The sequence below is a fragment of the Aegilops tauschii genome, chromosome 2, assembly GCF_002575655.3.
Source record: "Aegilops tauschii subsp. strangulata cultivar AL8/78 chromosome 2, Aet v6.0, whole genome shotgun sequence".
NCBI lineage: Eukaryota > Viridiplantae > Streptophyta > Magnoliopsida > Poales > Poaceae > Aegilops > Aegilops tauschii.
Window position 1 is genome coordinate 133148534 of NC_053036.3, and position 71407 is coordinate 133219940.

General features: G+C 46.7%; 3 protein-coding genes, 1 non-coding gene and 1 pseudogene across 4 annotated transcripts; 4 read left to right on the forward strand and 1 right to left on the reverse strand.

Moving 5' to 3' along the window:
• The first annotated feature begins 18473 nt into the window (after positions 1–18473).
• LOC109760910 (uncharacterized) lies at positions 18474–19387 on the forward strand. The gene is made up of 3 exons (XR_012203767.1): positions 18474–18750; positions 18832–18959; positions 19286–19387. It is a non-coding gene; the product is annotated as an uncharacterized protein (transcript).
• A 12363-nt stretch (positions 19388–31750) lies between these two features.
• Positions 31751–33100, forward strand: LOC109767704 (hydroxyproline O-galactosyltransferase GALT5-like). The gene is made up of 4 exons (XM_040398473.3): positions 31751–31846; positions 31928–32055; positions 32382–32489; positions 32597–33100. The coding sequence occupies exons 2-4, from the start codon at positions 32002–32004 to the stop codon at positions 32732–32734; spliced, it is 300 nt and encodes a 99-aa protein (XP_040254407.1). The 5' UTR covers positions 31751–31846; positions 31928–32001; the 3' UTR covers positions 32735–33100.
• Positions 33101–38839: 5739 nt separating this feature from the next.
• Positions 38840–44046, forward strand: LOC109767735 (protein LONGIFOLIA 1). Its single transcript, XM_020326455.4, has 5 exons — positions 38840–39395; positions 40435–40502; positions 40589–42298; positions 42394–42511; positions 43144–44046. Exons 1-5 carry the CDS (start codon positions 39215–39217, stop codon positions 43929–43931), a joined length of 2865 nt encoding a protein of 954 aa, XP_020182044.1. The 5' UTR covers positions 38840–39214; the 3' UTR covers positions 43932–44046.
• Positions 44047–45408: 1362 nt separating this feature from the next.
• LOC109767726 (U3 small nucleolar RNA-associated protein 18 homolog) lies at positions 45409–47529 on the reverse strand (annotated as a pseudogene).
• An 810-nt stretch (positions 47530–48339) lies between these two features.
• LOC109767714 (nuclear transport factor 2) lies at positions 48340–54729 on the forward strand. The gene is made up of 10 exons (XM_020326436.4): positions 48340–48480; positions 50807–50856; positions 50936–51073; positions 51661–51967; positions 52032–52348; positions 52482–52662; positions 52746–52867; positions 52943–53008; positions 53252–53315; positions 53762–54729. The coding sequence occupies exons 2-10, from the start codon at positions 50809–50811 to the stop codon at positions 54409–54411; spliced, it is 1893 nt and encodes a 630-aa protein (XP_020182025.1). The 5' UTR covers positions 48340–48480; positions 50807–50808; the 3' UTR covers positions 54412–54729.
• Positions 54730–71407: the final 16678 nt, after the last annotated feature.

Here is a 71407-nt window from a genome sequence, read left to right on the forward strand (position 1 = left end):
AACGGGAGCAACTAGTTGACGAGCGCTCATTCGGGAGTCTCACAACGATCAGCTCCACTTGGCGCGTTCTCAGCGCCCGCCACGTGTCGTACTCTGGACGCTCCCTCTGGATTTTGTTTTTTATTTTATTTTTTCGCATTCGTTTTCGGCTTTTTACATGATTTTTTTCCGGGGTTTTTCGACGTTTCGGTTTTCCACCGGTCTTCCTTAGCTTTTCGATTAAAAATCATTTTTTTTCGTGAAAAAACGCATTTTTTTCTTTCATGAGAGTCACGGTTGTGCCTCTCGGAAACGAAAAAAAAACGCTTTCTGTTTTTTTCCTTCCGTGAGATGCACGTTTTTGCTTTCGCGAGAGGCACGGCCGTGCCTCTCGGAAATGAAAAAATGTGTTTTCTGTTTCCTTTTCTTCTGCGAGAGGCACAACGAAAAAAAACGTGTTTTCTGTTTTTTTCCTTCCGCGAGAGGCACGGGTGTGCTTTCGCGAGAGTCACGGTCATGCCTCTCGGAAACAAAAAAGACGCGTTTTCTTTTTTTTTCCTTCCGCGAGAGGCATGGTTTTATTACTGCGAGAGCCACGAGAGGCATGGGCGTGCCTTTTTCGGAAAGGGAAAAACCTCATGCTCCTGGTTCGGATTTTTCGTCCGGCTTTTTTCCTGAGAAAAGTTCGTCAAAACATATCAACATGGTATCTAGTTTTAAAGATCTCGACGCGAGGAATCCAACGGTCAAAACGGTTCAAGATTTGGACGCGCGTTTTAAGAGATAAAACGTTTTGAATAAACGGATCTACGAAAAAAAGGAAAACTTCCAGGTTGCGACAAGTGACGCACATGAAGCGCGACTTGTCGCAACCTGAAAAAATGGGAGTGATCTTTGCAACGAGTACTCCGCAATTAGTGATTTCGTAAGTTACATATTACAACAGATGCAGTATAGACGCACCCATATCTCGATACTAGCAAGACGGGAGAGCTATATCCCGCTTATAGCGAGAATGGCTCTTGTCTTCTGAAGGTTTTTCCTCTGTTTCTAGGACAGCCATTTGCTGTTTTTTTATTCACTTGATCGGTTGTGTCTCGTTTGCTGTTTCTCATCCAGTTTTCTTTTTTTTCAAGAATTTCATTGTTATTTTGTTTTTCTTTGTTTCTTCATTATTTTTCTCTGTTTTCCTCCATTTTCATAGGTATTTCTTCTTTCCTAAGATTTCTTCGGTTCGTTTCTTCCTTCTCGGTTTTCACTGATATTTTTCTTTTCATTTTTTCAATTGTTTTTTTTGTTTTTTGTTTCCTTTTTCGTTTCATTGCTTTTTTTTCATTTGTCTTTGTTTCTTTGTTGGTTCCCTCAATTACTTTTTTATTCAACATATGTCTACTTTATTCAGCATATGTTGTTTCCTTTGATTTCTTTCTTTTTAATTTTTTTGTTTGTTTTTCTTATTTCTTCTCTGGTTTTCTTTGGTTGTTTCTTTCTTATACTTTGGATTTTTTTTCCTTTTGTCTTTCTTTTGTTTCTTTCGTGGTTTTCATTGATTTTTCTTTATTTTCTCTTGTTGCTTATTTTTTCAGTTTTTTCTATATTTATTTTTCAAGGTTTTTCTGTTTTTCTTTGTTTCTTTATCACTAATCGATATTATCTAGATATTGCATTTGTTTTTTCAGTTTTCTTTTTTGTTTCCTTTTTTCTCTGGTTTTTTTTCGAATTACATTTTTTATTTGTTTCTTTTGGTATTCGTTCTTCATTTTTTCTATATATATAAAAAAATATTGTCCATGAATTAAAAAATGTTAAACTTGTCAACATTTAACATTTTCATTCATGGACAACACTTTTTTAATTCATGGACAACATTTTTTCTATATATATATTTTTAATACATGGTCAACGTTTCTTCTATGCACATTTTAACATTTCCAAACGCTTGCTTAACATTTTTCAAACACAAGATCTACATTTCCTACTACATGGCCAAGAGTTTTTCTATACACATTTAACGTCTTTCAAATGCTTGATTACCATTTTTCAAATATTTGTTTTTTTGCAAATTCTTTATTACATTTTCTAAATACATGATCACATTTTCACACATATTCTATATTATTTCTATACATTTTTTTCATACATGGGAAACATTTTATTTATTCATATTAACATTTTTCAAATGCTTTCTCAACATTTTTCTATACACTATTATGCTTTTCAAATGCTTCATTAACATTTTCAAATACAATATTTTTTTAGATGGTGGACCTTTTTTATATACATTTTAAAATTTTCAATTGCTTGAGTAAGATTTTTGAATTACAAGTTTGACATTTTTTATACATGTTCAATTTTTTTTATACACATTTAACATTTTTCAAATGTGTGATTAACAGTTATCAAATACTTGTATGAAATCTTTTCAAATGCTTGATTAAATTTCTTAAAATACATGATCAATTTTTTTCACACATATTGTATTTTTATACATTTTTCGTATATATGAGAAACATTTTTGTTATACACATTTAACACTTTTCAAATGTTTAGTTAACATTTTTTCAAATGTTTTATGTAAGATATTAATTTATAATATTTGGAAGTATAAACGAAAGCAAAAAAAGATATAAAGACAAAAACAAAAAAAAAATGGGAAAACGAGGCCGTGGTCTACTGCACGCCTAAGCCGGCCCAGTTATGGAGGAGCCTGACGCGAGAGCACGCTAGGCCTCGCTAGAAGTAGAATCTTAGTCCTTTCGAATTTCTAAGTTGGGAATTTGATATCGACTAAATCAAGAAACTCGAGACATAGCGCTGGTTATTGCGAGATCTATGCACCTCTCGCCTAAAATCGTGCAGTGAATAGGCTGGCTTTGTAACAGATGTTATATCTTTGGTTTTCTGTCCGTTTCTTTGTTTCTTTTATTCAATTTTCTTCATTTACCACAAAAAACAATTGATTTTCTTCTTCAGTTTTTATGTTTTGATACCTTTTTTCAGTTTTTTCAGGCTTTTTTCTTCTTATTATTTTTGAATAACTGTCTACTTTTTCAATACATGTTGTACATTTTTCGAATACATGTGAAACATTTTTTAGGTACGCAATGAACATTTTTTAATAAATGATGAATATTTTCTCAAATACAATATTTGAATGACATTGACATTTTCAATGCTATTAAACATTTTCAAAAAAAATGAAAGAAAATTTATTTACATATTAGTATTTTTTAAATGCCAGTAAAAGAATTTGGAAGGATTTATCAGATTGGAATATTCTTGATCGATTTGGTCGGATATGTAGAAACCTTTTTCATTAACATAGTGGATCTTTGAAAAAATGGACTTTGTATCAACTATTCGACTTTTATGCGCTAGAACTTTAGCTCCTAAACATAAAAGCACAGTAGGAACTTTTATGCAACGATTGGCTTCGGCATTTTTACAAGATTTTTTTATGGAAGAAGAGCAAGTTTTCGTACATATTTTTGAAATGCATTGACATTTTTCTAAATGTGACGTACATTTACTTGAATGGTACAAAACATTTTTCATTTACTTGAACACTTTTTGCATGTATGAACATTTTGAAAAAAAAAAGTCAAGAATATTTTTTCGAAACACATGAACATTTATTCTCACATTGTATAAGAAATTTTGAAAAATGTCACGGAATTACTTTTGGAAACGCTTTAACATTTTTTAAATTTCACAATTCTTTTTTTTGAATGCTCACAACATTTTTAAATGTTGTGCGAACATTGTTTTACACTGTATGAACAATCTTTAAACTTTCAATGAATACTTGTAAAATCTAAATTAAAGTAGTTTTAAAATATATATCATTTAGACTATTTCAAAAAAAAATAAAAGTTAAAACAAAAAATATTAAAAACTAATCTAAGGAGACTAATGAGCTAACGCTATTGCGTCGGTCCACTTCGTGCGCTCCAAGGCAAGGGGACACTCGGTCTCGCACCAAAGCGAGACAAAGCCACCATCCTCAAACCGGACAGAACCCCCCGCAACAACAGTTTCTCTAATAAGTAGCACGTCAATGGGCTGTGATCTTGGGTTGCTCATGGGGATTGGATATTACATTTCTGATTCGATCTTGAATTTTTTTATGTTCCTAATGTCAGACTCAGCTCAACTGACAGGGGGAAACGCAAGTTCAGGACAATAAGCCGGATGAAAACGTCCTCATCTCTTTCTTCACCGGCAAAAATCCAAATTATACAAGTTTAAACGTACTAAAAAACAGTAAGCATGCACAAATGTCTTAACGATTTTTGGTTCCATGTTTTGCATTCCACTGCAAGGTCAGATCCGGTTCCTTATCTAGACCAACTTGCTCCCGTACAGCTTTGCTTCGCTCTGCCTAAACCAAAGCTAAACTAACCACCCACATGCCCCATCTACACAAACAAGTCATTGCTTAGTAAACCCCCAAACAGTATAATATGCCCAGCTTAGCAAGCAAGCTTTCTCTCTTCGGGGCCGCGTACCAGTCTGAAATCTGAATAATGCAATGCAGGGCTGGCCTAGCTTCTGGAGGGTGCCTGTACCACATGACTGGCATGTGCCCCCCTGAGCTGCCAAGTATGCTGGTTGTGGTAGGTACTCTAGCCAGTCAATACGAACAGTGGGCACAAATAATGGGGATTGGTTAGTTAGTTAGTCGGTTAACGAGAGCTACTAGTTTGCAGTAGTATATTTCGGTGTCAATCTAGTGAGATCTACTCATCCATACTCTAACCGCGCTTTCAACGGTTTCGTTGGTCCAAAGGCCCCGTGCGCAACGCGGGAGTATCGTCTGCGATCCCTGCGGATCTTCGTGATCTTGAATTTTGACGCGCTACGGAGAGAAATGACACGTTCTTTTTTGACGGAAATGGCATGTTGATGGTGCATTATTAGCCTTTTGATTTTGATTTAACCGTGCAAACTACAAGGTCAGCAGCACTTGGTTGGTCGTGGCGGACTGGCGGGGACGGTGAGGGCTGGTTCCTGGTTGGTTAGGCTGCTGACAGTTGCATGGTTCGCTCGCTCGCTCGCATGTGAGCGGCACGTGGAATTTAACAACTTGTAGGCCGTGCATGTTCGCTACTAGTAGCTCTGTATTAAAACCCTTGGAACCTTTCTGATGTACGTACCCGTAGATCTGAAGAATCATGTGGATCTTGACTTTGAAGCCGGCCGGTTGCTTATCCCTAACGTGTCGTACGTACAACGTACACACACATGTATACATCCCAATCCGGCCCCAGCCATGTATGAAATGGAGAGTGCTACTAGCTAGCTTAGTAACATGCTTGACTTTGACTATTTCCCATCATTCTAATCGGAATGGTTATGTAACTACCCAAGCTACACTTATTAGAACCTTGTATGAAATGGAAAGTGCTAACTAGCTTAGTAACATGCTTGACTTTGACGATCTCCCACCATTCTAATCTGTTCGATATACTCCCTCCATTCCCTTATACATGGCCATAAACTCATATTACAGGTATCAAGGTAAAATTTAATGAATGTTCCCACTTTTTTTCGTTAACCGGGTTCATTAATACGCCTGAATGCATGCAAAGAAGGAATGGGAAGGAAGTAGCACAATGTCATTTTGACTACATACATACAAATATTAAACAAGTTGCTAGTACTACGAGAAAACATTATTATTTTTTGCCTCGATTACTGTTAGTGGCCTTGTATAGATATAAAATGTATTTTTCATACTTCCTCCGTCTAGGTGAATAAGTCATCTTAGGTTGTGCACCGTGACCAAGAAGGAGTGGGAAACTAAAAAACTTAATGTTTATTTGCTAATTAATAGCATTGCATGCAATGAACTAACCACTGCATGTCGTGTTTGGTAGCCTCGAGTCATTGAAAACATGCACGCCCCGCATCTCTCATCATACGATAAAGGGTTTCCCCCCGCTTTATATTATAAAGCAAACCGCATTTCTTATTGGTTGATATGTCAAGAAATAAGATATGAGATGGGAGTTAATGCATCGCGCCTAAGTGTTTTAGAATTATTTGGTTTTTGTAAGGTGACTTATACACCTAGACGGAGGGAATAGTGGTCTTGTATAAGAGAATGGAGGGAGTATTCAAATGGCTGTGATTTCGTTACTACTACCACCGGTAATTCGTTTTAAAAAAATACCACTGTTAGCTGCTACCGTATCGAGTGAACCATGGTGTAATCTGACAATGATATTGATCGCACTGAAAGATGGGAACGTCAGCCAAAACGCTAATCAAAGGAAGCATTTTAATTAGTCCACGCCCATTTGTGTTGTGTAGGATCTACGTACGCCGCACTGTCAAATCACTGTCCAATCGGCGTGTTATTACCGAAGGACAACGTCATTATGAAGGCATGATCACTGCTCCCGGCTGCTGTTGGGCATGAGGAAAGCAGGCAGCTCAATGATTTTCCAGCTGTGCTAGGTAAGCTAGTCGATCTTGCTGGTTTAGGCCACTGATTGCCATCTACGGGGGACGTACTCCTACACCCTGCCTACTCATGGCGCGTGGGCCGGCCGAGCCACCCTTCATCTCGCTCGCTCTCCTGTTGGGACAGGGGCCCCACCTGTCTGCGCCCCACACCAAGTATAGCGAATCCCCTGGCTAGAAAAGCTTTGCTGGCTAGATGTTGTAGCATGTTCTGGCCTCAGCTTTCATGTCTCGTCTTGACAGGATACATGTACCAATCAGATGTTTTTTCCCTTTCCCAACCAAACAAGCTATGTTTGCACCTGCATGCGAACTTCAGTACTACGTGCTATTGGTGCTAGACTACTAGTACGAGTACTATTATTTATTCCTAGGCTGAAATGACAACAAAAAATACCGTAAAATACACAAATAACTGTTTTTTTTCAGAAATCCTAAACCTACGGGCCATACTCACGGACTGTAACTTACGGGGCATGCCACTCCCAACTAATTGCCCCCCTCCCTCCCCGCCGCCCACTGGTAGTATGCCCATATTTTTTTTCTTGAAATAGGGGCATAAACTTTGTCTCATCCATTTTTTTTGCATGGTTGTACGTGTCCCATTCACATCATAAAGATCAAAGTACAAATCATGTAAAGACCGACATGATAAAATTGAAAAGACAGCAGAACATCTCTAAGCTTGACAGCAATGCCCGTCACCTGCCTCCCCACCACCATGACAGCCACCGAAGGAAAAAATGACGGATCACTTCCTCCCCGAGCTCGACGCGGCTCCATCGCTGATATGCACGATGAACGATGACATGTGTCTGAAATAAATACAAAAAAACATTAGTCTCCTGCATTTTTTGACCGAAACATTTTGCACCCGCGATGACCCAAAGTCTTGCTTACTCTTCTTGATGTTCTTGATAAGGATTGTTGGTGGCGGGGACTTGTGACAGAAAACCCTTGCATTTTTTTCTTTGTAAATGGTCCAACTAACAAGCATGGTTATAGATGCCATGGTGCTTCTGTTTGGGACATTAGCTCCGGACATGTTGATCCACCACTCTTTGGTTGAGCGCTCCAAGTGCCACGTCCAGTCACCTAATGCCACATCAGTCCGTAGATTGCTGATAGGTAGCTCAAACGAAGTTCTTTTTTTTTTCTGCGATACATAAACCGCCGTGCTTTAAACATGTTGATCCAGCACTCTTTGGTTTGAGATTGCTGACCAGACCTACCGCCCGATAATTAGCAATCCTCATTGGTCAGCCAAAAGCAGTCTAGTCCAACTCATCCACCTATCAGCAGTTCTCGGTGCTCCATTGGTAGGAGAGTACGTGAGGTGAGGATGCACATCAACCCCGACCGATCAAGTGCATATGCACGACCTCCATCGCAGCCTCGCAACCACCAGTAGTGCATGGCATGACAGCACCACTTTTTTTTGAACAATGACAACACCACTTTTTTCACAAAAAATAAATAAATAATACCACCACTTTTTTCGCAAAAAAAAAATGACAACACCACTTGACATGCGTATATGCACAGCAATGCGAACGTACGAAAGCTCCCACGCACTACACGTACAACCGACCGGCCACTCCACGGCCGCGTGCCCCCATTTCACCGGTCGATGTCTCAAAGCCGAACCCTGCATGGCTGCATGCATGCATGCATGATGCACGGGCCCACAGGGCACCACATCCCACATGGCCGGAGCGCAGCTCGTTTGTTCGGGCTCGTTTAGCCATATTAATGCGTTCGTATCATGCATGCATTGAGCCGTCGTGATCAGAACGGCAAGTTTACGAGCCCCCCGCAGGGCCAGCAAAGCTGGCGCTAGCCACCCATGGTTGTTAGTGGCGGGGGCCGGGCGGCGAAGTGCACATGCCGTCCCATGCCGATCGGCCGATGCAGCCACGACGCCGGCCGGCCGGCCGGTGATGCACTTCAGAACATGCCATGTGCACAGCCTCTTGTGGTTTTATTTTGCCTTATCGTCTACGAATCGCACGTACATGCATACTAGGTTCTTAGCAGCCGCATTGGTCGGCAAGGGAAACGGAACTGATGGCCGGCCCGCAGTGAGGAATCTGATCTACTACCCCCTAATTTACGTGGAAGATGCAGAGGCTGTCGTAAGAACTGAGAAGAGACGAGGCCGGCCGGTCGCCCCGCGCAGCGCAGAGCCAAGGAACTTCACCGAAACCCATGCAGAAGTTCCCCCGGAGAGACGCCGGCCAGCGCGACCGAGGAGTCCACGGGGAAACAGAGGCGGCTTTCCTGATTGTTGCCGGGCCAGGTTCCGGGGAGATTCTGCGTGGCTGCGGCCCTCCGATCCATGGTGGCGCACAGGCAGGAACCACGTGGGATGTGGCAAAGCACGTGGAACTGCTCCCTCGCAATTTCCCAAGTCTTATCTCTGGCGCACCAACCGGGGCAACCCATTGCTAGATGGAGATAGGTGCATCGTCTGTACGGGCACATGCCCATGCAGTGGGTCAATGAACACGCCATTGGCAAGGAGAAGAAGTTATCTACAGTATCTGGTTATAACGGTTAGATTATCTTCCAAACAAACTAACTTTTCTCAGCTCAAGCTCAAATGCTTCTGCCGTTACTAAAAAAGAAGAATTAAAACATTCTGAATTTTTTATGTGACATACTTTAAGGAATATTTGAAGTATATGCAAAGTTTCGTCACGAAATCCCATTGATGTTAGTAGTGGCCAAAAAAAATCAGAGCTCCAAAATGTTTTGATTCTTTCAAGTTTTGCATTTCGTAATGAAATTTTGCATGCACTTCAAATATTCTTTCAAGTTTGCCATAAAAAAATCAAATTTTTTCTTTGAATTTACTGTTCAGCTAGGAGTATATCGAAAAAGGCTTTCGCCCCGTTTTATATATAAAGCAAAGATCATCGACACAATGATACAAACGCACGCCACCACACGCACATACCCAAGGCAGGATACATAGGCGCTGAGCGCAGCAACACCACCCCTATCTCGAAGAGATGAAGCCGCATACGACGAACCGTGGACTCCAAGGCGACGCCTTCAGAAAGGATACGACACCGGAGGGCCGCCGCCGCCCGACCAGAGGATCCTGGAGCAACACAATGGGCAATGAGAGTCGCGACGACGCCTTCAAGAAGGGAACGAGCTTCACCGTCGCCGGTCCGTCCGAGAATAGAACAGGTTTTCACCGCGGCCAACACTCACCGCCACCGAACGCCACACCCCGGCCACCACGCCGCCCACACGGCCATAGCAGCCGGGCAGCACCAAACCACGGGCTCTGCCCATGAGCACCGCGCTACCACCACCAGGGTCGCCGCCCCGGCATCCAAGACCAAGACACCACCTCACCCGAGACCCGTCGCTACCCAACCAAATAGACGAGCGGAAAGGTCCGGCCTTTCGCACCCCTGAGCGGCCCCCAGCGCCGAGACCCAATAGGCCGGCCACAACTGGCCACCATCGCCCCGTCCTGCAGCACCGAGCGCGATCTTGCCGCTAGGCGCGAGACGAGCTCGGTCCTGCTGCCAGGCGCGAGACGAGCTCGGTCCCGCGGCACCGGGCGCGAGACGAGCGATGGCCCATAGCTGGGAGCGGGCCAGCCCTTCGATGCAAGCAGAGCCCGGACGAGTAGGAGGTGAAGCAAAGGTCAAAACGGCCTGACCGCAGACGAGCCGACGCCGGATAAGCCGGCCGCCGCCGTGGACAGAGCCGCCGGCCACCCTGTAGCCGCCGCGCCATCGGGAGGCTAGCAGCCCCGGATCTCCCCGCGCCGCCGCCCACGGCCGGAAATGTCACGTTAGATCCGGCCGGCACGCCCCCACCTCTGGCCCCGACCGAGAGGAGAGGGAGGCCGGGCCAGAGCCCGTAGAGAAGGGATCCACCAGATCGGCCCACAGCAGCCCGTGGCCAGATCTGAACCACCACCGCCACCAAGGGCACGCAGCCGCCGCGCCGCCGCCGTCGCCCACCACGCCACCGCACGCGCGCCGCAGCCGGGAGCCACCGCCACCGCACCACCGAGCCCCGCGTACGCCCGCCGCCGCCGCCAGACAAAGCCGCCCCACACCGGCCAACCCCGTGCGGCGGAGAGGAGGGGCCCCACCGCGAGGGGCTTTGCCCCGGCGGTGGTGGCCGGCGGCGAGGGCGGGAGAGAGCGGGAGAGGAAGAGGCGGGGGGAAGCCGCGCCGCTGCCCGAGTCGCCCGGGGGGGGGGGGGGGACGACGCGGGGGCTAGGTCTTTCGTCTAAGGGCAGACCCATCTAGGAGTATATACTCCACGTTTGAAACGATGGCAAAAGCTTCGCCTCATCGCATTACTTAAGAAAGGTTAAGAGATTAACCTGACACAAGGCCGGGATGTGTTTCGCTGGAACCTTGCTACATTGGGGTCTTTCACGGTAGACTCCATGTACCGTGCACTCATGCATTCTGAGGTACCGGTGAATAATAATAAGAAACTATGGAAGTCGAAGATTCCACTAAAGGTCAAAATCTTCATGTGTAATCTTCGTAGGGGGGTTGTGCTAACCAAAGACAACCTCGCACGGCGCAACTGGCAAGGGAGTAAGAAGTGTTGTTTTTGTACTCATGACAAGACAATCAAACACCTTTTTTTCAATGTAAGTTTGCACGTTCTACATGGTCAGTCATCCAAATAGCGTCAAATTTGTATCCGCCCACAAGTGTTGTCAATATTTTTGGTCATTGGTTGGACGGTATTTCAAATAGGTTCAAAACGCTAATAAGGGTGGGAGCGTATGCCTTAATGTTGTCGCTATGGCTATGTAGAAATAATTTGGTTTTTAATGACAAAAATGCTTCTCCTCTTGTTATTTTCAGGTGTACGCACCGCTTCGTATGTGGTCTACACTACACCAAGCGGAGTACCAACCGCTGTTCAAGGCGGTGTGTACGCGATTGGAGCAGGTGGCTACGGAGGTTTTTTTCCAACATGGGTGGCAGCATAACCTCCGGATTGACCCAACACCACTTTCGACATAAGCATATATATGTCGGTCTATAGGACTCTACTGTTGCCATTTTGTCGATTTTGTTTCTTTTCTTTCTGTCAAACTTTTTAGAATTGGCCGTGTGCATCTTAGTTATGCAGAGGACGGATGTCACTCATAATGCTTTATATCCGTATGATGCTACATTTTTTAGATAATAAAACGCCCTTTATCGAAAAAAGAAAGGTTAAGAGACTAACAAAAGACGGTCGATCAGGACGTGGATTATCTTAGCTCGGGTGAACAGTAATCCAGAAAAAAAATGTTTGAACAAACTGAGCTAACTATGACGATGAGACTGATAGGAAAAGATGAACAAAATATTTCAGCAGAATATTTTATGTCATTATGTTCGCAAAATGCCTCGACGTGAATTGGGAAATCACATGGGCGCACGTATCTGCAAGGACTTGCTCAATCTATCATACATCGTGTGCCTTATCTGGTTCTTCAATTATACTCCTCGTATGTACATCCCTGAGGTGTACGGTGTACTTCTTGTCCCATTTAATCATATCAGCGTATGACAATGAACTTTCATATTTATAGCACATTCCTGAGGTGCAGGCTGTACTTTTTGTCCCATTTAATCATGTCAATGTACAACGAGAAAGTGGCGTATATAGTCGTTTGTTTGCACATTCCTGAGCTGTACGGTGTACTTCGTCCCTCTGGTTTAATCACACCAGCGTATATAGCAATATTAAAAGAAAAGCCGGTATATATGGCTGAGTGAATCTTTGCAAGCATACACGGCTGGCGCCCAGGCTGGATAATTTGCTTGGATCATCTCAGGCTGTTTCTGCCTTGGCAATAATACAACAATACATGTACAAGAATTGTACGATTGTGCCTATACAAAGAACACCACAATTATATAACAGGGAATGAGCTGCGAAATTAAAATGAAACCACAAATTAACTGATAAGATTCCTAGCAGATAAATTAACCAGTTAAAGCCGCCTTTTTGAGAGAATATATTCTTGATGGTACGTGCAAAGTACATGTGCTGGTCAATTATTCCAGGAACATTTCTGCAAACCTAGCTAGCTTCCCCAAAAATTATGGTTCTAACTTCTAAGAGTCACATGCCCTGTCATGTGACTGTGATGCAACTTGCGATAATAATGCATAATCTCTTGGTGATAGAGTATTGGAGTGCATATAAGAGCGAGGAGGAACATGATGCACTATCATTGATCCAATATGTACAGGCACATACAGCCCATGCAATGGACGACGGACAAATACCTGGACCAAATAACTAGCTGTGTTAGCATTTGCATAATGGGAACTCAAAATATGTAATAGTTGCATTTCCAAGTTCTTACAAATAAAATTCTACACATTCTGTACATAGTGAGATGATCTACGCACATACATTTCTTCTTCTGCTGAAATATATCTTATTTGCGACGTAAAAAGGGGGTCGAATGTGATAGGCATTTTTTAGGAATATGCATTTTTTTAATAAACCAACTAAATGTCCTTCCTTTCAACAATAAACAATTAGAGTATGATTTACAAAGTGGCTTGGAATATGGATGAAGCCATGAGGCTACGAACCCCTGGGCGACATGCTAGAATTACTTGTGAAGAAAATGGCACTACAAGAGAGGCGTAGGTAGAGGGATGTCCGCTACTATTGGGGTGCTGCCTTGTTCCTTTTTAGTCTTGGTGGTTTCACTAAAAAAATTTAGAATACAAAATGGACATATGTATATTTTTTCAATAGAAGAGAGCGAAATGGCTAGTACAATGGCGTTTGGCTTACAACACTAGTAAAAATTAGGCACCACATACGCCATACCAATAATAAAAGGCCCCTCAACCAATAATAATAATAATAATAATAATAATAATGCACCAACTTACCAAATGAGAGTAACAAGGCCATGTCTCGACCAAAGGCAAGCATCTCCATAGAACGATCACATCTTCAGGGCTGCCTTGGTCAATGTAACCCCCAACATTATGCACCTAAAAGAGTTAGTGGGTGAATTTACAGAACTCGGCTGATTCGAAGGAGACGTCACCTAGGAACTACCAGTGGTGGCGGTCAAGATTGACTAACATAACGTCACCCGACTTTTTGGCCACTGACATGTGGGGTTGCAACATTGGCCCACCTATTATTGGCCGAACTACGACAAAGTCAATGAATCTCACCCCCAATGGAGGTGGACATGGCGCCCATGAGATTGATACCATGAGAGCAACATTAACATCAGAGCGACACGCCATCATCGTTAGCCTCCTGCCAGTGGCACCCCCGCAGTCCAAGTGACCCAACAAACCCGAGAAGTACTGCCTCAAAAAATGCTTCTAACAAAGGGATGCCGCTGAAGACACATGTATCACCGATTCAACAAGTATAATCTCGGTTTTCGTCACGAGACAACACCCCGAGAGTGAAGGAGAAGCCGGTGATCCTTAGCAATTTCTCCGAGGAGGAAGCGACGCTCAAAGCCATCATCATCGCCGGCACAAACAAAATTCAGGCATGGCTTTCTTCCAAAAAATCACACATTTATTGTCATCAAGCCCCGCTGCATCCAACAATGGAGGAAAGTGCTGAAGCCCGAGGCCAAACCATGACCATGCACCACCTCAGTGCCAATTTGATGCACCCCAACGTCAAGCTCCACCACGTACTCTGTGGCGTGGAAATATTTTTGTAGTAAGGATATGTACATTCATTTTAACTGCACACATTTTTCATTGAAAACATCAAAATTTGTTTTGACTAGTGGACAAATGCACATTTATTTGAACACTTTTCCGGTTGACACGATTACTTTTTTTTGAAAAATATTTTTCAGACGTGACCGTGTCAGTTCAAATATATGGCTATGATGTCGATGCAGCACCTGTCACCTGCTAGATTCTCTAGAAAATGTTCACCTGCAAGATCTTGCAACTTGTGTTATTTATGTCCGGTTAGTTTGTTTGCAATTGCAGGGGGGCAGGTTGCTTACTTCAGCAGCTTGCGTTGTTCGTGTCGGCACACCAAATACCGACGAGATAATTATTAAGCCCTAATCGCTGTCAGAAATCAAAATCACAGCTGCGAATCTCGTGTTAAACAAGAAGGGGGTCGTGCTTTTCTAGAGACGGTTGGTGTTCTTCTTGGAGTATGCAGAAAATGGTTGGTTTATTTGGTTGGAGGAGACGCGTCAGTGCGTCATGGCAATCTTTTCATTGCCTTTGTTTTTCGTTGAAGGAACACAGAGGGCTATACTTGACTGCTGCCAGTAATGATTAGAACTCAATGACAGTAGTTAAAGTTGACATGGAAACATATTTGCAGGAAAGAACAAGTTGCTCCCCCGTACACGATATGATCGACACATAAGTTTAGCTACTGGTAGTGTTTTGGGATGCGACGATCCTATTACTAAATTAATCGCATATATAATGCTTACGACAATTACTTCTAGTATGATGAAATGCACAACTTATTACAATCAACACAGAGGACCATTGATCTTGCATTGAGATATGTGCAAGAGTTCTGTTTTTTCCACTCTCAGAACAAACGCTGCAACTTTTGCGCTAGATGAATACATAATTATAATATGGTGGAACATCTTTCAGATTGCCATGAACATATTTGGAAATCAACCGAGAATCAGTTAATTCTGAGTCAACTGAGATACCATTATAATTATTTTTACTAGATCATTTTTTTAAAAAACTTCTGTAAACATTGTTTTATATTAACATTGTACAAATTCAAGAAACAACCCGTGAATTAGTCCATCGGGACATAACCACTCCCAAAATTCAATGTAGGAATATCGACGGTCACATGCATTGCATGGGTCGCTTTGCTATTGTTAGGTTAACAATCATGGTCATTTGGCACGGCCCTTTAATTCCCGGGTTCTTGCATCACTTGATTGACTTCTTTCATGATGGGATCTATGCATAATCCGTAGGGTTCTGTGCATGGATATATATACTCCATAGGGTTTTTGTGTGTGGGGAGACACTCCTTTCAAAGTACTTCCTTCGTCCGAAAATATTTGCCATCAAAATGGATAAAAAGAAATGTATCTAGAACTAAAATACATCTAGATACATCCCCTTTTATCTATTTTGATGACAAGTATTTCCGGACGGGGGGAGTATCATTTTGACCAAACAGTTGAATGAATATACCGCATCTTGTACTTCCTGCGTTTCTAAATATAAGTCTTTTTAAAGATTTCAACAAAAGACTACATACGGAGCAAAATAAATGAATTTATACTCTAAACTATGTCTATATACATCTGTATGTAGTTTATATTGAAATATCTAAAATGACTTACATTTAGGAACGCAGGGAGTATACACCGAATGGACTCATGCGTATTTAAAAAGAAGAAGAAGAAATTACATGTAAATATTACTAGACCCATCAACCAGCCACGGTAGCAATTGAAAGCTCACCAAACGCATGATCGTTTACCTGTCAAAATTGCACTGCGGCGCGCGCGCACATACTTTGCTGCACGCGTGCACGCTTTCACTCCACTCCGCACGTCCTTCCAAAACCAAAACCAAACCCCTTCACCTCTACTGGGTTTTTCTTCTCCCCATGCCGCTGACGTAGAACCTACATCCTACAAGCACACAAAAGGGCGCACACACACGAGCTAGGTGCTATCCAGAGCATCTGCATTTCGTGTAGATGAAACAGTGCCGGAGCCAGCGCCCGGCGACCCTGGGCACTTGCCCGGCCTCGCTGGTTGCTGGACAGCGTAGGAAGGCTTGTCACGATTGAGCAAACCCTCTACAGCCGAAATCACTAATTAAAGAGTACTCGTTGCAAAGAACACTCCACTATCCCAGGCTACTTGTCGCAATCTGGGAGTATTCCTTTTTTTCGTAGATCCGTTTATTCAAAGCGTTTTATCTCTTAAACCGTGTGTTCAAATCTCGAATCGTTTTCACCATTGGATTCCTCGCGTCGGGATCTTCAAAACTAGATCCCATGTTGATAGGTTTTGACGAAATTTTTTTCACAAAAAAAACCGGACGAAAAATCCGAACTGGGAGCACGGTTTTTTTCCCTTTCTGAAAGAGGCACGCCCGTGCCTCTCGCGAAATCACAACCGTGCCTCTCGTGGAAGCAAAACCGTGACTCTCGTGGAAGGAAAAAAAACAGAAAACGTGTTTTTTTTCGTTTCCGAGAGGCACGGCCGTGACTCTCGCGAAAGAAAAGAAAACAGAAAACGCGTATTTTTTCCTTTTCCTAGAGGCACGGCCATGACTTTTGCGAAAGCACAACCGTGCCTCTCGTGGAAGCAAAATCGTGACTCTCACGAAAGAAAAAAAAAAGAAAAAACACGTTATTTTTTCGTTTCCGAAAGGCACGTCCGTGACTCTCGCTAAAGCACAACCATGCCTCTCACGGAAGAAAAACCGTGACTTTCGCGAAAGAAAAAAAAGAAACACGTTTTTTCGCCCAAAAAAGATAAAAAATTTTAATCGAAAAGCTAAGAAAGACAGGGGAAAACCAAAACGTCAAAAAACCGTTTAAAAAGCCGAAAACGCGTGCGAAAAAATAAAAAGAACAAAATCCGAAGGGAGCGTCCAGAGCGCGACACGTGGCGAATGGCTGAGAGCGCGTCAAGTGGCGCTGATCATTGCGAGGCTCCCGAAGGAGCGCACATCATTATTTACCCGGGAAAATTGTGCTGGGCTTCTTAAGTAATGGCTTAATGGGCTAATTATCTAGGCGTCTAGAGTCTGCTGAATTTGTTTGGATGCTTACTCGTGAAGGAAGGCCCAAAATAATTACTCACGAAGGAACACGAGCCGCCGTTACATCTCTGTTCAGTACTTCGGCCGTTCGTTTTTCATACGTATCGTGCAGACTTCTCTAAAAAAACGTATGGTGGAGACGACTGGCGGCGAGCGGAGGCTCGACGGAGCCGAATCCTCTAACATGCTCAAGGATGTCACAGAGCTACAGTATTCTTCTTGTGTAAAAAAGACAGGGAAAGTCAGGGAGCTTATAAAATTGAAATAGTTCTTTTGAAAAGAGTGAAATGAGTATTTCAAAATTCGAAATGAGTCTTCTAAAATTGAGTAAATTGTACAAAAGTACCACAATTGAGGCATTGGAAGCAGATTGGTACCAAGATTGGTAATTTTTACGTGTCAGTACCAACTTTGAGGCGAGACGTTGCAAAAGAGGCTAAAAATGATGTTTATACGTATTGACAGGGAAACTGACCGGTTGGGCCCGCCCGTCAAGTGCCACGCTGGCCAGTTGGCGCGTGCCCGCGCGCTGACTCGGACAAGGCTGGGTCGCACCATTTAGTCGTTGCTGCCTCCGTCTCCTCCGTCGCCACCGCCGACCGCCCGCGCCGCCGCGAGCTCGAGGACCGCTCCTCCACGACCGCGGCCCCGCCCCGCCGCGCCCGCCTCGCGCTCTCCTCCATCCGCTTCCGCCGCGGCGCCAACTCCTCCTCCGCCTCCTCCATCGACGCCGCAGCCTCCTCCGCCTTCGCCGCCGCGGCTACCCTCCTGCCCCACCTCCTCTCCCCTTGCGCCGCCGCCTCCTCCTCATCCCCTTCCCCCTCTCCGTCAGCCCCCGCGTCCTTCCCCGCCACCATCTCGGCGCCTCCGCTGGCGCCCCGGTGGCCGTGGAGCTGCCGTGCGGGATGGCCGTCGGCTCGCGCGTCACGGTGGTGGCCCAGCCGACGAGGAGGGACAGGGCGGCGTCGTCGCAGTTCATGGTGGAGCTGCTCGACACCAAGGCCGTCCAGGGGGAGGAGCCGCCCAGGATCAGAGGCGACTTCAGCGGCCGCCCCGTCATCGAGCTCAACACCTGCTACCACATGCAGTGGGCGCTGCCGCAGCGCTGCGAGGGCCCGGCGTCCCGGCCCAACGAGGACAGAGGTGAGCTCCTTTGATTCCACAGTTCAATCTCGCTTTTTCTTCGTCGTTCGCTAAGAAATTTAATAGTAGCATCTTAATTTTGAAGCTATTTGTTCGTTAAAACCAACACAAATTTCATCAGTGAATTTGCTTGCTATTGGTTCCAATTTCAGTTGATGGCCTCACCTCTGCCGACTGAACCAGTCAAGTGTGAGAAATGGACTCGGGAATGTCTGCACAGTGGAAGGCCTCACCTCTGCCGACTGAACCTGTCGAGCTGTTCATTGGCATCCTTTCTGCAGCCAACAATTTCGCCGAGTGGATGGCCGGCCGCAAGTCATGGATGATTGCTACAAGGAAATCATCTAACAGTGTTGGCCGGTTCTTCGTCACTCTGGTAAGTACCTGTGGATGATTGCTACAACTTTGAAGTTATATTGCTAATTTTTGCAAACTCTAATAGAAGACTTCTTTATAGAATGGGAAAAAGAGGTCAGCGAGGAGCTGAAGAAGGAGGCAGAGTTCTTTGGTGACATTGTTCTCGTCCCTTTCATGGATAGCTATGACCTCATTGTTTTAAAGACTATTGCCATTGCTGAGTATGGGGTAAGAAAAACTAGTACGTGTTTAACGGGTCATATCTGTTAGTTCCCCTTTCCGGTCTCATGTTTTAGTGCGTTCATGCTAGCCTCTGCCTTTCATAAAGCAAGCATGGGTTTAACTCCAGCTGGAACTATGATTATGATTGCAAATCTAATGATCGTCTTCTAAACACAGGGTGTTATGTTTATCATGCCTACTAGTGGTATTAGAGTATCATATTTATTTTAGAAAAAATAGAGTATAATCTTTCTGGCAAAGTTCTGGTACTGGTAGTGATATATTTCACCCTGCATACATGAGTGTGATGTAATTTTCCCGCTGCTCTTCAGGAATGGGAAGAAGAAGTATACCCACCTTACGCAAACGGACCGGGCTATGTGATTTCATCAGACATCGCTGAGTACATCGTATATGAGTTTGACAACTAGAAACTGAGAGTAAGTCATTACCACCATCCTTGTCAGTCAGTAAGTAAATATCCACTACTAGAAAAAGGCCTACTAATGGCGTACCTAATTTGGCCATTAATGGCGCATTAGTGGTGCGCCATTAGTAGCACGCCATTAGTATATTTTACTAATGGCGCATCAGTGGTGCGCCATTAGTATATACAACAGTGCGCCATTAGTATGCCAAAGCACCTGGGTATAGATGGCCCCCTGGGAGGCATACTAATGAGGCATACTAATGGCGCACAACAACTGGATGCGCCATTAGTAACTTCGGCATACTAATGGCGCACTGTTTAGTGATGCGCCATTAGTATCCTCTGGCATACTAATGGCGCACTATGATGTGATGCGCCATTAGTATGAATATTAGGTTTTTTTTATTTTTTTATTTTCTGTTTTTTGCACAGGTTACAAAATGTATAATTGGACAAAATATAGACAGCACACATCAACAACAGATTCATCGAATACAATAGAAGATTAGTCTCTGAATACAATTCATCATTTTAGTCTCCGAATACAATTCATCATATTAGTCTCCGAATTGAAAAGACCGAACAAAGATAGAACATTATATTACAAGTCTCGAGACCGCGAGTTTGTCTTCACATTACAAGTCGATATCGATCATCTAAACTACCATCACATAGAAGAGAGCTGCGGTCATCACGATGAGCATCATCACGATGAAACTCGTCTTCATCCGGTTCCTCCAACGCTCCCTCCCCTCTCCCGCTAGATAGCGGGCGTATCTAGATTCGGCCTCGGCCCTAGTGGCGTACCCTTTGTAACTGTTACCGCTGAATCGGTGAACCTGTCTCCGACACTCCTCCCAGTCGTCGTAGACTCCGGGAACCTTACCCTTGTACACGACATACCACGGCATCGCTATGCAGTAGCCAAACGAAACGTTAGTACCAATTCATAGACAATACATAAGCAATATATAAGTATGCAACAGAACGATCGGAAGAGAAAAGCAAGACATTAATAGCATCGATTAGATCTAAGTTGAAGGACTCTCGAAACCAAAGAGACATACTACAAGTTCATTAAAGTTTAATTACAACATGAGCCAATCGATGTTTCAGAACTAGACACAGCATCACTGCTTTCGACTCGACTCAAGGGACCGGAGCGTGGATGAAGCCGCCGTCTATCGTGGGAGTCATGAAACAACGGGCGTTGTCAGCCTGCATTTGTAGGATTGTGTCGATATCACTGTTGGACGGTTGATTTCTGAGGTAGAACTGCCCCGAGGTACGAAGGACATCTTGATGGATGATTTCCGCAAACTCCGACTGGATGCGAAAGAATTATTGTCTGATGTCCGCGTCCTGGATTGCCGACACGCTCGCGGCCCAATCTTTGAGTCTACTCGATAGCAGTAGTTGATGATGGTCCCGTACGATCGCCCGCATGTGATGGATGGCGTAGTAGGCACCCTTCTGATCGCCAGGCGGCTGCTTGATGCAGCAGAACGTCGTATTGTGGGAGAATACGTGCTTGCCGTACTTACGAATAGGCCTGGTGAAGGTGCCTCCAGATTTGACGTAGCCGGGGAGAACATCATCAAGAACCTTCTTGACATTTGTGTAGTCTACGTTCGACTGACGGTCCGGGTCGAAATACGTGGCCATGGAATATTTGGGGCTTAGGAGGATGAGCGTGCAATGTGTGTCACTGCAGAAAACACGGAATGTTAAAAGAAAAACGATCGAAATCTAAGAATTCATATGTTACGGGGTGGTTGAGGGGAGGACTTACTCGGGAAAGTAAGGCACGAGGAAGTTGTCCTTATCTTGGTTTGCCAGAATGACGCCTTCGAGGTAAGAACTCGCGACTTGCCGGTCCCCAGCGCTGCCCAAGATCTTGGCACACATGTAGAAGGGGTCGACTATCACGATGTCCGGGGTCTTGTCGCGAATGATCCGCATCTCCATACTCAGCGAAAATAGCCGAACGAAGGTGTAGTGCAGCGGATGAAGGTTCAACATAGCGTGGATGTCATCAAACCGCAGGACGATCGTACCCCCGATGGAGTTATCCACAAAGCCCTTGCCCTCTGGCACCTTGGCCGCGAAAACCGGGTATGCCACATCCTTCTCTCGGAGATGCCGCTTCTCCAAAGAAAGAACACTGTCATGCAGACTCCGCATAGCACCGGTTGCAGCATCGAGCATATTTCTCGGTAGCATCGGCCTACCCGCCACATGCACCCTCCTCGAGATATCCGCAGTTGAAGGTGGCCCGTCCTGAGCACGGATCGTACTCGGTGCCGGCTGGCCCGCACCCTTGTTAGTCTTTCTTTTGCGTGCCTTCTTCTTGATCTCCTGTAATGGGACCGAGTTCTGCTCACAGACCGCCTTCTTGAGTGTGTTGGGGCTGATCATATTTCGCACCTCGCCTATCTGAGGCTCGGTGAAGTCGGCAGCTGGAGGCGTCTCCTGAGAGCTGAACTGCAGACGACGCCTGTTGCAACTTGGCTTCTCCGCGGTACCAGCTAGATCGCACACGTCTTTTGTTGGGTTGGGTTCTTGAGAAGGAGGCCCCATGAAGTCGCCACCGTCCCCATGATCGGCAAAGTACTGATCGACGTTGGCAAATGTATCGTCGTCGTCGTCGTTCTGATCCTGTGCCATATGCATGTTTGGATCCAGTGACATAGGGATGTCCGGCACCGTTGCGGCGGTCTTGCCATGGGGCCGACTTGGCGCCGGCACGACTGGCGGTGTTGTCTTTGGGGTGGTGTCCCCCGCCCCCAAACGAATCTGGCTCTTCGGCCAAAGCAGGGGCCAGCTCAGGCAGGCGCTGAGGTTCATCACGTCATCATCGTCGGCCCCGATGGGTCGAATCGGAGGTAACACCTCGTCGCAGCCTGGCAGCACCCGAACCAGTTGAACCCTAAACAAGTTGGGTGGCATCTGGGTACCGTGGAACAAGGGGTTGCCCGGTTGAACGATTTTGCCCTTGGCGACATCGACCAACTCGTTGTTCACGAAGTGCAGGAGAGTGCACGGAACGTCGGCGGCGCCCTGCGAAAACATGTAGGGCGTTAGGGATGCCCAGTCAAAGGCAAGGAGATGAAGTCCTCGGCCGAGAGAGGCTTAATTAGTTACCGTGATGATGGCGTCGAGCTCGGCTAATGTCGAGGCACCGCCAACGGCGGGCGTGCAGTTGACGGAGGGGCCGCTTGCTGCAGAGGTGCCGGCCGGCGTACACCCGGGTGCATTAAGCTCCCGTGCCGGCGTCGGAGACACCAATGCCGGCTCCGCCAGAGACACCAATGGCCCCGCCATCGCGTTCTGCGAGTTGCTGGCCGTGAAGCTAGGAATCGGGGGCGGCCCCTGTTGGCCGCCCGCAATCCACGCACTAATCCCCTGGATCAAGGTAGGCACAATGGCGGTGATCGTCGCTCCGAGTTGTTGTTGCACTTGCTCTTGGACAATCTCCGGAATCCGTGCCACCTGTGCCCTGAGTTCTTGAACCTCGCGCGCCTGGCTTTCCGAGCTGGTCTTTTTCTCCTTTCGCCCAGCAGTGTCATAGTATGACGACCATTTTGTCGACAAGCCTTTGCCGGCCACACGACCAGCTGACGTCGGCTTACTGAGCTTATCCTTGTTCTTCATTACATTCAACGCCCTATTTAGAGTGGTGTCCCAAGGGTTGCTCTTAGTCGACCCCGCGCTACTGCTTTCAGTCGCCTGCGGAAGGAATGTGAACCATTTAGAAATTTGGCTTCATTAATTAGAATGCAACCATATGGAGCTAATTACGAGGGGGTGTATTCCTTACCAGAACAAGCTCAAGCGCCCTGGTCTTCGGATCCGTGGTAAGCTCCTTTGTTTTCGGGTCCTTCTTGTACCGGGCCCTGACAAAGTTCCTGGTCTGCTTGTCACCGTATTTATCGAAGAGGGGCGGTAGGCCTTGCTCGGCACGGTCCGCCTCCTCCTTGTCCCATATAGGCTCCGCCACTCTGTAACCGCCGGGACCGAGTGTGTGTTCCCCTAAGTTCAGCTCCCGCATTTCTTTCCCCCACTTACTTGATTCGGAGTGTGCGGTGCTCGAGCAATTGATCTTGAAGTCGTTGTAGTCATCTTCGGTGATCGAAGGATTTTTCTCCTTGATCTTCTCATAACTCTCACCTTTCTCGATCATTCTCTTCACATTGCTTTTCCAAGTAGACAGGGCCTTGCTCATCTTCGTGAGGGCAGCATTGTTCACTTTATTCCCTTTGAGGCTTGTGTTTTCAAATTCAGCGGGGAACTTGTATCGTTCGTGCAGCTTCGTGAAGAGGAGGTTGCGCAAATTCCCTCGGTCAGGATGCCTCAGGTTCTCGGTGTTGATCGAGACGGTGCTCCGGAGAATGCACCCGAGCTGAAGCGAGTACCCCTTGACTATTCGTTCGGGCGCCGTTGGATTCCCGTCGGAGTCCACTTCAGTAACTTCCTCCTTGAGGGTGCGGAGCACGGTCGGGCGCCGGTCCTTCCGTTGCCTCTTCGGTTGGCTGCCATCTGTGCGTGCGCCGCCATCATCAGTGGTGGCATCTCGGCGGCACCATCAGTGGTGGCATCCTCGGCGGCACCATCAGTGGTGGCATCAGTGGGGTCATCCTCGGCGGTACCATCAGTGGTCTCAGGATCGGTGGGGAAGGCGGCGTCCTCATACAAGTGAGGTTGTTCCTCCATCTCCTGGGACAGCTTCCAGAATGGCTTGTCGACGCCCGAACCCCCGACCTCATCGTTGTTGGCCATGTTTCTCTCTAAATAGGAACAAAGTTTGGTCAAAAAGTTGGTTATTGTCAAGGAACAAGATCATGGTCTCATCATTTAGGGTTTGTCGACACCGAGGCATCCTAAAAGCTAAGCTTTTATCATTGAGGGTTTTTCGACGCCGAGGCACCCTAAAAGCCTAAGCTTTCATCATTTCGGTTTTTATCGACACCGAGGCACCCTAAAAGCCATGCATTAGTCACAAGTACGCCGGGGCACTTGATCCTACTTAATTAACTACTAAGATACCCCGGCCCATGCATTAGTCACAAGTACCCCATATGTCCTATTTTTAGCAAAGTCATGCTAAAATTCACGGAAAATTTCAGCATGACCTTTGCTGAAAATAGGACATATGGAGTACCCGAATTTGCCGGAACGGAAGTTAATCGACATTCCGGCAAACTCAAGGGCCTCTCGGGTGGACAAGGCAAAAAAGGCCTCCATCACAACATGGAAAATACATTGGCATGTGAAGAGGTGAAACAATATATGCATCTCCAAGCAGTATCATCTCCAAGCAGTATCATATTTGTAATGACTGAAAATATTTACTTCAGGAAATATTTACTACTGTAGTTTCTGTTACAAACAAAAAAAAGACTGAAGTTTGTCCTAGCTATATTTCAGGATGATTTTTCAGTTGCTCATGCTTTTTACAAATTGTAGCTACTGTTTTTTATACCTAAACAAAATTGCCCTAGCTATATTTGCTACTGTTTTTATACCTAATTTTTTGCTACTGTTTTTTAATTTGCTACTGCTTTTTTTATTTGCTACTGTTGTTTTATACATACACCACCAAAGTCCAAAGAGTAACCACTTATTAGCTACCAGGAGTAAGTAACTAACTAAATACACTTCTATAACAAAATAAATCAAAAACTTAGTTTTCAGTGTAATGAAACTAATTTGGCGTTGTAGGTCTTGATATATTTTTCTTATGGACTTGGTCAAATTTGAATAAGGACAAAGCTAGAACTTCAATTAATTTGGAATGGAGAGAGTAATCCACAATAGATAAACTGAAGCATACTAAATGAAGACAAGCTCTTGGATGCTAAACCTTAGTTTTAGAATAGACAAACAGACACGTTCTAACTTCTAATGGAAAACATGGTTAGATAGATGATTACAAATTGCACATGAAAGAACAGGGGTAAATATTGTTAACAGAAGACAGCCAAACAAATATATTGCTCTTTATGAGGTTATGAGGTTACAGAGTACAAACTTAACTTGAGAATGACAGTGTTCAAAATAGTCAATGAAAAATTCATCAGTACTGAACATAATAAACAGAAGTTATTTTGATGGTATATAAGAATATTTATGGAACAAACAACATGAAGATAGCTGCAATCTTAAACAAAAATCAAAGCACACTTGTCTGTAAAAAGCTAACAAACTATGTGATGCTTCCAGCTAATATGTTCAGAGAACAGGAGCATGAGAAAAAATAACAGAAACTATATGATTTAACTGGTTTCAAAACATGAAGTCCTAAAAGCTCTTGTTTTTGACTTTGCATCCACTGATAAAGAAAAATCAGAGTAGTGAGCAAGACTGTAAATGTTCTGAAAATTAAAAGAAAAGAGAGATTGCATGTTCATCTTAGCTGCAGTCCTGATCGTGAGAAGTACATCCTATACGTTTTACCAAGGGAACAGTAGGGATAACAGAAAGTCACTGTTGTCACTGTCCTAGTGAAGAATTTTGTGCTATCTACCTTCTTGGTTTACCCCCTAGTGCTTCGATACATATGCAATTACACAACTGAACAGTAGTATGCTGGTTTTACTTACATGAACAAAATTTATGTTGGGAGCAGGGAGTATCCCTGCTGTACGTGTCAGAAAAAATATGGTTGATTCTAGAGCTAAGTTGATACTCCAAGAGGTGTTCTACGCATGGGAGCTCCATTTAAATCAAACATAGTATGCAGTTCCCAAACAAAATGTACTCAGGAGTCCAAAAGCGAAGTTCAGAGACAGATTGTTGTATTAGGAGCAGAGAGGGAGAGGTGGGAAATGGAGGCGGGGGTGATTTGGATGGGGTACCTGCGGGCGTAGAAGACGGGGGCGTCGTCGGGGACGAAGACGTCGACGCTGTGGATGTTGGTGGTGGTGCGATGAGGTCCGGGAGGCGACGAGGTCCGGGTGGTGGTGGTGCTCCGAGGAGACTAGGAGAGCGGCGCCGAGGAGACGAGGACGACGGGGCGGCGGGGCGGCGGCGTCGGGAGAGGAGAGGGCGGCGTCGCGGCGTCGCGGCGGAGACGAGGACGACGGGGCGGCGTCGAGGCGGCGGGGCAGCGGCGTCGGGAGAGGAGAGGGGAAGGGGATCGAGGGCGAGGGCGAGGGAGAGAGAGGGGATAGGTTATCCAACAGGTACATCCATACTAATGGCGCACCTCACCCTGGTGCGCCATTAGTATTTTTTTTGATTTCTGCTCGAGCCAACAGGTTATCTTCCACCTTACCTGATCCACACCAAGTTCCCTCTACTAGCTCGACTGGTCAGCAGCCAGTTCTCACACCAGGAGGTCCTGGGTTTGATTCCCAGGCTCCACAATTTTTTTTATGCATTTAAAATGCTGTTTGATATTTATTTGTGTTTAAATATGTTCAAACTTGTTTAAATCATAACAGTAATATTTTTTTATAAGACAGTAATAATTTTTTTTTAAAATATCATCAAACAGTAATGCCGGTGGAGCGGGGGAGGGTGCGGGCCGGGGGGCCGGTGGACCGGGGGGTGCTCGGCGGCGAGGGGGACCGGATCTGGTGAGGTGGGATAGCTAGCGATCGAGATGGAGGGGGATCGAGATCGAGTGTCCATGAAATTTAAAAATATTCATGATAGTTCAAAAAGTGCCCATGAAATACAATCGAGAAATGAAGGCTACGATTTAAATACAATCGATCTTAGCTAGCTATATGTTCACAATCTTCTTGCCCTTCTTTTTCGCAAATGGAGTTCTTCTGTGGAACGGACGTCCTTTAGGTAGGGTGGTCCTGCTTCTTCTTGTGGTGTATGCTGCTACTTCATCATCGTCGTCATGTTCGATTCTCGGGTCGCCGTACTTGTCGAAGTCTTGCTCATTGGCTACTCCATCCATTCCGATGATCTTCCTTTTGCCTCTCCTCACGACAACACGACTGGGCTTTGACGGGTCGGTAATGAAGAAGCATTGGTCCACTTGGGAAGCCAGTACCCATGGCTCATTTTTCGCGGTGACGTTTGCGCCTGCGGTCTTGGATTTGGCTTCGGGTATAACCATGGTGGTGAAATACCGGTCTTCTTTTAGGACGCTCTTGGCCCATCTGACACGGAACATCGGGACCTTCTCTCCAGCGTAGCTCAGCTCCCAGATCTCCTCGATCCTTCCGTAGTATCTGTCCTTGTCGTTACCGGTGTAGGATTCCATCGTTACCCCGGAGTTCTGATAACCATCGCTCTTCATGTCCTTGGCCTCGGTGTAGAATGTGTAGCCGTTGATATCGTACGCCTCATAGGTCATCAGGTTGTGCTCGGCGCCCTGTGACAAGGCGAATATGAGTTGTTCTTCCGCGGAAGAATCATCATGTAAAGGGTACGACAGAAGCTTCTGCTTGAACCAACGCGTGAAACATGAGTTGTGCTCTTTGAGTATATCTCCGTCCGTCCTCTGTTGGCCTCGGTCATTGTACGTCTTCTTAATAAAGGTTTTGTGCTCTACCACCCAAGGATCGACCACGTCTATGTGTTGTAGCGCGACTAGGTTTGCTCTTTCAAAGTCGGCGAGTCGACCCTCGAAGTCGACATGCATTTCGCGGCGACCCTCACGGTGACCCCATCCAGCGAGCCTGCCGAGGTGCCTGTTGACGGGTAGACCAACGGGGTTCTCGATGCCTAGATAATTCGTGCAGTAGGAGATGCACTCTTCAGTCAGAAAGCCCCTGGCTATGCTTCCCTCTGGACGTGACATGTTGCGAACGTATCCTTTGATGACACCATTCATCCTTTCGAACGGCATCATGCTGTGCAGGAACGTCGGCCCGAGTTGGATGATATCGTCCACGATATGGACCAGCAGATGCACCATAACGTCGAAGAATGCGGGCGGGAAGTACATCTCAAGCTCGCATAGTATCACCACGATCTCTTCCTATAGCCTTTTGAGTTGCCTCACGCCAACAGACTTCCGAGAGATGACGTCGAAAAAGTTGCATAGGCCAAATAGCGTTTCACGGACGTGCGCGTCCATGATCCCACGGATTGCAACTGGAAGTATCTGCGTCATCAGCACGTGACAGTCGTGAGACTTCATCCCGCTGAACTTCAGCTTCGCTAGGTCTAGGTATCTGCTTATCTTCCCCGCGTAACCGTAAGGAAGTTTTACTCCTACGAGGCAGGTGAAAAACTGCTCGATCTCCTCCTGACTTAGAGTGAAGCACGCGGGAGGGTAGTCATTTCCGGTCTTCTTGGCCTTTTTGCCTTTGCGACGACTTTCCGTGTCGTGCTTCGCCTCATCATCATCATCATCATCATCATATATAGCGTGAAGCTCCTGCCTGATGCCCATTGATTTCAAGTCTGCCCTTACTTTCGGCCCATCTTTGGTCCTCTCTGGCATGTTGAGCAGGGTACCAAGCAGACTCTCGCACACGTTCTTCGTGATATGCATGACATCAAGGCTGTGAGGCACACGGTGGATCTTCCAGTACGGCAAGTCCCAGAAAACAGACCTCGTTTTCCATACCTTCAGCAGCGGCTCTGGCGCCTTTCGCTTCTTTCCCGGCTCTGGCGCCTTTTGCTTCTTTCCCGGCAGTGGGCAGTCTTTCCAATTTTTCAACAACTCGTCTATTTCCTCGCCGCTCCTCGTACGCGGGCGTCCTCGGGGTTCGGTTTCACCATCGAATAGATCCTTGCGTTTTCTCCACGGGTCATCGTCGCGAAGCCACCTTCGATGTCCCATGAACACGGTTTTCGAAGACCCGAGATCTCTATCTAGCTGGCGATACGTTGTGTCATCCATGCACCTGACGCATCCAGAAAATCCGTGGACCACCTGCCCCGCGAGATATCCGTAACCGAGATAGTCGTGCACCGTCGTGAGCAGCGCGGCTCTCATAGGGAAATATTCTTTCTCTGCGGCGTCCCACGTATTGGCTGGCGTTTTCCACAGCGTGTCAAGCTCCTCTTTCAGCAGCCCCAGATACAGATTGATGTCGTTCCCTGGTTGTTTCGGTCCTTCAATTAGCATACTCATGTGAATGTACTTCCTCTTCATGCACAACCAGGGGGGAAGATTGTACATCCACACAAACACAGGCCAGGTGCTATGTGTGCTTCTCTGGCTGCCAAACGGATTGACTCCATCGGTGCTCGCGCCCAGCACGATGTTCCTTGGATCGTTCCCAAATTCTAGGTCTTCGAAGTTCAACGCTTGCCACTGTCTCGCATCCTTAGGGTGACTCAGCATCTTGTCTTTTTATCTATCTCCGGATCATTTGCGTCATCTTCTCGCTTCTTCTCCTCCCTATCCGCGTGCCAACGCAGGAGCTTTGCTACCTTAGGGTCCGCGAAATACCGCTGCAGACGAGGAGTGATCGGAAAGTACCACACCACTTTTCGAGGAGCTTTCTTCCTCTTCTTGTATCGAGTGACGCCGCACACCGGACATATGGTAGACTCCGCGTGCTCGTCCCGATAAATGATGCAATTGTTCATGCACACATGGTATTTCACGTGCGGTAAATCCAGAGGACACACGATTTTCTTCGCCTCCTCCAAACTGGTCGGGCACTTGTTCCCCTTGGGAAGACGTTCGTGCCAGAATGACATGTTCTCGTCGAAGCATGCGTCGGTCATTTTGTGTTTTACCTTCATCTCCAGAGCCATGAGCGTTACTTTCAGGCGGGTATCCTCGGGCCTGCATCCTTCATACAATGGAGTAACCGCGTCTAACTCAAGTTGATCCATCTTGGCTTTCTCTCGGGCGGCAGCTCTTGCGTTATCCGTCTTCTTGAGAAGCAGCTCTTGAATATGAGGGTCCTGCACCCAGCCCATCGATGGTCCAGCATCGTCTGCTCCGCCGGCATCATCATCTTCATGATCATGCCCGTCGTCTGCTCCGGCATCTTCCTCATCATCATGTCCTGCATCTTCTACATGATGACTGTGTACAGCATCACCGTCGTGATCATCTCCTGGGGATTCTTCGTCTTCTCGCCCGCCCGAGCCGCGGTGGTTGTCTTGCTGCCCTTCCTCATTTCTTGCCCGGCCCCCATGGACGACTTCGTAGTCATCTTCATCACCTTGCCACCGATAGCCATCCATGAAACCACGCAAGAGCAGGTGGTCCCGCACCTGCCAGGATTCCGGGTCCGCAATAAGGCTCTTCAGCTTGCATCTTCGACACGGACATCTTATCTCCGTCTCGTTCTTTTGAAGCATCTCGGCCTTCGCGGACCTCAAAAACCTATTCACGATGCCTTCGGTCATCATGCGGACCATGGTCTCCTGCGGGGTAGAGCAAAACGATATTTTAGAACCAAGAAAAAATTTGGCATGAATTTCCCTAAAAATAGGACCAAAAAGAATGCTTAATGCCAAAATTCTCGCCGAAACGGAAATGAATCAACATTCCGGCAAAATATTGGCAACTATCGCATTTCAAATACCGGTACACCTCCAAACACAAACACATATGCAACACCACAAACATATGCAACACCACGAACATACATAGATCTAGCTAGGCCATAAAAAGTGCATGTGCACATTGTTGTAGGGAGAACAACATAAATATAGCTTCCCCCCTTACTTACCTATCAAAACAAGGTAATTTAACCACTTAAATTGAATGAATCTATGGTGGAAATGAGGTGAAAAAGAGGAGGCACCCGAGACAAGGAGGAGGTGGAGAGAATGAAGTGGGGAGAAAGTGAGCGTGGGTAGGAGAGGCTGTCCAAAATATCTTGTTGCTGCCCACTTACTAATGGCGCACCAACTCTAAATGCGCCATTAGTAATCCAGGTTACTAATGGCGCACCTTCTGGTGGTGCGCCATTAGTATGTTTGGACAGGCGCACTAGTTAAAAAAAAACTTTTGATACTAATGGCGCACCCTGGGCCAGGTGCGCCATTACTAGTTACAACTAGTAATGGCGCACTGTGTCTGGATGCGCCATTACTATGTTTGGACAGGCGCACTAGTTAAAAGAAAAAAAAATTGATACTAATGGCGCACCCTGGGACAGGTGCGCCATTACTAGTTACAACTAGTAATGGCGCACTGTGTCTGGATGCGCCATTAGTATGTTTGGACAGGCGCACTAGTTAAAAATTTTTTTTATACTAATGGCGCACCCTGGGCCAGGTGCGCCATTACTAGTTACAACTAGTAATGGCGCACTGTGTCTGGATGCGCCATTAGTATGTTTGGACAGGCGCACTAGTTAAATTTTTTTTTGATACTAATGGCGCACCCTGCGCCTGGTGCGCCATTAGTAGTTTCAACTCTAATGGCGTATCAGAAGGTGGTGCGCCATTAGTATATACTAATGGCGCACCGCTTGTCTGGTGCGCCAACAATTTCGCCGAGTGGATGGCCGGCCGCAAGTCATGGATGATTGCTACAAGGAAATCATCTAACAGTGTTGGCCGGTTCTTCGTCGCTCTGGTAAGTACCTGTGGATGATTGCTACAACTTTGAAGTTATATTGCTAATTTTTGCAAACTCTAATAGAAGACTTCTTTATAGAATGGGAAAAAGAGGTCAACGAGGAGCTGAAGAAGGAGGCAGAGTTCTTTGGTGACATTGTTCTCGTCCCTTTCATGGATAGCTATGACCTCATTGTTTTAAAGACTATTGCCATTGCTGAGTATGGGGTAAGAAAAACTAGTACGTGTTTAACGGGTCATATCTGTTAGTTCCCCTTTCCAGTCTCATGTTTTAGTGCGTTCATGCTAGCCTCTGCCTTTCATAAAGCAAGCATGGGTTTAACTCCAGCTGGAACTATGATTATTATTGCAAATCTAATGATCGTCTTCTAAACACAGGGTGTTATGTTTATCATGCCTACTAGTGGTATTAGAGTATCATATTTATTTTAGAAAAAATAGAGTATAATCTTTCTGGCAAAGTTCTGGTACTGGTAGTGATATATTTCACCCTGCATACATGAGTGTGATGTAATTTTCCCGCTGCTCTTCAGGAATGGGAAGAAGAAGTATACCCACCTTACGCAAACGGACCGGGCTATGTGATTTCATCAGACATCGCTGAGTACATCGTATATGAGTTTGACAACCAGAAACTGAGAGTAAGTCATTACCACCATCCTTGTCAGTCAGTAAGTAAATATCCAAGCATTTGTGTCAGTGTGTCTAAAGGCTAACAAACGGATGTGCTTTCCCCTGATTGTTGCAGTTGTTCAAGATGGAAGACGTGAGCATGGGCATGTGGGTTCAGAAGTTTGACAAGACTCGCCAGCCGGTGGAGTATTCCCACGACGTCAAGTTCTTCCAGGCCGGCTGCTTCGACGGCTACTACACCGCGCACTACTAGTCGCCGCAGCACATGATCTGCCTCTGGAGGAAGCTACAGTCCGGGAGAGCTCAATGCTGCAACGCCAGATGACAATGAGACTGCTTGGTAGTTGAAAAGCAGCACCCGGCTCTCTGGAGAATCAAACAGCAAGGATGAGTTCGAGTTTGATCTTGATTTGGAGGCCCTCTAGATAGTTAGCTTGCATAATTCGCTCATTCTTTTGGTCAGTGGCTGGTTAATTTTTCAGTTGCTGACTCTGACACTAGCTAGATGCTGTCACCATGTACATGTGTCAATTGTTTTTGACCTAGGAACTACCAGCTCTGCTGATCTCACTTGTATACCGGTTGTTCTTATATATACATAATAGATGTTTCGAGTAAATCATTTTGTGTGTTCAGAGCTGCTCCTGTGCATTGTCAATTCCACCTGCAAGTCTAATTGTTCTAAGAAGTATGCATGTCGCAGATGCCGGTTGAAGCTCCGCGACATGCTCGTGCCACGCAGCGCTACGGCAGCGCCCACTGCATGCGGTAGCAGGTGTTGAGCTCAATGACGGGGCGACCGCTGAAGTCGCCTTTGATCCTGGGCGGCTCCTCCCCCTGGACGGCCTTGGTGCCGAGCAGCTCCACCATGAACTGCGACGACGCCGCCACGTCCCTCCTCGTTGGTCGGGCCACCACCGTGACGCGCGAGCCGACGGCCATCCCGCACGGCAGCTCCACGGCCACCGGGGCGCTAGCACGGGACGCCGAGCCGGTGGCGGGGCAGGACGCGGGGGCTGACGGGGAGGGGGGAGGGGATGAGGAGGAGGCGGCGGCGGAAGGGGAGAGGAGGTGGGGCAGGAGGGTAGCCGCGGCGGCGAAGGCGGAGGAGGCGGAGGAGGAGTTGGCGCCGCGGCTGAAGCAGATGGAGGAGCGCGAGGCGGGCGCGGTGGGGCGGGTCGGGGGTCGGGAGGGTGCGCGTGTGGGGTCGGAGCGAGGCCGCAGTTGTCGAGGAGCGGACCTCGAGCTCGCGGCGGCGCGGCCGGTCGGCGGTGGCGACGGGCGCGACAGACGGAGACGGAGGCTCGGGCTACGACTAAACGGTGCGACCCAGCCTTGTCCGAGTCAGCGCGCGGGCACGCGCCAACTGGCCAGCGTGGCACCTGACGGGCGGGCCTAACCGGTCAGTTTCCCCGTCAATACGTATAAAAAGCATTTTTAGCCTCTTTTGCAACGTCTCGCCTCAAAGTTGGTACTGACACGTAAAAATTACCAATCTTGGTATCAATCTGCTTCCAATGCCTGAGTTGTGGTACTTTTGTGTAATTTACTCTCTAAAATTGAACTTGGTATGTCACGAATTGAAATTGATGTATTAGAAATGGAAACCTGTCTTTTGAAAATTGAAATGAGCACTGTTCATGGGCTAAGCCTGAAGGGAAGCCAGGTTACTGTAGCTTACCTGACTTCCCTTAAAATGTTAGAGGATCCAGCTCCAGGCTCGACAGGGCGCGCGGCCCGTCAAAGCCGGTGGAGATCCATCCCCAGGAACGGCTTGCATCCTCGACTGTCTTCTCCTTCGTGATTAGTGCGCGCTTTGCTGCGCCGTTCGTGTGTTGGGTTTCTAATAAAAATAACCACTCTGATTCAAAAAACAAGGTGTATTACTTTTTTTAAAAAGTCAAAACTTTTAAGTTTGATCAAATTTTTAGAGAAATATATCAAATTGATACTTTTAGATTCATCACGAAATGAATTTCTATATTATTTTTTGTTTAATATGGTGGATGTAGATATTTTTCCTTTGAACATGGTCAAAGTTAAAGAAATTTGACTTCCTAAAAAACTAATGCCCCTTATATTTTATAACCGCGGGAATATTTAGTTTCGCGGGGGGGGGGGGGGGGGGGGGGGGGGGAGATGATAGAGTGTGTTTTATTTATATTTATAATATGGTGATTTGGTGAGCCTTTCATGGTGTGATTCTGTGTTATCTGTTTTGGGATTGTTTTCTTTTTCTTTTTCTTCGCCCAGGATAGCTTCGGCCTTGTATGATTTCTCTCTTTGTTAGCGTTATCCTTTGTGTGTGTTGATTTGTGTTGGTTGTGTACATCTAATTATGCAGAGGCCTGGTAGATTATTATAATCATATTCCTCGATGATATATTATTAGTCAATAAAAACACCCCCTATCAAAAATATAGTTACATAATAATTCAAAAGTTTAAAAGGGTAAATTTTACTTCATTATTAATGTGGACTTGTGGTTCAAAAGTTTGGTGCAGTAAAATGGTATATCTCAACATTCGACTTTTTATTTCCAAATTAGATAGTACTTCGGCTCAAACTCGCCCAGGCTTCACAAAAGTTCTGGCTCCGCCCCTGAGATGAAATGAAAGAAAATGATTCTTCCAAAAAAAAAGTGAAAGAAAATGAAACATTTACTCCGTCGGCCCAAGCATGCGCGCAGGCATCTTCACACTCCCGACAGTGCCGCGGAAAGTGACCGTGACTCTCCCGAGAGCATTTGCAGTGATCGACAACGGTACGTGCGAGTAACATGCATGCATGGACGGACGGATGGATCGCTACAGGTTCATGCAAAGGAAAGGCGAAGGAACCCGGCCAGCTGCGGCGCTAGCGACCCTGCCCAGCCCGGAAAGCAACCCGCAAGCCGGAGACGTGACACGGCAGGAGGAGGAGGCTTCCATTACTCGTCCCGGAGTAAGGGCGGAGCAGCACCATCGTCGGCGTCGCTCTCCATGTTGGGCGCCTGCCTGCAGCCCACCATACACGGTCGTTGCACTCCGCACCAAGAGGAGAAGAGACTTTTGCGCCGGGTGCAACGGCTCCATGCGTCGCCGGCCGGCCGTGTATCGTTGCAGTTGCAGAGTCCACACCCTGTTTTCGCGTGTGTTTCTCTGACCGGTTTCCAAGCAGGTTTTCGGAGCGGGCTCGCTCGTCGCCTTCAGCTAGCTGTTGGGAATTTGGGATCCAGTTGGATGGACGAGGTACTGCTTGATGCATGCATGCATGTTGATTAATCGCCGCTGACTGACCGGCACATTGTTAGTTCAGCGCCAACTTATCCTTCATTTTTTCTAGGATTATCAGGTGTCCTTGAATACAATCATTCCTACGTTCATAAATACCTTCCTTTTTTTTTTCCTTTCTAAGCATATAAAATTTGGCGTAGAAATTATAATAGAATTGGCGGGAAGGGGGAGACGTTGCTCACTTTTCTTCGCACGTAGTAGGACCCGAAAGCATAGCTGGCGGGAAATCTAACGAACGAACGCCTTTAATACGGAGAGATTCCTCCGCCTCATTAAACAAGACCACACCACCATTGAATTCCACAGTTTTGAAATCCCAGTGCCTCCTGGATGGGAATCTATTCAAATTCGGCAACCGGGACTTTCTTCTTGGTCATCTAACATGCCTTTTTCCTTCTTTCAGTTTTACGTTTTAACTCTTCCCGCACGATTTTGTTGTTTTCTATTCTGCCAAATGGTTGATCATAGTGCAAATCTAGGACCGGCTTGTTTTACTAACCCATGTTTCACAGTTGTGCAGGCTAATCATTTGGCCGACCCACCTGGCTCGAGCACAGCTTTTCCTTGTCACTAATTTACCATGAGGATAAGATAATGGAGAAGATTATCGATCATGGAGCCGCGAGCAAAGCAATGCTAGCTACTGGCTGGTCCAACTCCCAAAGCACGCAACTACTAGGACTAGCAAGCAGCAGAGCAGCAGCCCATGGTGCTCCCAGATCCACCTACACTGGTCCCGGGGCCCCACCGACCGGCGCCTCAATGCGCATGTTCTCTAGCTTGCGTTTTTGTTTGCTGCTCCTCCCTCCTCTGAGCTGGGCGCCGGCGGTGCATGCAGACGCAGAGACAACAACTACCGCGGTACACACACAAACTAGCTACTACTAGCTTGCTTGAGTTTGCAGGGAAGAAATCACTACTACTTGCAGAGGTAGTTACTGTACTGTTGTAGTTCGCTGCCGCAGAAAGTTACTGGTATACGCCATGGCCCATGGCGACAGCAGCTAGCAAGCAGACCGGGATGGTGTGGTGCCGCTTGCGCGCGTCCCGGCTGAATCCCTGGCGTCGTCGTCTACCTGGCTCCCGCGCGCGTCTGGATCGGTGGATCTTGGCGTTGGGACTTGCATTGTGTGTGTGGCGGCGACACAGGGAGGACCACCGCAGCGCCATGCATGAGAGTGCTCGCTGTTGCAGCCATGCTTCTTCTTGATTGGCCTAAAACCAGTCACCGATACACCTATCGGTGGACGACGGGTGGAGTACTATATTGCTGGTCAATTACACAAGCTAGATCGAGCAGTCATTTTTACTCCTGAAGTAGTATTAGATTATTATCACAAACACAATTTAAGGGAAGTAGTAGTAAAACCTCCTTTAAAAAAAGTTCCGATCTATTCACAAAGAACACCAGAAGTAAGTATTACCTTCAGGTCCGTAGACCATCTAGCGACGACTACAAGCGCTGGAGCGAGCCGAAGATGCATCGCCATCATTGCCCCTCTCTATCGAAGACGAGCAAACCTCGTTGTAGTAGATAGTCGGGAAATCGTCGTGCTAATGCGCTACAGGACCAGCACACGAGAACAACAATCGCCGTTGATGAAGAGAAGCGTAGGTTGGAAGGATCCAACTAATAGACACATGACCATTGACGAATGAAGACCGGATCCATATGGATCCATCGAAGACAAGCGCTGACCGAATACTACAAGATCCGCCGGAGACAAAGCTCCACACGCCCTCCAACGATGCAAGAAGCATCGCCAAACGGGGCTAGGCAGGAAGAACCCTAACGATTCAATCTACAGAGAGCCGTCGCGGCTTCGTCTATGAGCAATATACAAACTCTAACAAAACTTAGAAAAACACCTTATCACTGTGAGGGTACCCGGCACGGATGCGAGGTTAATTAACCTGCCTCGTGTTAGCTAGGCTCGAAGCCGTTCCCCACACTCGAGCAAACGATCAACTAGCGACGCTGCATCACTGCTAACACCGTGTTACTCGAATTTGGAGCGAGCTTTTTCGTTGAAAGCGCATTAAACTCCATTAGTTGGCCGTACGTTACATGCTGCCTCGTCATAACTGTCCTGTCCAAACGCGCTTGGAATACATCCATCCATCTTCAGATCTCCTCCTCTGTTGGATGGCGGGAATCGAGAGTTTTGCCAAAGGCAGAGCTTTTAACCCAGCCATGCAAGAATCCAGGTCCAGGGGTCCCACACGCAGGCGGCAGTAAAAGCGATCACCGATTCACCGTGATCTACATCTGCCGTCGAATCCCAGTGGCTCAGAGCGTGCGTGCCAGGCCAAGTAAGTACGTTGGTACACCGCACAGGTTCCCCCTGCCTCCCTCCCCGTCATGCATCGTCACGCCAAAAGCGCGGATAGAATTTACCTCTTGGGGTAAATACACGGTGTCACTGTCACGTATACGTATATGTATCCCAGTCACACTGACGTACGTACATACGCGGCAGGCAGGTCGTGCCCGCGGGGGGCCGGGCCGTCGTTCTCCCGTCATCCCTCGCCGTGTTTGGCAGCGAAGCGCAGCACGGCCGACCGGCCACGCCCCACCGGTGAGCTGTCGATCGACCCATTCTCTCCTATCCACAGAGGCCAGCAAGAACCTTAACGACATCACCCAATGGAGAGTACGCCACGTACGTTACGTGTCCAGCGCCCGGAGCCAGGCACGGTACACGGTCGGCGCGCCGTGCCGGTGGTTGCACGTACGCTCTGGCCCGGCGCCCGCGTCACGGGAATTTAACGCCGCCCCGGCGGCCGCGGCTGGCCGGCCGGCGCCGTGCCCGTGCTCCGGCTCGACGAAAACTCCTGTGCGGCGCTGTGCGGCCTGACACAGATCACATGCCGGCGGAACCGGCTCGCGCGCACCCACGCAAGCGCGCGCACCGGTGCGCGCGCCCGGGCACCCGCAATGATCAGCGCGCACATGGGCTTGTGATGGACGCGCGCGCGCGCAGGACCAGAGACACGGCTTGACCCACCCCAGCACCCCATGCCCCCCTCCCTCTCTTATTTCACGCACCCAGGCCAGCGCCCGCCTCCCTCTTAAAATCCCCGAGCCCCCCCTCGCTCCCTCTTCCCTCCATCCAACCCGAACCCGTCCTCTCCTCTCCTCTCCTCACCGGGTCACGAGAGCCGAGCCAGCCTCTGCATGTAGGAGCCGCAATCATCATCATAAGTAGTAACATTCCTCCTCCGAACTCACAACGCCCATCCCAAGAGCCTGCAACACTTCTATATCTGCACCTGCATCCATCCACACACCGCTGCCTCTTCTTCTTCTCTGGTCTCCGAACCTTCTCCTGCTTTTGCTATCTCCGACAGGGTGCCGCTGCCGCACGGTGAGCGTGCGTGAGGCCTGCTGTGGGCGGTGAATGTGCGGCGGCCGTCTCGTTTGGGCCGGCGTTTGATCGGTTTGGAAGCGTCGGGGGATGCCGGCGGCGAGGAGGGTGCTCAACGTCTTGGCCGACGACATGCCGGAGTTCGACCGCCGCCAGATGGGCTGCATGGCCGGCATATTCCAGATCTTCGACCGCCAGCGGATGCTCACCGCGCGTCGCGCCGGCGCCGGCGCTGGCGGGCGGCAGCCGCAGCAGAAGAGACTGCCCGCAGGTAACCGCCGCACCTAGCTCACCATCTCCACCATTGGCTCTCCTGCCATCTTGTGTCCATTCCATTCCATTCACACTGCCATCGAGCTCTGGCGTAATCTTCTTCTTGCTTACGGTTTCATCTTCTTCGGTTTAATTAGCGGATAGTCTCCGAGTTTTTAATGGCTCTCTGAATCGCGCGCTGCAACTCGTTCTGCCATCGTTGACCAGATGCCAGAAAGCTATCAAGTGGTTTTTCCCTTGTCAGAAAGATTGCTTGTTGCGTTCGCTGAACACAAGTCCTTTCAGACTGCAAATCCAGAGTTGGGTAACATGGACAGTTGGGGGGTTCAGAAAAAAACAACCCACCAAAATGGTTAGTAAATAAAACGGTACAATGGTAGAAACTTTCTTTGTTGCAAAAAGTACGGTAGATTAGATTCCCAAAGTTTAGGTTGGAAAACAAGTTTCTAAAATCCTGATTTTATTTCAAGCATTTTTTGCTGACAAGAGACAAAAGGCTAAAGCTCAAAAAGTTTGCTGCTAGAACTGCAAGGAGAACATCTAGAAATGCAGCAGTACATAAACAGCAAAGAAGAATCTGATGAGTCTGATCTCAAAAGCGTTTCATTAAAAATAAGAATGTTCAATGACAGCGCCTAACCACTTTTAGCACTATATGAACCGGGCATTGACATGGTGACAGGCAATTATGTGTGTTTTTGTATCCAGAAGTAGCATTACTATTTTCAGTGAAGAGGACAGCCGAACAGTTGATTACTGAATTTCTTTTCTAATGGAACTGAAGAGGACAGCTGAACTTTTGATTTAAGAAAACATTCTTGAGATGGTAGATTAATCAAGGAGATGACAGGTTAACAGTTGAATATTAATTTTTCTTTTCATGTTACAAGAATGGTGAATAGAAACAAAAAGGCATCACCTTTTATCCCATCAAATCCATCCTTTTGTTATTATTACCATGATGGGATCATAAACTGATCTGTTTTCTCTGTTTAAAATTTAGACTACTATTCTAATGTCCTTTCATTTTTGTCCAGGCCGTACTCCACCAGAAAGCAGCAGCAATGTTCCAGTGCAGAGCTCAAGCACCCCCAAAATCATTCTGGTGATTCCACCATCTGGACTAAATCAAATTAATTTTATTGGCCGGAAAACCAAGGAGAGGCTCTGACCTTTCGGTTTATTTTGCAGGAGAAAACACTCAGCAAAAGCATGACCGAGAACAGTAGCCTCTCAATAGAGTCATCAAGAGCTTCTTGTTCTTCCTCTTCATGCTCGTCCTTCTCGTCGATCGACGGCAGCAAATCAGCCCAGCAGGAGCTACCGTATATCAACGAAGAACTCTTTCCACAAGGGCCACCGAAGAGCTCACCAAGTCTGAAGGGCGCTGACATGGACACCAAGACCGCACAGCCGAACGTCGGTTTCAGAGACATCGTTAAGGACTCCATCAACCGGGACTCGGGAGGGTTAACTGTCATGACCACGGCGAATGGAGCAAGAAGGAATGCACAGTACAAGGACTCGCCAAGGCCATTGCTGCTCTCCAAATCGATGGACGGAACCTACGTCATCAGCATCGACAGGACCACCAAGGCCGTCCCCGCAAACGTCGTCGAGTCCAGCAGGCGTTTCCCGGAGCAGTCGCGCTTCTCATGCGACGACCGGCGGCTCCTGCGGCCGGCTGAAACCCAAGAAGCCAAGAAGCCTTCTTCCACAAGGGCCAAAGAGCTTCCTAGGCTGTCCTTGGACAGCAGGAAAGAGTCTCTGAGCCCAAGTTCACGTCTGAAGAGCTACAGTTACAGGAGAACCGATGACTCTCTCCTGGACGCCCTGAAGCCTCAAGACTCCCCGGGCCACAGGCGTTCCAACACTGTCATCGCCAAGCTCATGGGGCTGGAAGAGGCACCAGATGCTATGGGGATGCTGGTCGCTGATAGCTACGAGCCTGCAAGATCACCAAGAACAGCAGCACAAGCCACACGGAGCGAGCGTCCATCGCGTTCGCCCAGGAGAGATTGCCAGGATGCGTGTGGTTCGCTGCCGAAAAACGAGCCTTCAGCACTGAAAACAAGACCTCCTCCAAGAATTCTCACCGAACCTGCTCCCTGGAGGCAGCAGGAGAGAGGCGTCAGCGTCACCAACAGCAAGGCTTCACAATGCCGAGACGCTGAGGCGAGGCCAAGAACCGCATCTCTCTATGCCGATATAGAGAGAAGGCTTGGTGGGCTCGAGTTCTCAGAGTGCAACAAAGACTTCAGAGCTCTCAGAATTCTGGGTGCATTGCATGCAAAGGATGCTAAGCACCAGAACAACGATGGTGATGCCGCATCGGTGGCTTTTCAGAGCCAAGAAGAGGATTCAGCCACCACCAGTTCCAGAAGCTTCCAGTCTCCCATCGTAGTCATGAAGCCAGCAAGAACCACCGAGAAGCCTGGGGTCTCAGTTGCTCCCCTTGCAGGGCTGAGAGGCCTCAGGAAGCTGCAGCCCAGAGATTCATCCTTCACTGACAAGAGCGAAGCCAGCACAAACGAGAAGATCCATTCTCGCGTTGCAAGGGCTCAATCCAAGTCTGACGAACCTGCCAGCAGAGCGAGCTCGCCGAGGCCTACAGGGTCATCAAGCCCCAGGTTAGTGCAGAGGAAGGCAGAGTCGGAGAGGCGGTCTCGTCCCCCGGTCTCACCAAAGTCTCCAAGCAAGAAGTCAAATGAAGCAGCATCCCCAAGAGGAAGAACAAGATCAAAGCCTTCTCAAGTGAAGAGCAACCGTGACAATGAGGTATCGCAGAGTCCAGGAAGAAGGATCAGCTTGGCGAAGCAGATTGACGTCAGTATAATGGATTGTCAAAATCCTCTGGCTGCTAGATCATCGTTCATTGACCCAAACACACCGAGCCAAAAGGTAGATAAATAGATATATGAAAGAAACCAGCCAGCTATTTTTTTTTCATATGCTCATTGTTAACACTAACTAACGAAACTTCTCATTTTCTTCAGAGCCCTTCTTCAATCCTGGGTTCAGATCACAAGATCCATTCACTGGAGAACGCCCTGAGCCCCGTGTCGGTCCTCGACACATCCTTCTACCATAAAAGCATCTCAGATTCATTCAAAGGTGAGAAGTTGATCTAGCATTTTTCCTGCATATTCCTTTGCAATGAAATAACAGATAAACCACCAATTTGTTAATAATCGATAGCCACCAGCTGTAAGATCAATGGCATAATAGGTCCTACTATTTGGTCCCATTCAATTCAGAAGCACACAGTGCTATGCAAAGGACAAACATAGTTAGCTGTAAGCATACCAATGCCGCTAGTGACAGATAATCTGCATTTAAGGCTACCAGAGGCAGCTCGTGGTCCTGCGAGTGGGAGTGGGAGGAACCACATCATATTGATAGTTGCATCTGATGTGCTGGTGCTGAACAGTGCTATTTTCGCAAGCCCCACATGTTGCACTCGCTCATACAGCAGCATGATGCATGTCCTCTGGTGTCTATGCATTGCTGGTGTAGATGTGCCCACCAGTGTCCCCTTTACAGATGCACCTAGTGTGTGTGGTTCAGTGAATCATGTAGACAGAACAGTACAGTGAATTCATATCTCCAGTCTGATCCATGTACATGTCTGTTTCAGTTTAACTGTCTGTAGCGGATTCAGTATTTCTGTCTGGTACATTATTTTTCTGCGGTTGTGTCAAGCATTGGTTCCTTAATATGTGTACATCCTTTTTCTGATTCTTCAGATGGCGAGACGCATACTTCAGACGAATGCTGGAATTCAAACAGCCTGCCGGACACGCCGCAGTCGAAGACGAGCAGTGAAGTCAGCCAGATCAAACCAGAAAACCTGGAGGCGCTCATTCAGAAACTTGAACAATTGCAATCGATGAACGATGAAGCTGCAAACTCCAAAGATCACCAGTATATCTACGAGATACTCTTAGCATCTGGTCTTCTGCACAAGGAACTTAGCTTCGCAGCGATGCCTGCACAACTTTCGCCATCCAGTTGCCCGATCAATCCAGAGCTCTTCCTCATTCTAGAGCAAACAAAGCCGCACTTCATTTCAGCGACTCAAGCTGTTACCGGAGCCAAGAAGAGTTCTGACCCTAACATGGAGAAACTTCATCGCAGAATTGTGTTCGATCTGGTAAATGAAATTATAGCTCAGAAGATGAACATATATAGCTCTGCAAGTGGAACAGCGAAACTTCTGCGATCAAGGAAGTTAAGTGGGTGGCGTCTTTTCAAGGAATTGTGCACAGAGGTCGACAGGCTCTTGTCCGAGAGCTCGGCAGCGATATGCTCCGAAGAGGATGAGGATGAAAACATACCATTATCTGAGGATGCATTGTATGAGATGAAAGATTGGGGTAGCCCTGAAGGTGAGCTACAAGGCATGGTTTTGGACATTGAAAGATCCATCTTCCGGGACCTCATTGACGAGGTCATAGGTGGCGAGGCTACAGAGAGGATGCAAGCTGGACAATGGAAATTGCGTAGGCAGCTGTCTTTCAGTAGTATAAACTGAATACGACTGGCGATAGCTGTTGTTTCCATTAGGAAGCTTAGCCACTAGTATAAATGTAACCTTTGTGTTTTTCTGAAGACTGAATTATATAGAAGAAATATAATTATTCCTGGAACACTGGTCTCGCGGACATTTTTTTGAGGGAAGGAAAGAAGTTCTTTTTTTTTAGGGTCTCGCGGACATTGACACGAGACGAAGCAAGCAGTTGAATATCAGTTATGCACTTGTAGAAAGTCTTATTTTTAGTAGATGTTACATACTTACTTTGATCAGAATCAGATCATGTTCCATTTCTTGATTGCACAACTACTGTTTGTTCCATAATACGCGATCACATGAAGCAACAGTTTCTTACACAATCTTCATCTATTTTAGATAAGAAGGGACCATTCGGCTCCTGCATGCCAGGAAGATCGCACACTGTGTTATACTACTAGATAACAAGATGTTTCCTGCCAGATGGGTGTGATAACGCCCACTAGAAGTTTCAGGCCTGTAGTTAGCTCCCAAAACTGTTTGTACATCACAAAGGAAATTCTACGGCAGCCCTACCCCGACACTCGGGCGGTGTCCCTTGAACCGATCATCGCCTCACAGTAAATGAATTGATGCATTTTACATGGATATAAATGAACATCCATAGGTTGGAATTGAGGCCCCGTACAGGCGAAAATCGCACCCCCACCTCGGCGCAACGACACGTCGTCGAGCTCTCGACAAGAGAACTGTACCACAGTCAGTGCCCGATCATCCAGGACGCCGGACACATGATGCAGGATGTTAATTGATTTGTACTACCGGCTAGAGAGGAATGAACAGGAGAGGGCACCGGACACATGGCGCAGTTTCATCGGCAACAGCTAGGGGAATGCACGGGAGGGGACAGGCATTTCTTGGAGAGGACGAGACGAAGGCGTACTTGGGGAGGGCCGACCGCGGCGAGCGGAGCTCCGGGGCCGCGGTGATCATTCTGGGCAGGCAAGGGGAATTTGGCACTGTAAAGACTTCAACGCCACTGTTAGAGAGGTCAAGAGGCTGATCATGGCGACGCACGTGGAACCGCGTCATCGCGGCGGCCTACCGGGGCCTGGCCTGGTGGAGGAAGACGGACGCGGGCTTGGAACCGCACATGGAATGCCACCGCTCCCGCTCGTGATTCGCTCGCTCGGTCGTCTGGAACAGGAAACCGGCACTGGTGGTGGTCGATGGCAGTGGAGCACGCCGTCCTGCTGCCCTGGGCGATATGCACACCTCGCGTAGGCATTGCGTCGAGCAGGTGGTGGGCGTGGCGCCGGCGAGCCCCGTAGATCTCTGGAGCAGAACGCTGGTGTCCAAGGCGCGCGAGCTGTCCAACCTAAGAATCACAGACCCATTGGACACGGTGAGAGCATCTACTTGGAGCACACAAAATATCAGTCATCAGCTTGAAAACATAGACCAATATATATGCACTGCTCCTCCATCTTTCCTCCAGCCATACCCAAGTACCCACTTCCATAACGGTGTGCAGAAATTCTGAACTCAACAGGCAGCAGCATACAAACACTGAACAGGTAGCAGTTTACAACTCGCATGCAAAAAAGAACAAACAAGGCGTTGCATTAAGCACTAAACATCAGTGACAACACCACTCAAGGGAAAGGGGCTAAGAGGAGTCACGCAGCAGATGACAGGGGTCTCAGGAAGCAGAAAAATACAGTGTCAAAACTGAACTCTCCAGGCGAGTCGTCCTAGGCGTTCTGATAGTGGTGCAGCTTGTACAGCAACACTTTTCCGCCGGCGTGTCCGACAGAGAGGAACCCGCAGGCACCAGGGGTACTGGAGGCTGAACCGAGGCCCTGGCCAGTTCTGGAACACGGTGAGAGACGGGACGTGCACGAGCCTCATTCTGTTCCGCTCCTTCCCCGAGCTTATCGCCAGAACCTGGGCGTTGTGGTTGAACTTCATCTGACCGATCTCGGTCGTGAGGTTCTCGATCGCCTTCAGCGGCTTCCTCTTCCCGCCGAGGAACACGCCCCTGCTGTACACGTTCACGATGCTGCTGCTGGAGCCTGTGGCGAAATAAGAGCCGTCCTGTGAGGTGCAGGCCTGTCAGGGAACCCTTGTCGATAGCCTTGTGCATACACTTCCTCGTTCTAAGATCCCGGTGGTAAACATGGCCATCCCCACCACTGCTCAGTAACTGATTCCCACCGTCCGCAAAAGCCAATGAACGCACATTTCTGTTCATCTTCAAGGTCCCAATTAGCTGCTTTGCTTTGGAAGATATCAAGAGAATGTACCCCTCATTACCAACAGACGCAATGGTTTTTGAGTCAGGTGATATCGCAAAGCTTTCCAGGCTTTTCTCCTCGCGCCCGGTCAAGGGTCCAATCTTACTAACAGCAGCTTCACCAAATCAAATGAGTAGAAGAATTTCCTCCTGCCTGAAAGGATCACTTCAGAGCCATCAGGTAGAAAGGATGCCTTGTAAACCGGACAATCCTCGATAATTTTTTTTTTGCGGGGGATCCTGGATAAATATGCTCTGGATCTTGGGGTTTCTTTCCCCGTCAATCTGGAAAAATCTCAGATGTTTATCCAGGCCAGCAGCAAGCATCAGCTGTCCATTCCTATGAAACTGCACGGAATTGATAGGACCAGTAGATGGCTCCTGCGCATTAGCATCAACAAGCCTTGAAAAGTCCAACATGCCAGGTAAAAAACTTAGCGGTACCCTTGACAACAAGCTCATTGTTGTTCTGAAGAATATTGTCGACTCCGCCATCCTCATCGCATTCATCATCATAAACCCCAGGGAGAGGAGCCTTACGGCCCATATCTGCCCAGCCAGTGAAGGGGTTCAACTAGGCATGATGACCACGCAACCTAGCTTCATACTCTCTGCCCGAGATCACACGCTCATCAGCCTCCTTTCTCAACTTCCTCAATCTTGCAACCTTTAGGCCTTGTTCGGTTGCGTGTGAATCCGAGTGGATTGAAGGGGTTTGAGTGGGATTTAAACCTCTTATAAGTCAAAATACGAACCAATCCTTGCCAATCCCCTCCTATCCTCTTGGGGAGAGGATTAACCGAACAAGCCGTTAAGATGTCCACCTCAGTCCTCTCGTCCTCGTCATCTACCCACGCAGGCTTGCTCCCCTTATTGACCGTTTCATCTTCATCAACTTCACTGCCGAAGTCCTCCTCATAAACAGGCAAGTCATCCTCACCATTACCGGCAGACCGATCCATGAAGAACAAAGGACCATCCCTGTCATGATCCGACACTGCAGCCCCAAGGTCAGTGCCGAACTTCAGTGGCACATAGATCGGCCCAAACAGTGAACTCTCCAGCTGCCTCATCCCCTCCGCCTCTTGGTTCTGCTTCGCTTCCAATGCCCTGGCCTTCTTTTTCTTCAAACCCTTATTGTGATTCTCCTTGGCCCTCTTTTGCTTCCTATCCTTACTGTGGCTCTCTGTCTTGGGTTCCTTACCAGCCTCTCAAAGCAACGGGGGAACCAATGCCCTCGTCACCATCATCATCGACCCCACTTCTCTCAATTGGGCGCTTCCGGGGCGCATTCTGGGATAGCAAGCTCATCCTGACCCAAGGAACAGCCTGCTAAATAACATCAATAAATGAGACCATGCTAATCCACAAATGTTCAAAGCTTGTGCCGATTGCAAGCCAGGGTACTGAGGCCTATGACCCCAGCCAAAATGGTGGCCACCGGCACACAATTTCGTTGGCTCATTAGTTTGGGCTTCATTCATATCCTATCACTGTATGACTAATTTTTTGAACGAATCGCTGTATGACAAATAAAAGCTCATACCTCGAACACCAATGTCCAATACTGCGGACGGGGTGGCGACAGCAGGGACGCGATGCCGCGACGAGATAGAACGGGGGCGGGCGGCGATGGAAGCAACGCGCGTGAGAGGTGCGAGGCGTCGGCGTCGGCGTCGGCGGCGGCGGATTGGAGGAGCTTGGGTGCAGCCGTGCAGGCCAGAGCACGAGCTAGGCTACCCAGGAGAGAAGAAGAGGACGTACGGGCTTGGTGGTGGAAAGCGACTGCGGAGCACACGGAGGGTCAGGTGGATGGCCGCCGCGCCGCCGTCAAGAGTGAGGGAGGGGAGCGCCGCCGCCGCGCCGCCAGGATAGGAGGGTTCGAGAAGAAAAAGAAAAAACAAAGACGAGCAACATCGGGGTCGTATAATAACAACGAAAAGTCGGACTCGTGGGTCGGACCGACGGAGCCCAGCCGTGCTGCGATCGGGTCCGGTCCGGTCCGACCGCAAGCTGCCGAGTGAGGGCCCAGAAGCCAGTGAGACGCAGTGGGAACATTCGCGACCCGTCCCCCACCCAAAACCCTTCCCGTTATAAACCCCCTCCGACTCCTGCTCTGTCCTTTCCTCTCTCTCTCTCTCTCCCTCTCGCTCCGCCTCCTCGATCGAGTCCAGTCCAACTGCCCCGCCCGCCACCCGCGTCGCCCAGCCGCTCCGCTAGGGTTTGCCCGCCCTCCCGTGGCCGTCGGCGGCCGTCGGCCCGTGCTCCGTCCGGAAGGTAGTGCTCCTCTCCCCTCTCCCCGCGCGCGCGTCTCGATCTCTCCCGTTTTACGCTCTCCGTTCCGTTCCGTTCGACCGGCTCTCGGTTCGGCCGGTGCGCGCGCTCGCCCTCCTCGTCGTGGCGCGGCTCGAGGGGCCCCGTGGGTCTCGTTGGTCTGCGCGGGGGTAGGGTTTGGTGCGGTGTAATGCTGCCGGTCTGGGCGGATTCCGGGTTTAAACCGCGTCGCCTGGGGATTAGCACCGGGCTGGTCTGGGTTGTTTGTTGGACATAAATTGGTCCTGGAGCGGCTACGGACAAGCTTTCTTGTGGTCTGTGTGCTTGGGTGAAGGAAAGGGACTCCCTTTGACGACAAAATTGACGTATTGTGTGGGTTGCTGGCTGGCTGGGGTTTACGTAACGATGTTTTGTGTGAAAATGTCATCTTTTTTTGTCTGTACTCTCAATCGCTATTAAACTGATGTTGGCCGTTGACTCGTTTGGAATATCAGGACGGCCTGGCGCTGCAAATCTAATGCATTTTTTTTTTTGCTGTGGTCATTAGATAGGTAGCTTATGTGTCTTGTGTGGTTTCAGAATTTTGGTTGGAGTGCTCCATCATGGCACCGGGCTGCAGACATTTAGTATTTGCTTTTGCCTCGTGGAACATTCTTTGTTTGCATTGCAATAGGCTTACGTGCATCAGGTCTAGTGGATGGTTCCATGTATAGTTTGTTCATTTTGTTATCTATAAGTTTACTGTTTCAGTTCTGAAAGTTCAATCATTTTCCTGTTGTGAGTTGTTTTTTTCCCTATATGGATGTTACTCTGAACGGTAGTCGATTTACCTTTGCAGAAAGAGGTTGTAGCTAGCTTTTCTGATGATTTGTTTTATTTCCAATGTTGATAAGCTCAGGTCGAGTCTGCTGAATAAATGGTTACTTTTTTGTGTGATGATTGGGAGAAATTGGGAAAACAATTATGAGCTCAAGTTCCAAACGCTGTATCCATTTTTTCTCAATCTGATAGTTATTGTCATTGGGCTATATCTAGGATCTGATAGTTATTGGCATTGTTCCAAGTTCTTATTTTACGCTTTCCCTGCAATCAACTTGGCTTGCTTGGTGCACGCTTGTCCTTGTCGTGGGGTCGTGGCGTGGCTTTTGTGGGTTTCGTCGGTCGATGCGGGGGTCGGGTTTGGTGGGTTTAAAACTGTGTTTCTGTGAATTAACAAAGGATTATTCTGGGTGGGTTGTTTAATAAATTGGTCTCGTAGCAGTTATGGACAGGCTTTCATGTTGTTTACTTGCTTGGGTGAAGGAAAGGGCCTCCTTTTGACGAAAAAATTGATGTATTGTATGGGTTGCCGGCTGGGGTTTGCGTAATGGTGTTTGTTGTGAAATTGTCACCTTCATTTATCTAGACAGACTAGATTCTCAGTCACTATTAAACTAATGTTGTCTGTTGACTGGTTTGGAGTATCAACAGCCTAGCACTGATAATGAAATGCAATTTTTGCTGTGGTCATTAGATAGGTAACTTATGAGTCGTGTAAGTTTTCAGATTTTGGTGGGGGTGTTTCATGTCACTGTGCTGCAGACATTTGGTATTGCTTTTGCCTCGTGGAACATGATTTTTGCAATGCAATAGGCTTATGTGCAGCTGGTATAGTGGGTGTTTTGATGTATAGTTTGTTCATTTTGTTAGCTAGTTTACCATTTCAATTCTGAAATTTCAATCATTTTCTTATTGTGAGTTGGTTTTTCTATATGGACGTCAATTTTCCTTTGCAGAAAGCAATTAAATCTAGCTTTTGTGATGGTTTTCCAATGTTGATAAGCTTAGGTCGAGTCTGCTGAATAATTTTTTATTGTTTTATGTGATGATTGGGAGAAATTTGGGGGACAATTATGAGTTCAAATGCCAATTGTTGTATCTGAAATTTCTCAATCTGATAGTTATTGTCATTGTGCTATATTTGTACCAATTGTCTGTGGCTACAGTGATATATGTGATACATGCTATGTAAGTTGTGCCATTAATTCGTGAAATATGAGTCAGCATCCATTCATGATGGACAAAGACCACTGTGATACTGAGTTGTTGATAGTTATTTGCCAATGGTTTGGGTGTTTGGAAACTGTAGGACCTTATAGATGGTTGCTCAGCCAATCACTGTATTTTCCTTTGAGGCAACAGTTTGTTTTCCTGCAACAATGTTTACAGTTTACTGTGAACCTTTCTGATAGTTTTTGAATAGCTACAAACTTTTTATGCTGCTCGATCGTCACACAATATTCATTCGTCTCAAAACATTAGATACTAAGCAGTGTCATCTATTGTGCAGCAATGTCTACACCAACTGGGAATTTCGTACGTCCTTTTCATCCGGATGTGGTACTGTTTTTCTCCATCCTATTTATTATTAATCTAGAATAATAGCAGTATTGCTAAACATGATTGGTCTTGCTGACAGATTGGGAATGCGTTTGCTCAACAATACTACAGAGTTTTGGGTTCGTCACCAGAGCATGTCCATAAGTTCTATCATGATGAAAGTATCCTTGGTCGACCAGATTCTGATGGTCCATTGACATCTATAACCACTACATATGTAAGTTCTCTGATCTTACTATTATGTATAAGGTGTATAGATTAAAGTGATTAGGTGGAAACTAGAATTCAGGGCACACGTTCACTTATTTTATACCAGAGCTTGTTTTCGTCGATACTATTGATGGACTTCATTTCTACGATTTGCCACTTAGAATTAGAATAGCTTGAGGACAAATAACAGCTAGTTTGTTTAAGGGTAGATTTTGCTAGCATGTTGTGATCATCAGGCTGCTTTGGCGTGGTAATTCACAACGGGATACTACTTCCATGTTCTCATGTGGTATCCTACGCAGAGTACTTTTTTTACTGTAAATTGGGCAGGTAGTAGTAGCGGTAGTGGTGGTATTGTGCAATTAATCAAATCATGTAGGTAATGTTTCTCCACTACTATTATTAAGGATAATCCATGTAATATCATTTGCCTGCAGTAAGTATAGTTTTTCCAGCATCTCTTATTTAATTTGTCTAATATGTACTGTACTGTATAATCAGCTACATGGTCATATCACTTTATACATGTTACTTGTTTATCCATGTCTAGTCACCTGATTTGTTATAACTGACTTGTTTGATGTGCTTGACCAGGCTATCAATCAACACTTCTTATCTACAGATATGAAGGGCTGTTTGATACAGTTAGATAATGTAGATACTCAGCCATCCCACGGTGGTGGTGTGCTCATTTTGGTTACTGGATCTCTTACCATGCTTGATACTGTGAAGCATAGATTTGTTCAGTCATTCTTCCTTGCTCCACAAGAAAATGGAGGCTATTTTGTTTTGAATGATGTGCTTCGAGCTGTGCCGGAGATGCCATTGGCTGAGACAAATGAAGCTTTAGTTGACCATGTTAATGGAAACACTCAGATTGCTCCATTTCCAGCTGAACCAGGTAATGGAATTTCATCTTTGAACTGATGGTTTCATAGCTTGCTGACATTTCAATATTTGACCAGAAACATCTGTCAACGAGAGCATGGACCCAGAGCTTCCATCTGCAGGGAATATTTCCACCAATGGTGAAGTCATAAATCCATCTGCAGAGACGATTCCTGTGGATGCTGAAGTCATAACTCCATCGGCAGAGAATATTTCCATCAGTGATGAAGTCATGGATCCATCTGTAGAGAGTATTTCTAGCAAGGAGAAAGTCATAAATTCATTTGGAAATGAAAATTCTCAAATTAAGAATGATGCTATTAAGATACCTGAGGTAGCACCTACTCCTGCTTCAGCTCAGAAGGATGTTATTAAGAAGACTTATGCATCGATTGTAAGTTTCCTCTTGTTTTCCTGCAGTTTCCCCCACTAATTGTACTGCCAGAATTGAGTGAGTTCTGGATGTGGAATAATAATTAACTCGATCTGTTATGCTCGCTTACTGGCTTCTGTGACTTGCATGATAGGTTAAGGCCACAAATGAGAGCATACCGCCAGCACCCATTACCAAACCCAAACCCAAACCCAAACCTAGACCAAATCCAACAGTAAAGAGAGCTGAAAATGGGGAGAAATCTTCGTCTGTTCCTGCAAAAACTACGCATGCAGCTGATACTGCGCCTCCAAATGACCAAAATATTTCTGATGGTTTGTGCTTTCTCCATCTGTTTTATAGAAAATTGAAGCACATATCTTTGTTGTACTGAACTATAACACTACCTTGTTTGCAGACCAAGGGTATTCAATCTTTGTGAAGAACTTGCCTATGAATGCAACTATCGAAATGGTTGAGGCTGAGTTCAGTAAGTTTGGTTCAATCAAGCCTCGTGGTATACAAGTTGTACACCGTCAGGTTAGTTAACATTGTATGAATGTAGGCTTGGTTTCTATGAAACATATGCTTGCTAACATTAGTTTTGCATTGCAGGCTGATGGGTTCTGCTTTGGCTTTGTTGAATTTGAGTCTGAAAAATCAATGAATGCAGCAATCGAGGTTTGTTCTCCCAGTGTATTTTCTCAGTTCGCGCTATTACTTTACAAGTTAAATTTAGCTACGCTGCTGCATTCTGTTTCAGTTTGTGCAACTTTAAGTTAGCTGGAGCACATTTAGCTACATTGTCTAAAATAGTGGAGGGCTAATTGTAACTTGGCCTACTTGTCCATCGTCATTTCAGCATTTTAAGTATCTGCAAGATGTTGCAAGAGCTCTATAACTAATACTCGTTTTGACTTTTAGGTATTTAAAGTTCGTTTTGGCTCGTATGTGTCTTATGTCGAGGAGAAGCGAACTCCAAAACGAGGTGAGCTGCATCATGATATCGGCACGTCATATATGCAACTAAAATAGAATGATTTCTTCCATAGTTTTAGTCCGCCTTTCACAGGTGGACATGTCATATGCAACCGTTGGTGTGTCCTTGCTTTCCATCTGAAAAGAAGTCCTTACTCTCAAAAAATTAAAATGAACAACTTTGTACTAAATCAGCGACACTTAATTTCGAACGGAGGTAGTATAAGATAGCATCTGGATGGTTAGAAACCAATTAAATTGCAATTTGTTTTCCTTCCCATCTCCGATTAAGTTATGCTGCTGATAACTGATCCATGTGCACAGTAAATGCTGCCTCCTTTGCATATTTGTTTTAGTTTAATTCCATCGTTGCGAGTCATATTTTTGCTGGTTTCTAGGCCTTGCATGCTTGGATTATAACTTTCAGTTGTTAATTCCCCCCAAAAAAACTTTCAGTTGTTAATGGAGTCACCCATAGTGAGTACAATGGCAATGCTCGGGGCAGTCGGGTCCTGCCAGACAGAGGTGGTTACCATGGCGACAACTTCAGGGGACAGGGAGCAGGCTTTGTGAACAATGGCAACTACCGTGATGGCGACAACTTCAGGGGTCAGGGGCCGAGCTTTGGGAACAACAATAACTACCGTGATGGTGAAAACTTCAGAGGACGGGGAGCGGGCTTTGTGAACAATGGTAACAACTACCGTGATGGCAATAACATGAGGAAGGATAACAGAAATCAGAACGAGTACTCAGGCCATGGTCGAGGAGCGCAGGGGAATGACTACCGCCAGAATGACTCCCGTCAGAACAGGAATGACTACCGTCAGGACGGGAACGGCTACCGCCAGAATGGAGACGACTACCGCCAGAACAGGGACGGCTACCGTCAGAACGGAGATGGCTTCCGCCAGAACAGGGACGGCTACCGCCAGATCGGAGATGGCTTCCGCCAGAACAGGGACGGCTACCGCCAGAACGGAGATGACTACCGCCAGAATGGGAACGGACACCATCAGCCACGCCCCGTCCACAACGGGAACGGGAATGCGAATGGGAGGCCTGGCCGCTTCAATGGTCCCAAGCAAATAGCAGTTACCGCATAGTGTGTGCAATCCAGCAAAGTAGGAAACTAGAGTGTTCGCCTATTGATACTGTTTCGCACCCCCTACTCCTTTAGGAATCTCTGAAATCATCCGCATTCTATCGCATGTTCAACCTGATGATACCAAGTTTCGGCTGGTGCCTCTTTTGTGGCTGGTTGCTGCCCGCATTTTTGAATGCTCTGACCTGTAAACATCATGCGGAGATTTTATGTAGATGTGGTTCGGTATTTGTGCGAATCCTAAATCATTGACGCTGTTTGGTGTTAGTTCCTGGGGGCTTTAGCACAATTCTTTTATGGCAGGCTGGAACTCGCTTGAGGATGTGTGTTATGTTGAGTTGTTCCTCTCTTTCAGTTTGTTATCTTTGGTTGGCGTTTCTGAGCTCATGCCTCTTGTGCTAATTTCTTGATGCTTGACGGTGCTTATATAGACGAGTTTTAACATGACCGTCATGTGTGGCTGGGTATTACGAGGTTCACCGATATGGCTACGTTCCCGGGGACCTGACTACGGGCGCTCCTTCCCATGACGCCGCTACAATACTGCACACCGGTCGCCCGGGCGCCGACACACGCCGCCAGCACCCCCGCGTGCCTGTGCTATTATGTTGGCATAGGTTACATTAGGAAAAGTAGCAGGTACTCCCATCCTTGGGGTACTCCCGGTACGCCAAATTCAAAAAAATCATTCTTAAATGTATCAAAAAAATTCAGAAAAAATATGAATGTTCACAAGGTATTCGACTACAACTCCTAAAAATATCATATCCAAACTCGAAATGCACATTGAGAAACAAAAAAGGTAAAATCCAGATGTGAATAGTGTCAATGTTGCTTTTGTCTTTTTTCTTACACTATTCATGCTAGATTTCACATTTTTATTTCTCAACGTGCGTTTCAAGTTTGGACCTGAAATTTTTAGGGATTATAGTACATTCCTTGTGAACATTCACATTTTTACCGTAATTTTTTGTTACAATTAAGAATGACTTTTTTCAATTTGGAGCACCAGGAGTACCTCAAGACGGGAGTACCTGATACTTTCCCAAGTTACATCATGTGTCTACCCCTTAATTATATAAGAAGCCTAGAATACAAGTGTCTTATTAGGACACAGCTTCATATTCTATCTACACATCATACGACTCAGAATCCCACTGTAACCTACCTTGTACAATAATATTCGACACAATTCTAACAAACTCCACCTCGGCGAATATTCTTCACCACCTTGGATTCATCCATGCGTCGAATCTTCATGTACTTTGGACTTGAGATTATACCATGAGTACCACCGCTACTCTAAGACTCCATGTGATTCCACCTGCAACTGTAGTCCCTTCTTGTCTTCTTCGCAGTCAATGCTTGAGCAAAATTAAGTTCCTCTTTACTCTACTTTGTGCTTCCAACTTTCAGAGTATCCATTCAACTCTATCACATATCGATCTGCGTGAAAGTGAACAATTCACATATTGGACGCCACACATAAGAGCTACCTGAACTCAACATCACCGTTCTTTCTTGACCATCTGTCTCACTCACAAGAAAAGACCATCTGTCTGGAATTTGAAGGAAATTCACCGTTGCACTCTGTCACGCTGAGTCAAATTCCCAGTTGTCTCACCCTTTTTTCTGGATAGTCTCTGGCATGTCCCACAGCTATAGCACTCCGTCTCCTTCTGTACTTGTCATCTGCACTTTGCCATGTGCACCGAACACCACAAAATATACGGCCATGTACTCTCTCAGCTTTTGACAATTTTAGACTTTCCGCGGATTTCAAAAACATTGGGTACAGAAGGAGGCGGAGTGCAGGCAGCCTCGCCTTTGTAACAGCGGGTCCACAAATCTCCCAATGTTTTTGAAAGAACCATGTGGGGTACTCGTGAAGGAAATATGCCCTAGAGGCAATAATAAAGTTGTTATTTTATATTTCCTTATTCATGGTAAATTTTTATTATTCATGCTAGAATTGTATTGATCGGAAACCCAAATACATGTGTGAATACATAGACAAACATCGTGTCCCTAGTGAGCCTCTACTTGACTAGCTCGTTGATCAAAGATGGTTAAGGTTTCCTAACCATGGACATGAGTTGTCATTTGATAACGAGATCACATCATTAGGAGAATGATGTGATGGACAAGACCCATCCGTTAGCTTAGCATATTGATCGTTCAGTTTTATTGTTATTGCTTTCCTCATGTCAAATACATATTCCTTTGACTATGAGATTATGCAACTCCCGGATACCAGAGGGATACCTTGTGTGCTATCAAACGTCACAACATAACTGGGTGATTATAAAGATGCTCTACAGGTATCTTCGAAGGTGTTTGTTGAGTTGGCATAAATCGAGATTAGGATTTGTCACTCCGAGTATCGGAGAGGTATCTCTAGGCCCTCTCGGTAATACACATCATAAGAAGCCTTGCAAGCAAAGTGACTGATGAGTTAGTTGCGGGATGATGTATTACGGAACAAGTAAAAAGACTTTCCGGTAACGATATTGAACCAGGTATGAAGATATCGATGATCGAATCTCGGGCAAGTAACATACCGATGACAAAGGGAATAACGTATGTTGTCATTACGGTTCGACCGATAAAGATCTTCGTAGAATATGTGGGAACCAATATGAGCATCCAGGTTCTGCTATTGGTTATTGACTGGAGAGGTTTCTCGGTCATGTCTACATAGTTCTCGAACCCGTAGGGTCCGCACGCTTAACGTTCAACGGCGATTTAGTATTATATGAGTTATGTGATTTGATGACCGAATGTTGTTCGGAGTCCCGGATGAGATCACAGACATGACGAGGAGTCTCGAAATGGTCGAGAGGTAAAGATTGATATATAGGATGATAGTATTCGGACACCGAAAGTGTTTCCCGTAGTATCGGGTATTTATCGGAGTACCGGGGGGGAGGGTTACCGGAACCCCCCGGGGGGAATAATGGGCCTTATGGGCCATAAGAGAGCCCACAAGGGGTGGCACCCCCCCTTAGGCAGGAGGCCGAATAGGAGAAGGAAGAGGGGGTTCGCCCCCCCCCCTTTCCTTCCTTCCTTCCCTCTTCCCTTTTCCCCCTTCCGGTAAAAAGGAAAGGGGGGGCAAATTGGGATAGGACCCCAAGTAGGATTCCTCCTACTTGGGACGCCCCAAGGCTGCTCCCCTCCCCCTCCCACCTATATATACATGGGGAGGGGGCGCCTAGAACACACACCAACAATTGTTAGCCGTGTGCGGCGCCCCCCTCCACAGTTTACGCCTCCGGTCATATCTTCGTAGTGCTTAGGAGAAGCCCTGCGCGGATCACTTCACCATCACCGTCATCACGCCGTCATGATGACGGAACTCATCTTATTACTCGACACCTTTGCTGGATCAAGAGGACGAGGGACGTCATCGAGCTGAACGTGTGCAGAACTCGGAGGTGCCGTACGTTTGGTACTTGATCGGTCGGTGAGGGAGTCCTGGGTTATGGGGTCCTCGGGTGTCCGGGCTGTGTGATGTGGGCCGGATTGATGGGCCGTGAAGATACAAGGTAGAAGGCCTTCCTCCGTGTCCGAATAGGACTCTCCTATGTGTGGATGGCAAGATTGGTGTCCGGATATGTACTTTCCTTCTTCTGCAAGCCGACTCTGTACAACCCTAGGCCCCTCCGGTGTCTATATAAACCGGAGGGTTTAGTCCGTAGAGGCTATCAGAATTCATATAGGCTAGACATCTAGGGTTTAGCCATTACGATCTCGAGGTAGATCAACTCTTGTAACCCCTATACTCATCAAAGTCAATCAAGCAGGAAGTAGGGTTTTACCTCCATTAAGAGGGCCCGAACCTGGGTAAACATTGTGTCCCCTTTGTCTCATGTTACCTTTGATCCTCAGACGCACAGTTTGGGACCCCCTACCCGAGATCGGCCGGTTTTGACACCGACATTGGTGCTTTCATTGACAGTTCCACTGTGTCGTCAGCAGAAGGTTCGATGGCTCGTTCGATCATCAACAACGATGCCGTTTCCGGGGAAACTTTCCTCCCCGGTCAGCTTTTTGTGTTTGGTGGCTTCGCTCTGCGTGCCAATTCAATTGGTCACCTTGAACAGATCGACAGCTACGCCCCTAGTCATTAGATCAGATTCGGGAGCCTGAATTACGTCGCTGATATCCGAGGAGATTTGATCTTCGAAGGGTTCACGACCTCGACCGCTGTTCCTCATCTCCAAGAAGGAAACCCATCGGATCCATCATCAGGCACCACTCAAAGATCAACTATCACCCCTGCCTTGGCTGTAGATCCAGAGCGGACTACCTCATCCGAAGATGGGAGTTTAAAACCCACCGGACTCTCTCCTACCACGGAGCAAGACCAGAGGCAACTATGTCTTCGGCGAGCCTGGAATTAAGCACGACTCTCCCTGTCATCGGAGAGCCGAACTCGCCTCTGGATGCCAACTCCGAACTCTCAAGGTCTGCGTCTAGTGAGCATAGCATGGTAGAATCTGCCATGCCCAGCCCCGCAGGTTCTCGGTTCCCCGTCCGGCCTTCGCTCCTAAGCGAGGCCTTGGACTTAATGCGATCCCTCGCCATTACGGAAGTATCGCTTCCGAACCACGCCCAGCCCGAACTAGGGGCTGAGCGCAGGGAATTTTGTGTCCCACCCACCACCCACTTGGTAGCCACTATCGAATACTTAACCGACATGCTCGACTACGCCTCCGAAGACATCGACGGCATGGACGAGGATGCCGGAGACAAACCAGGCCAAGACCCGCCCTTTACCGGGCGTTGGACGGCCACCTCCACATATGATGTGTATATGGTGGATACACCTAAAAAGGATGACGACGACGGCAGGAAGGATCCAAGCGAGGATAAGCCCTTCAAGGAACCACCAAAACGTCGATGTCAGCGGCGCCGCTGAAAATCGCATCGCGAAAAGGAAAGCAATACTGGCACGGGAGACAATAACACTCCGGATGATGCCGAAGATCACGAAGACCCGGTCGAGCCAGCGTCCGAGCAGGATGAGTGGGAGGAGGGACAAGTTAACCCAGACGAGCCGGTCGGGAATGAGGATTCGGAGGATAGTAACTACCGATCTCCGAGGAGGATGTCAACCTCGGCAACGAAGATTTCATCGTGCCAGAGGAACCCCTCGAGCAAGAACGCTTCAAGCGACAGCTAATCGCAACTGCGAGGAGCCTAAAAAAGAAACAACAACAGCTTCAGGCCGAACAGGATACGCTCAATGACAGATGGACCCAGGTCCTAGCCGCCGAGGAATATGGCCTCGAGCGCCCAACAAAGAGTTATCCGAAGCGTCGGCTACTGCCAAAATTTGACGATGAGGCCCTTGAGCCAATACCGTCAAGATATGACCGTGCTGATGAACCAGACCGACCACCACATGGGCGAGACAAAGCGGCTGCTTATGCCGAACATCAACCCGCACCACCTCGCCGTAGAGGCAAAGAGGTGGCGGCTCCCGGATACACCTATGACTTACGCCAGGACCTGGACAATAGAGCCGGCCAGGCTAGATCAATCTATGGATCAAGGGGGCGTACCCCAACGCGAGATGAGGACCATCAAGCTTGGCGCGATATGCATAACCTCACCCGGGCTGAAAACCGAACACGGATGTCATCCGAACTCCGTCGTGGCGTTGCCTGATACAGAGGCGCCGCACACCCCTTATGCTTTACCGATGAGGTAATGCGGCACCAGTTTCCAGAAGGGTTTAAACCCATAAACATTGAATCATACGATGGAACGACAGATCCCGCGGTATGGATTGATGATTTTCTTCTCCATATTCACATGGCTCGCGGTGACGATCTCCACGCCATTAAATACCTCCCCCTAAAGCTGAAAGGACCAGCATGACACTGGTTAAACAGCCTCCCAGAGAACTCCATTGGCAGCTGGGAAGATTTGGAGGATGCCTTTTGAGACAACTTCCAAGGCACCTATGTCCGGCCTCCGGATGCCGATGACCTTAGTCATATAGTCCAGCAACCCGGAGAGTCAGCCCGCAAACTCTGGACTAGGTTCTTAATTAAAAAGAACCAAATCGTCGACTGTCCGGACGCCGAGGCCCTCGCGGCCTTTAAGCATAGCGTCTGCGACGAATGGCTCGCCCGACACCTCGGTCAGGAAAAGTCGAAGTCTATGGCAGCTCTTACCGCACTCATGACCCGCTTCTACGCGGGAGAGGACAACTGGTTGGCTCGTAGAAGCAACAGTACCAGCGACCCTGGCACCTCCGAAGCCAGGGATGGCAACGGCGGGCCACGACGCAACAAACATAAGCGTCGAAACAACAACGAAGAAACTGAAGACACAACGGTTAACGCCGGATTCAGTGGCTCTAAATCCTGTCAGCGGAAGAAGCCATTCAAAGGAAATAAAGATGGTCCATCTAATTTGGACAAAATACTCGATCGGCCTTGCCAGATTCATGGCACCCCTGACAAGCCGGCCAATCATTCCAACAGAAACTGTTGGGTCTTCAAACATGCCGGTAAGTTAAATACAGAACACAAGGGGAAAGGGCCGCCAAGCGAGGACGATGATGAGCCCCGCTGATGTCGCTTGAAGCTACGTCGGTATTTCCCCAAAGAGGAAGGGATGATGTAGCACAGCGGCGGTGGGTATTTCCCTCAGAAATGAAACCAAGGTTATCAAACCAGTAGGAGAACCAAGCAACACAACGTAAACAAACCCTGCACACAAATAACAACACCTCGCAACCCGACGTGTTAAAGGGGTTGTCAATCCCTTTCGGGGTATGGCGCCAGAAATTGCGTGCTGACGGGAGAAAGTTGTAATAGATTGAAATAATAGATCGCAAATAAAATAAAGTGTAGCAAAGTATTTTTGTATTTTTGGTTTAATAGATCTGAATAAAAAGAGCAAATAAAATAGATTGCAAAGAAAATATATGAGAAAGAAGACCGGGGGACCGTAGGTTTCACTAGTGGCTTCTTTCGAGAAAGATAGAAAACGGTGGGTAAACAAATTACTGTTGGGCAATTGATAGAACTTCAAATAATTATGACGATATCCAGGCAATGATCATTACATAGGCATCACGTCCAAGATTAGTAGACCGACTCCTACCTGCATCTACTACTATTACTCCACACATCGACCGCTATCCAGCATGCATCTAGTGTATTAAGTTCATGGAAAAATGGAGTAATGCAATAAGAACGATGACATGATGTAGACAAGATCCGTTTATCTATGGCGGTAGATATAGATCCCATCTTTTTATCCTTAGTAGCGATGATATGCGAACCAACCTGTGGTTGGATGGTTAGAGGGACTGTGGTATCCCCAGCCCACCAGGGTTCAAGTCCTGGTGCTCACATTTATTCCTGGATTTATTTCAGGATTTACGGCGATGCGCATTCAATGGGAGGAGACGTTCCCGTCGACGACGAGGTGGCTACGGTGACTTCGTAAATTTCAAGATGATATGCCGGCTCAGTCTTTCGGAGGTGCTCATAGGGGTGGGGTGCGCGTGTGTACGTTCATAGGGGTGAGTGTATGCGCGTGTATATGAGCGCTTGCGTCTGTACTATGTTAAAAAAAAGTAGCGACGATACATACATGTCGGTTCCCTTTCTGTCACTGGGATCAAGCACCGTAAGATTGAACCCACTACCAGGCACCTCTTCCCATTGCAAGATAAATAGATCAAGTTGGTCAAACAAAACCCAAATATCGGAGAAGAAATACGAGACTATAAGAGATCATGCATATAAGAGATCAAAGAAACTCAAATAACTTTCATGGATATAAAAAGATATAACTGAGCATAAACTCGAAGTTCATCAGATCCCAACAAACACATCGCAAAAGAGTTACATCATATGGATCTCCAAGAGACCATTGTATTGAAAATTCAGCGAGAGAGAGAAAGCCATCTAGCTACTAACTACAGACCCGAAGGTCTACAAAGAACTACTCACGCATCATCGGAGAGGCACCAATGGAAGTGGTGAACCCCTCCATGATGGTGTCTAGATTGGATCTGGTGGTTCTGGACTCTGCGGTGGCTGGATGAATATTTCCTCGACGCTTCTAGGGTTCTGGGATTTTTGGGCTATTTATAGAGCAAAAAGGCGGTCCGGGGGGCACCCGAGGTGGGCACAACCCACCAGGGCGCGCCTGGGCCTCCTGGCGCGCCCTGGTGGGTTGTGCCCCCTCGGGGCACCCCCTAGGTGCAACCAGGGCCCATTGCCTTCCTTCTAGCCCATAAAAAATCATCGTGGAGTTTCGTGGCATTTGGACTCCATTTGATATTGATTTCCTGCGATGTAAAAAACATGGAAAACAGCAAGTGGCACTTGGCACTATGTCAATAGGTTAGTACCAAAAAATGAAACAAAATGACTATAAAATGATTATAAAACATCCAAGATTGATAATAAAACAGCATGGAATAATAAAAAATTATAGATACGTTGGAGACGTATCAGCATCCCCAAGCTTAACTCCTACTCGTCCTCGAGTAGGTAAGTGATAAAAACAGAATTTTTGATGTGAAGTGTTGTTCATCAAGTCATATCATATTCTTTTCTTTATAGCATGAACATTTGGACTTTTATGTGATTCAAAGCAATAGTCTAGTTTTGACATAATAATTTAGATACTCAAGCATATCAACAAGCAACCATGTCTTTCAAAATATCAATGCTAAAACAAGTTATCCCTAGCCCATCATGCTCAAACATTGATCCATTCATGAAACACACTCGAATATTAACTACACCCAATACTTAAGCATGATCATATTGCCTCCTAGTTGGTGCTTTTTGTAAGAGAAGATGGAGACTCAAAATAAAAATAAAAATTGCATAAAGTAAAAGAAAGGCCCTTCGCGGAGGGAAGTAGGGATTTGTAGAGGTGCCGGAGCTCAAAGCGAAAAAAATAGAGATAAAAATATTTTGGGAGGTGTATCCATCCCACCAACGAAAATGACGTAGAGCTACGAACACTTTCCATGCTAGATATGCCATAGGCGGTTCCCAAACAGAAAATAAAGTTTATTCCTTTTTCCATCATACTTTCACTTTCCATGGCTAACCGTATCCACGGGTGCCCTCCATACCAACACTTTCCAAGGAATTTATTATTTGACAACATAAAGTAAATTCATTTTTGCATTTTGGGACTGGGCATCCCTAAGACCTTTTCCTTACTCTTGTGCAATGACAAGTGAATACACACTCATCGTGAGAATAACACATCTAGCATGGAAAATATTAGCCACCCGTTACCGTTCCACGAGCGAAACAAACACACAAAAGAGAAGTTTATTTTGAAAATTAGAGATGGCACATGCAAATTTGCTTAGAACGGCAAAAGCATACCACATATAGGTAGATATAGTGGACTCATGTGGCAAAACTGGTTTAAAGGATTTTGGATGCACAGTAGAGGTCATACTTAGTGCAAAATGAAGGCTAGCAAAAAGATTGAGAAGCGACCAACCAAGAAAAGAATAATCTCATAAGCAAGCATTAAGCATAATTAACACCGAATAATGCACCACAAGTAGGATATATTTTCATTGCATGATTACTGACTTTCGGGCATGCATAGGGAATCACAAACCTTAACACCAATATTCTTACTAGAGCACAATTACTCATCAATATAACGCACATATCACATGATCATATCTCAAAACTATTACTAAGAATCAAGTTTATTTTGTCCAATGATCTTCATGACATTATTTTACTTTATCCTTCTTGGATATCTATCACTTTGGGACTAATTTTCATGTGTTGCTTTTCATAAGCTCAAACAAATATAAGTGAAGATCATGAGCATAACAAATTTCCTTTCTCTTAAAATAATTTAAGTGAAGCAAGAGAGAATTTCTTCAAAATTTTACTAACTCTCAAATAAATCTAAGTGAAGCAAGAGAGCATTTCTTCAAAAATACTAAGCACACCGTGCTCAAAAAGATATAAGTGAAGCACTAGAGCAAGTCCTAGCTCATAAAAGAGTTAAGTGAAGCACATAGAGCAATTCTAACAAGTCATGATATAATTTTGGCTTTCTCAAACAAGTGTGTCCAGCAAGGATTGATGACTTAAAACACAAAATAAAACAAGCAAAGACACATATCATACAAGACGCTCCAAGCAAAACACATATATGTGATGAATAAAAATATAGCCTCGAGTAAAATACTGATAGTTGTTGGAAGAAAGCGGGGATGCCACTCAGGGGCATCCCCAAGCTTAGTTGGTTGCTCATTCTTGAATAATAGCTTGGGATGCCGGGGCATCCCCAAGCTTATGCTCTTGCATCCTTCCTTCATCCATCGTAAGATAACCCAAAACTTGAAAACTTCAATCACACAAAACTCAACAAAACCTTTATGAGATCCGTTAGTATAAGAAAGCAAGCCACTACTATAAGTGTTGTATCAAACCAATTCATATTTTGTTTTTGTATTATATCTACTGTATTCCAACTTTTCTATGGAAAAAACTCATCAAAGAAAACCATAGAGCCATCAAAATAAGCACACAATACAAAGAAAACAGAATCTGTCAAAACATAACAGTCTGTAGTAATCTGACTTTAGCGAATACTTATGTAACTCCAAAAATTCTACCAAATTAGGACGACCAGGGTAATTTGTATATTAATCTTCTGGAAAAAGAATCAGAGCAAAAGCTCTTTTTTGTGATTTATGAAAATTATTTTCATGAGCACAAAATTTCTGTCTTTTTCAGCAAGTTCAAACAACTATCACCCAAGAAGATCCTAAAGGCTTTACTTGACACAAACACTAATTAAAACACAAAAAACACAATCATAACAGTAGCATAATTGTGCTAACACACAAGAACAGAAAGCAAAAAGTAAAAATAAATTTTATTCATTGGGTTGCCTCCCAACAAGCGCTATAGTTTTACGCCCTTAGCTAGGCGTAAGGCAAGGATCTAAGTTTTGTCATGTTTGTCCAACTCTTCAATCAAACACTTAGAATCCCTCAAAGATTTAGCATATAGATTTTCAATAACAACACTCCTAGGAATAAATTCAAAGATTCCATTCTTGCAAAAAGGATCTCTTATCACTTCAACAAAATCAGGGTGAATATTAATCATCTTAAGATCTCCTTTATCATTAGAAGTTGCACCCTTGTTTTTGGATATCCTACTCTTTACGAGAGTTTCCTCAATAATTTTAGTGGTAGTAAGAGCCGTGCTTAGATTACTAAAGATTTCTTCCAATTTATCAATCCGAGACGGACTTTCTTCTATTCTTTCATGGATTAAAGCACCCCTCTCTTTTAACAACTTAAAAATATCGCCCGCTTTTGATCCAAGATTAGTGGCAAAATTATGCATCTTTTTATGTATAATTTCCATATGATCTTCGGTGAGCATTTTCTTTTCGATAGCATCTAGTCTTTCCATAACATGCTCAAGAGTCAAAATTGTTTCATTAACCATAAGAGGGGGTGAGCCCACTAAATTTCCCATAGCATTAAGAGCATCAAAAGGAGGACTCATTAAGAAATTTCACCGGTAATCGTGTCAAGGACGAATCTATACCAAGCGGTGATGCCGACATAAAAACAACGCAGAAGCACAACTGTAGATTGCTTACGGATAGATCTATTATGAGCATTGCAAATTCTATACCAAGCATCTTTTAAACTTTCTCCTCCCCTTTGTTTAAAGTTGAGAACCTCGTTCTCGGGGGTGCAAGCAATAGAGAAGGAATTTTCCATAACGGCAAACAAGATCTCACACACAAAAACAGATCCGGCAAGAAAACAGCGAACAGAAAAAGAGAGGCGAATGGAAAATAATGTAAGTTGCAAGGAGATGAGATTTGTGATTAGGAACCTGGTTATGTTGAAGATCCTCCCCGGCAACGGCGCCAGAAATTTCCTTTTGATGTCGCTTGAAGCTATGTCGGTATTTTCCCAAAGAGGAAGGGATGATGCAGCACAACGGCGGTAGGTATTTCCCTCAGAAATGAAACCAAGGTTATCGAACCAGTAGGAGAACCAAGCAACACAACGTAAACAGCCCCTGCACACAAATAACAACACCTCACAACCCGACGTGTTAAAGGGGTTGTCAATCCCTTCCGGGGTACGGCGCCAGAAATTGCGTGTTGACGGGAGAAAGTTGTAATAGATTGAAATAATAGATCGCAAATAAAATAAAGTGCAGCAAAGTATTTTTGTATTTTTGGTTTAATAGATCTGAATAAAAAGAGCAAATAAAATAGATCGCAAAGCAAATATATGAGAAAGAAGACCCGGGGTGCCGTAGGTTTCACTAGTGGCTTTTCTCGAGAAAGATAGCAAACAGTGGGTAAACAAATTACTGTTGGGAAATTGATAGAACTTCAAATAATTATGACGATATCCAGGCAATGATCATTACATAGGCATCACGTCCAAGATTAGTAGACTGACTCCTGCCTGCATCTACTACTATTACTCCACACATCGACTGCTATCCAGCATGCATCTAGTGTATTAAGTTTATGGAAAAACAGAGTAATCCAATAAGAATGATGACATGGTGTAGACAAGATCCGTTTATCTATGGCGGTAGATATAGATCCCATCTTTTTATCCTTAGTAGCGATGATACATACGTGTCAGTTCCCTTTCTGTCACTGGGATCAAGCACCGTAAGATCGAACCCACTACCGGGCACCTCTTCCCATTGTAAGATAAATAGATCAAGTTGGCCAAACAAAACCCAAATATCGGAGAAGAAATACGAGGCTATAAGAGATCATGCATATAAGAGATCAAAGAAACTCAAATAACTTTCATGGATATAAAAAGATATAACTGATCATAAACTCGAAGGTCATCAGATCCCAACAAACACACCGCAAAAGAGTTACATCATATGGATCTCCAAGAGACCATTGTATTGAGAATTGAAAGAGAAAGAGAAAGCCATCTAGCTACTAACTACGGACCTGAAGGTCTAGAAAGAACTACTCACGCATCATCGGAGAGGCACCAATGGAAGTGGTGAACCCCTTCGTGATGGTGTCTAGATTGGATCTGGTGGTTCTGGACTCTGCGGCAACTGGATGAATATTATGCTTCTAGGGTTCTAGGATTTTTGGGCTATTTATAGAGCAAAGAGGCGATCTGGGGGGCACCCGAGGTGGGCACAACCCACCAGGGCGCGCCTGGGCCTCCTGGCGCGCCCTGGTGGGTTGTGCCCCCTCGGGGCACCCCCCAGGTGCAACCAGGGCCCATTGCCTTCCTTCTGGCCCATAAAAAATCATCATGGAGTTTCGTGGCATTTGGACTCCGTTTGATATTGATTTCCTGCTATGTAAAAAACATGGAAAAAACAGTGGCGCTTGGCACTATGTCAATAGGTTAGTACCAAAAAATGATATAAAATTACTATAAAATGATTATAAAACATGCAAGATTGATAATAAAACAGCATGGAACAATAAAAAATTATAGATACGTTGGAGACGTATCACCCGCCCACCGAACACAGGGGGACAAAAGAAATTCCCCCCTGAGGTGAAAATAGTGAATATGATATATGTCACGCATATTCCGAAGAGGGAGCGCAAACGCGCGCTAAGGGACGTCTACGCCATAGAGCTTGTCACCCCTAAATTCAACCCGTGGTCGGCTTGTCTGATCACCTTCGATTGCAGGGACCACCCGACCAGTATCCGTTATGGAGGTTCGGCAGCCATGGTCCTCGATCCAATCATCGACGGATACCATATCACTCGAGTCCTGATGGACGGCGGCAGCAGTCTTAACCTGATATATCAAGACACTATCCGTAAAATGGATATTGACCCGTCAAGAATCAAGCCTAGTAACACCGCCTTTAAAGGAGTGATACCCGGCGTCGAGGCCCGCTGCACGGGTTCCTTAACATTGAAAGTAGTCTTCGGTTCACCGGATAGCTTCCGAAGCGAAGACTTGATCTTCGACATTGTCCCCTTCCGCAGTGGTTATCATGCATTGCTCGAACGAACCGCCTTCGCCCGCTTCAATGCAGTCCTGCATTATGCTTACTTAAAGCTCAAAATGCCTGGACCCCGTGGCATTATCACTGTCAATGGAAACATGGAGCGCTCCCTCTGTACTGAGGAGCACACCGCGGCCCTTGCAGCCAAGGTACAGAGCGGCCTCATCAAGCCAAATAAATAATCGGCCATCAAGGCCCCGGACACTATTAAGCGAGTCCGGCCTACTCTTCAGAATGACAGCTCCGTCGATCCAGAGTTCGACTAGCAGTTTTGCCTCCGTCGATCGCCAAACATATCCATGGCATATGTACCGCGCGTGCATAATTACGCACTCAAAATACCCTGGGCAACGACGGAGGCACAATGCGGACAAGGTCTATAGTGCGGCTCGACCCTATTTGACCTTAACCTTTCTTCTTTGATCTTTTTTTTTCATACCACAGGTGCATTAAAACCTAGCTATTCCACGGTCGTGCAAGGGCTCTTTCCGGGCCTGTTTTTGTATAAATGACCGTGGACCGCTCCTCTCAAAGGATTTTTTTCACAAAGGCGAAAGCGGAGCAGATGTGTGGCAGGGCATCAATGAGATCTTCAAGACCATCTTTTCTTTAGGCCCCGTATACAGCTCCCCCTTGTGTACAAATTTCGGCATGTAAAATAGCCTTGATCCTTATGGCATCATCTGTAATAGCACGTTTTGACGTATCAATCAGATTATAATGGAAACAGTTATTCACCAATCCCTGTCCGGTATTGGTTTATTCCACAAATTTGTATTCCTTCTTTGCGTCGGATTACCATATATACTTCGGTACGGCTTAAATGCCAGGGGCTCTATTCGGCCACACATATTTTCAAAAAGTCTGAAAACTTTTAGAGTATACTTCGGCGTCCCGAATATTGCATTATATGCATCAGCTCCGAATTATGTCTTTGGTGAATAGTTGGGTTGCCCGGCTCCTGTGGTTACTACCTTACGTTCTGCTTGTTCGGCTAGGGTAGTAAAGGGAGAAATACTGCGAGTGTGTTTCTGGTTCGTCCGGTCAAGCACCTCAGTAGAGAAAGCCGAAAACTGACTGTCATGATATGGCGAGAGCTGGTCTGTGATTCGGCGACTTACTATAAATCTCTTGCGATTTCTTCCGTATTATATGAAGGACTGGCCTTCGTCCAGTCATGCGCCTAAGGCATCCCGGTTCGGATAGCCGCATACGCACCAGGGGCTAGTACTTAGTCCCGCCGTCAAACTCCTATGGCTACGTGAAAGTGATAAAGCCACATAGTCTGATTGCCTAGTTCGCTGCGCAAACACCTCCTTCACGGACCAAGACGTTGGGTCAAGTGTGATCGTGTGCTATTCCGAACACCCCCGTAGCATCTACGTGGGGGCTGAAGCCGACAACTGGCAAACTCTCAGGGGGAAAACGGCCGCACAGGAGGAAAATAATTTCAGATATAAGCATGCATATATTACAGGCCTTGGTTCATAACACATAGTCTGGATAAATATATTACATTCACTCAAACATGATATCCTTTGAGCATTGGCCCTCTACTAATCGGGCACCCTCCAGGACATCGTCAAAATACCGCTCCGGCTTGCAGTGGTCCTTGCCTTCGGGTGGGCCCTCGGTCGCCACAACGGTGGCCTTCATCTTTGCTCAGTGCATCTTGACACGAGCAAAGGCCATCCGCTTACCCTCTATGCACGCCGAGCGCTTCACGGCTTCAACCCCGGGTAGCGTGTCGACGAGTCGCTTCACCAGGCCGAAGCAGCTGCTAGGAATGGGTTTGATTGGCCACAGCCGGACTATGACGTCCTTCATGGCCAAGCCGGACATCCTATGCAGCTCCGCAAGTTGCTTCATCTGGTTGTTCAAAAGCGCCGGGTGTTCTGGTGCCAAGAACTGCGACTAGAAGAGCTTCTCCGTTGAGCTCCCCTCATGGGCTCTGAAGAATTGCGCGGCGTCGGTGGCACTCCTCGGAAGATCCGCAAAGGCATCTGGAGAACTCCATAGTCGAGTGAGCAAGGCATATCTCTGACCCCCAAATATACTCTGCAAGAGAAAGGGCTTACCAGTCGCTATCTGTTCGGCCTGCCGGATCTCCTCCCGAGCACCCCGGGCCTCGGTCCATGCTTCTTTAACCTCCTAAAGGGCCTTGGCGAGATCGGCCGCTTGGGCCATATTCTTCTCCTCCAAGGCCTCGCACTTGCCGGCGGCGTCCTTGAGCTCTTGCTCCACCTCGGCCACCCTCTCCTCGTACTGGTGGCGGGCGACCTGTTCGGTCTTTAAATCCGCAGCCGCTTTGTCAGCGGCCGCTTTGCTCGCCTTCGCCTGCTCTTTGGCTTGCGCATGGGAGCTCTTGAGGGTCTCAACCTCGGCCGCGCTACCTGCAATCATATTCATCGCAATGCATGAGCTTAACTCTGAATTTATATATCACTTCAGGCATACATGAGCTCTTTTAAAACATACCTTGCGCCTCATCGAACCGCTTGTTAATGCGGTCGATATCATCATCAACCAGCTTCAGCTTCCGCTTGAGTTCGGAAACTTCAGCTGCCTGGGTGGTTGCCGCCAACAGGGAAGCCTGTTATCAAAATAGAAAAGTCCGTCACCTCTTCCGAATACTATGTGATCCTCTGTTCGGCTTTTTTCAATACTGAACACAGTCTCAGGGGCTACTATCTATATACATGCATATTTTTCTTCATATGAAAAGCGTCTAAGAATATTACGTCGCATACCTCGAAGCCTGTTAGCAGGCTGGTGAAGGCTTCGTTCAGCCCGCTCTTGGCGGACTGTGACGCCCCCGATTTGACCGTACACTAATCATGCACGCAAATGTGTACGATCAAGGTCAGGGACTCACGGGAAGATATCACAACACAACTCTACAACATAAATAAGTCATACAGGCATCATAATACAAGCCAGGGGCCTCGAGGGCTCGAATACAAGTGC

Coding starts and splice junctions, on each gene's coding strand:
- LOC109767735 (XM_020326455.4), top strand. CDS start 39,215: ATGCCGGCGGCGAGGAGGGTGCTCAACGTCTTGGCCGACGACATGCCG. Junction 42,299..42,393: donor CAAACACACCGAGCCAAAAG/GTAGATAAATAG, acceptor CATTTTCTTCAG/AGCCCTTCTTCAATCCTGGG. Junction 42,512..43,143: donor CATCTCAGATTCATTCAAAG/GTGAGAAGTTGA, acceptor CTGATTCTTCAG/ATGGCGAGACGCATACTTCA.
- LOC109767704 (XM_040398473.3), top strand. CDS start 32,002: ATGGATAGCTATGACCTCATTGTTTTAAAGACTATTGCCATTGCTGAG. Junction 32,056..32,381: donor TTGCCATTGCTGAGTATGGG/GTAAGAAAAACT, acceptor GCTGCTCTTCAG/GAATGGGAAGAAGAAGTATA. Junction 32,490..32,596: donor TTGACAACCAGAAACTGAGA/GTAAGTCATTAC, acceptor TGATTGTTGCAG/TTGTTCAAGATGGAAGACGT.
- LOC109767714 (XM_020326436.4), top strand. CDS start 50,809: ATGTCTACACCAACTGGGAATTTCGTACGTCCTTTTCATCCGGATGTG. Junction 52,663..52,745: donor TGACCAAAATATTTCTGATG/GTTTGTGCTTTC, acceptor CCTTGTTTGCAG/ACCAAGGGTATTCAATCTTT. Junction 53,316..53,761: donor GAAGCGAACTCCAAAACGAG/GTGAGCTGCATC, acceptor AAAAACTTTCAG/TTGTTAATGGAGTCACCCAT.